General features: G+C 37.2%; 1 protein-coding gene across 1 annotated transcript; it reads right to left on the reverse strand.

Annotated features, from left to right (window-relative positions):
* Positions 1-29,446: 29,446 nt before the first annotated feature.
* LUM (lumican) lies at positions 29,447-36,919 on the reverse strand. Its single transcript, XM_043881038.1, has 3 exons — positions 36,602-36,919; positions 33,285-34,178; positions 29,447-30,291 (listed from the first exon to the last, which is right to left on the reverse strand). The coding sequence occupies exons 2-3, from the start codon at positions 34,156-34,158 to the stop codon at positions 30,137-30,139; spliced, it is 1,029 nt and encodes a 342-aa protein (XP_043736973.1). The 5' UTR covers positions 34,159-34,178; positions 36,602-36,919; the 3' UTR covers positions 29,447-30,136.
* Positions 36,920-62,315: the final 25,396 nt, after the last annotated feature.

The following is a 62,315-nucleotide window of genomic DNA, read 5'->3' on the forward strand; positions in this document are numbered from 1 at the left end:
ACTCTCTTATTTCTTAATTTTCTTTTTTAGCCAACCTTATTTCAGTCACTTCTTAATTCTATTACAAAAATGTTGCTACGTGTCCATCGTAGGAAAGTTAGAGTCGTATATTGGCTGCCTCTAAGCTCCAGTTCTAGTTGCCATCCCATCCATGATTCACCCACCAAAATAGAGTTTCTCTCCCCTCCATTTCCCTAACATTGATCTGGCAAAAAAAAAAAAAAAAAAAAAACCCAACAGCAATGATCTTCGTATTTACTAATCTACTGACATCTTTTAGTTTAAGCCTACTTGACTTGTGACTTCTAGCAATGCCGACCCACCCCTTTAATGAAATGTTTCTCTCAAAGTTTTTCCTCCTCTTTCCTTGTGACTTCTCTCTATCTGTATTCTGAAACTCTGTGCTTCCTGTATCATTTTTTTTAAGTGTTTCTAACATTTAAAGCTCTTTGAGAGTCTAAGATCTCAAAATTTTTAAACGATTCCAAAGTTTTAACCATTCCCTCCATTATGATGACTTCTGAGGCTCTTTCTTCCCTCCAGCCTCTGGAAGGAAACCTGAACTCGTTTGTGTGTGTCCACGCACTACAGAGACATCTCCTGTTGCAGGTCTCACAGCCGTGTATCTTTAACTGCTCTTGCCACTTTATACTTTTGAGTGACACTCTCAGCTTATTCTGTCTCCTAAACTAGAAATCTGGAAATCATTCTCAACTCTTCCTTTTCATTTTGTGAGCATGTGATAGCATTTTAAGGACCCTGAGAGACATGATATAAATAAAAAGGATCATCGGCAATGCTTGCCAGGTTTGGTATCATTGTTTCCAGACCAAAACAGAGAGTGTTTGCCACCGTTAGTGTATTCTCTGTCTGCCTATGTCTTGGTTTTTCCCATAACAATTCAATCTACCCTTCTTGGATTACTGACTCTTGGAGGATGATTCTAACTCTTTATGAGAACTCCTTATGTGGAAGTTCAGTAATTAAATGAAAATAATGGTAAGAATGTCTGAATCATGTTACATGATTGTTGTTACAAGAATTAATGAAAGACTCTGCCAAGTCATACCTAATTCTGTTAAGAGGAGAAAAGAAGTCTAGTGTTTAATGGTGAGGCTTTGGTATTGTCTTTCTAATGAGAGACTCAGTTCAGTTCAGTCACTCAGTCATGTCCAACTCTTTGCGACCCCATGGGCTGCAACACGCCAGGCCTCCCTGTCCATCACCAACTCCCAGGGTTTATTCATGTCCACTGAGTCGGTGATGCCATCCAACCATCTCATCCTCTGTTTTCCCCTTCTCCTCCTGCCTTCAATCTTTCCCAGCATCAGGGTCTTTTCAAATGAGCCAGTTCTGTGTATCACGTGGCCAAAGTGTTGGAGTTTCAACTTCAGCATCAGCCCTTCGAATGAAAATTCAGGACTGATTTCCTTTAGGATGGACTGGTTGGATCTCCTTGCCTGTCCAAGAGACTCTCAAGAGTCTTCTCCAACACCCCAGTTCAAAAGCATCAATTCTTTGGCACTCAGCTTTCTTAATAGTCCAACTCTCCCATCCATACATGACTACTGGAAAAACCATAGCTTTGACTAGATGGACCTTTGTAGGCAAAGTAATGTCTCTGTTTTTTAATATGCTGTCTAGGCTGGTGATAACTTTTCTTCCAAGGAGCAAGCATCTTTTAATTTCATGGCTGCAATCACCATTTGCAGTGATTTTGGAGCCCAAAATATAAAGCCTGTCATTGTTTTCACTGTTTCCCCATCTATTTGCCATGAATTGATGGGGCCCAATGTCATGATCTTCGTTTTCTGAATGTTGAGTTTTGAGCCAACTTTTTCACTCTCCTCTTTCACTTTCATGGAGAAGGCAATGGCACCCACTCCAGTACTCTTGCCTGGAAAATCCCATGGATGGAGGAGCCTGGTGGGCTGCAGTCCATAGGGTCGCTAGAGTCAGACACGACTGAGCGACTTCACTTTCACTTTTCACTTTCATGCATTGGAGGAGGAAATGGCAACTCACTCCAGTGTTCTTGCCTGGAGAATTCCAAGGACGGGGGAGCCTGGTGGGCTGCCGTCTATGGGGGTGCACAGAGTCGGACATGACTGAAGCGACTCAGCAACAGCAGCAGCTTTCACTTTCATCAAGAGGTTCTTTTGTTCTTCTTCGCTTTCTGCCATAAGTGTGGTGTCATCTGCATTTCTGAGGTTATTGATATTTCTCCTGGCAATCTTGACTCCAGCTTGTGCTTCATTCAGTCCAACATTTCTCATGATATATTCTGTATATAAGTTAAATAAGCAGGGTGACAATATACAGCCTTGACGTTCTCCTTTTCCTATTTGGAACCAGTATGTTGTTCCATGCCCAGTTCTAACTGTTGCTTCTTGACCTGCATATAGATTTCTCAGGAGGCAGGTCAGGTGGTATGGTATTCCCACATCTTTAAGAATTTTTCAGTTTGTTGTGATCCACCCAGTCAAAGGCTTTGGAATAGTCAATAAAGCAGAAGGAGATGTTTTTCTGGAACTCTATTGCTTTTTCAATGATCCAACAGATGTTGGCAATTTGATCTCTAGTTCCTCTGCCTTTTCTAAATCCAGCTTGATCATCTGGAGGTTCATGGTTCATGTACTATTGAAGCCTGGCTTGGAGAATTTTGAGCATTACTTTGCTAGAGCATGAGATGAGTGCAGTTGTGCGGTAGTTTGAGCATTCTTTGGCATTGCCTTTCTTTGGGATTGGAGTGAAAACTGACCTTTTCTAGCCCTGTGGCCACTGCTGAGTTTTCCAGATTTGCTGGCATATTGTGTGCAGCACCTTCACAGCATTATCTTTTAGGATTTGAAATAGCTCAACTGGAATTCCATCACCTCCACTAGTTTTGGTCATTGTGATGCTTCCTAAGGCCCACTTGACTTTGCATTCCAGGATGTCTGGCTCTAGGTGAGTGATCACATCATCAGACTATTATTGTCCAAAGTCCATGGGACTTGGGACATGGTAGGTATCCAATAACTATTTTCCAAGTTAGTAAATGAGCAAATGCATAAGGCACATGTGTCATTTTGATAACTGATTTTTCTAAATCAATATAACTATGTATATCAAAACATAGTGAAGAGCCTTCAAAATATGGTTAAAAAAAAAAAAGTGGCTTAGAGTTTTCCTGTTGCATCTTACTAGTTTTTTGAGCTGGCACAGGCTATTTAACCATCTACCCTTAGGGTAGCCTAAGTCTACCCTTAAAGCACCTGCTCTGACTACCATGACGGGTTGTTTGAAAATCAAAGAAGATAATGAAGGTGAACATATCAGTTGGCCCAGAAATTTCTTTCATCAGAGTGCATGATGGTTGGCATACACTCTTGACTAGGACTTGGCCTACCTGAGAGAAGTCCTAGAAACTTGAGACGGAGTTAAAGTCTTGTTGGTTTAACTGCTTTTCCTTTTGTTAGCACATTTCAATGTTTTCTATTTGCTTCTCTTGCTTCTCTTTCTTATTAATAAGTAATAATAATAATAATGATAAAAAGATAATTTGCTAAACTGTCTTAGACCAGGGAATTAGTCTTTTTGCATTCCTAAAGATCAGTGACATTTAAATAAAGAAGGCAGGGACTTCCCTGGTGATCCAGTGGTTAAGACTTCACCCTTCAGTGCAGGGGATGTGGGTTTGATCCCTAGTCAGGGAGCTAAAATCCCACATACCTCACAGCCAAGAAAAAAAAAACCAAAGCATGAAATGGAAACAATGTTGTATCAAATTCAATAAAGACTTGGTCCACATGAAAAAAAATTGATAAAAACAAAGGCAATGCATGAGGATATAAAAGACACAAAACTAGCAGAATTTCAAATTTGTTGGTGTACGTATCTGATGTGTCTATTTTAGCAATAGCTGAACTATTAGGCACTCTTAGGACCTATGTTTAAGTCTAATTGGTGGTATGTTTGGTAAGAAACATAACTTTCTCTTCATTGATCAATTTTAGCCTATTAAACAGAATTCTGTAAAATAATTTTAAAATATAAAAGGGATCTGCTAACATATATAGCTGACACACATGTATATACATGTATTTTTTTAAATAATCATTTAAAATATAGTAACAACACATTTAAAAGGTTAAAATTACTACAAAGCTGATCATGAACCAAGCAATCCCCTACTCCACACTTCAGTCTAAGTCCCTCTCCCAAGAGGCCATTATTTTCAACTTTACTATGGATTTCTTTTAATATTTACTCTAATATTCTTGCTTGTACTTTTTGTTTAATTTATCCATTTTAAACATCAGTTATTTTCTTATTAGATAAACATTTAGTACATTTGCTTAGTCCTACACTTACCCCACCTGCAATCATGATTCCTTTCAATAATTCCTAATGTATGCATAGCACAAACTTAGATTAAATATTTGCTGCATATGATATTACACAATATAAATATTGTTACTGCTGAAAAAATAATGCAAAATTTTTGATTTCTTTATTGCACTGCATTTATTTGCCATGCATACATGCATGCTAAGTCGCTTCAGTCATGTCCAGCTCTGCGACCCCATGAACTGTAGCCCACCAGGCTCCTCTGTCCGTGGGATTCTCCAGGCAAGAATATTGGAGTGGGTTGCCATTTCCTTCTCCAGAGGATCTTCCCCATGTAGGGATCCTCCTCTCTTAAGTCTCCTACATTGGCAGGCAGGTTCTTTACCACTAGCGCCACCTGGGAAGCCCTTATTTTTTATTTGCCATATATATATGTATATTTATAATGTTCTCTATACATGCAAAGGGCTTTCCTGGTGGCTCAGTGGTAAAGAACCCTCCTGCCAATGCAGGAGACATGGGTTCAAGCCTTAGGTCAGGGAGATCTCCTGGAGAAGGAAATGGTAATCCACTGCAATATTCTTGCCAGGGAAATCCCATGACAGAGAAGCTAGAGTGCTACAGTCCATGGGGTTGCAAAAATTCATACACGAGTAGAGACTAAACAACAATACATGTAAAACTATTTCAATAATACTTTCCGAAACCAAGTTATAAAACCACTTTGGAAGTTTTTTGCACCTGAAAGGTGGGGGTAACATAGTGTGCTGGTTAAAAATCAGATCTGCTTGGATTTAAATGAATTTCTCTTGTTTACTAGTTGTGAAAAATTGAACAACTATTTGTCTTTGCCTTAGTCTTCTCACCTGTAAATTTTGGATAATAATAATAATGTAAATAATCATAGTACAAATACTCCCTCATAGGGTTGTTATGAAAATTGAAAGAGCTACTGTTTTTAAAGCATTTAGAACATGGTGAATGTATTCATAAATAAAATCAGAAATACTAAGTTCACTTTTTTTCTCCTGGGAGATATTTCTCCTGGAATACCATATCTTCCTACTTTAATCTAGTTTGCTTGCTGTTGTAAACCAACCTAAGCAAATTTGGCAAATACTAGTTTTTAGGTTATTTATGGCACATTTCAGTGGTCTCATGGTTAATGAGGGCTATAGGAGTCTTCCACTACAACCTACAAAGAGATGTTCAGTTTGATGAAAATAAGTTCAGTTCAATTGTGTCCTACATAAAGGCTTTTATTTTGCACCATACATTTTTAAAATTCATGAAATGAGTCTCCATTATAAGATATCTTCAAATGTTAACTAAAAAAAAAGTTAACCTGTGTCAAAACTATGCCCATCAGGCTCCTCAGTCCATGGAATTCTCCAGACAAGAATACTGGAGTAGGTAGCCATTCCCTTCTCCAGGAGATCTGACCAACCCAGGGATCAAACCCAGGTCTCCTGCATTGCAGGCAGATTCTTTTTACTATCTTAGCCACCAGGGAAGTCCAAGCTAACCTGTGTCAAATTAATGCAAATTCAATATCTTGTAATCACCTTTAGTGATAACCCATAATGGAAAAGAATCTGAAAAAGAACAGGTTCATGTACATATGTATAAACTGAATCACTTTGCTGTACTTCTGAAAATAATGCAACACTATAAATCAAAAATATATATTAAAAAAAGAAGAAGAAGAAAGAAAGAAAACTAACACCAAAATCAGCTTTCTCTGCCAAAGTGCAGTCTTTTAAAGTACATTTATGAATAAGGAATGGATCGAACCCACATCTCACGTCTTCTGATTGGCAGGCAGGTTCTTTACCACTAGCGTCACCCGGGAAGCTCTTTATGAATAATAGAACTCTTGTTCTCTGAGCTAGTGAGATTGTCCTTGTCCTGGAATTCCTTCACCCATCTCCTGGGTTAGATCCCTTGTTACTTTCTGAATCTGTGTGTTCTGTTCTTTTCGTGGTTAACTCCAGAATATTGAGGGAACACAGCCTCTGATCGCTTTTTTGTGCACCTGAGTTATTTCTCTCTAGCTCTCTTTTTGTGTGTCTCTGAACTCACATTTATAAATGTATTTACTCAGTCCCCCACTTCCCCACCCCCCCACACACACTAAACTGGTATTTTGACTAGATGCAATTTTAATTTGAAATAATGTTGCTTACAAATTTTGAGGATACTCAAAAAAACAATTTTCTTGTTGCTTCTGGAGTTGAAATGGAAAAGGTTGATAAAATTGTAATTTTCAGTCTTCAGAATGTGATTTTTTTTTTTTTTTGGCTTTCAACTTCTGGGATTTTCCTTTGGTCTTCAGTTTCTGAACTTTTACAACTTTACAACAATATGTCTTGAGAGAGTGTATTTCACTCACTCACTGTTACTCAGGGAGCCCTTTCAATCTGGAAATTCACATTCATATGATCCATCAGTTTTTTTCTATTTTCTCTTTTTGTGAGTCTTAGTGTACTTCCTTGTTACATTGTCTAAATCTTTGATTTTTGTTGTTGTTGTTCAGTTGCTAAGTCGTGTCTAACTCTTTGTGACCCCATGGCCTGCAGCACTCCAGACTTCCCTGTCCTCCACTATCTGAGAATTTTTTCAAGTTCATGTCCATTGAGTTGCTGATGCCATCCAACCATCTCATCCTCTGTTGCCCTCTTCTCCATTTGCCTTCAGTCTTTCCCCACATCAGGGCCTCTTCCTAATGAATTGGCTCTTTATATCAGCTGGTCAAAGTACTGGAGCTTCAAATGTAGTAATCTTATTGGAAGATCAATGAAAATCAATAGCATTTGTCAGCTAATGCTCAGGTATTTTGTCTCTGTCTCTCTTTTACCATCTTTGATCTCTTCTATTAATATTTTCATTTTCTAACAGTTTTTATGCTTTCTAACAGATATCCTTAGTTTTGGCTTCTTTAACATTTCTATATCATATGCCACATATTTACTTCGGAAATTTTTTGTCTGGTTGTTCCCTTCCTGAAGCATTCTTTTTGTTCTCTTTAGCTTCTTATCAAACTGCCCTTTCAGGGCATCCCAATAGACTATACTGTTGCAGCATCATACTCTTAATTGGCCCCTGCATGTCATATGATGTCAATTACAATTATATTTATACCCTTCTCAGTCAGCTGGTCATAGAGAAAGCCCCTGTGAGGTCATAAGTGGGACTGACGGGAAGAGACAGCAAGGTCCCACCACAAGATTAGGACCTATTTGGCCCCATTTTCATTAATATCATGTATTTGCTGAATCAGCACTACAGAGCAATTCAGCTTAGGCTGGAGAGATCAGATAATACTAGATTTATGAGTAGTTAACACCAAATTATTGTTTTCCCTTCCCTTCAGAAGAGACTATTGCTCTTAAAATATTAATAACTACTTGCTAAATATAAGCATATCCTTGCTTTGGAAATCTAAGAGGTTAATTTTCTTATTAAGCCTTACCACACACTACATATAGCAACCTGACCTGCTCTACACCATTTAAACATCATTTAATTTGATGAGTGATAGTAAGCAAGATCACTGTGACCTCAATTATCTGGAGAGCCTTCTCTTGTCATGGGACAAACTCAAATCTTACAGGTTTTCAGCACAATGCTCACATGCAGTAATATGTGGCCTCCAAATTTTAAAGAGACTGTTCATGTTCCTATTGCTTACGAGGACATAGTGCAAACTGTCCTCCCTCTAGAGAGATAGCTCAGCATTCCTTAGACCTTTTCACCTTTATAATAAATCAGTGATTTGACAACCCTATCCTCTTCCATTATATTTTGTCTCCAATGCTCCGACATTCACATGTCTAATTAATGTATCTAGCTAATAAAGTTTACCCTCTAGGTTGTATCACATAATGTTCTGTGGGATGGTATTTCTGCAGACTATAACGCGGTACCAAGCCAAGGAGTTAACACAATCCAGAAACAGTATGGCAAAATTATATTACTGTTCCTGTCTGGTGAAAGAAACCAGACTGCTTATAGTAATTTTGTTTATTGGAAAAGAGGAGAAAGACATTATTCAGATCAGTTGCTTTACACAAAGTACTAAGAGCTATAATGATTTGGACCCCATATGGAGCAGCAGTTGCAACAGAAGTTGCCATCTAATTAAACTTTGGAAAATCCATTTTTATCTTCTCAAACTATCCTTCCACTACTAAACACAAATGAAAATCTGTTGAGAATCATTAACCCTGCCCTTTTAAGTTATTAAAGATGGCACTGATATTTCTGATTTTCATTGAAGCATCACAGTTATTAACTTAATGTTTTCGTAGAAGTAGGAGACTGCAGTTTTCAACTTGGTATTTCCAATCAGAATGCTCCTTTTTTATATGGGTTACAGACGAATGTGAGAAATCCTTCACTTTTTGAGTTCATCTATTCCAGCTCTATAAGAACTGGGGAAATAAATATGGGGAGCAGATGGGCTGGATAAGGGTAGATTCTTCATTTGTTATTTTAACATCAAAAAACCCTCCCTAGTGGATTGCAAAACTGTCCTGTGTCCCTGGGGATTAGTTGTATTTCAAAACCATGGTGTCTTCCGCAGGGCATGTGTGTGTGTGTGTAGTCAGTTGTCACGTCATGTTCGACTCTTTGAGACCCCATGGACTGTAGTCTGCAAGGCCCCTCTGACCAGAAGATTCTCCAGGTGAGAATACTGGAGTGGGTTTCCATTTCCTCCTCCAGGGGATCTTCCCGACCCAGGGGTCAAACCTGAGTATCCTGCATATCCTGCATTGGCAGGCGGATTCTTTACACTGAGCTACCTGAGATGCCCTCCACTCCATGGGGCACAGTTACATTGTAATGAACTCTGGTTCTTTAAGGGGAATACTAGGTTAAAAAAAAATAGTTGGGGTCTTCCCTGGTAGTCCAGTGGCTAAGACCCTGCACTCCCAACTCAGAGGGCCTGGGTTCGCTCCCTGGTTGGAGAACTAGATGCTAAGTGCCACATCTAAGAATTCACGTGCTGGAACTAAAGATCTTGTGTGCTGCAACTAAGACCTGGTGCAGACAAATCAATAAATAAAAATAAATATTTAAAAAAACAGGAGCACACACTTGAGATATCAGTGCAAAGTACTTAAAGTACTTATTTAAGATAAGACTCCTTCTCATGAGACTTCCCTGGTAGCTCAGATGATAAAGAATCTATCTGCAATGCAGAAGACATCAGTGTGATCCCTGGGTGGAGAAGATCCCTTGTAGAAGGGAATGGATTCCAGTAGCTCTAGATCCATGATTTAACTAAGCTTTAAAAATTCAGTGGAGGGCAGAAATTCCATATTATATGTCATAATGGCTCACCCAAGGCTCTGAATAATGGTTTTGTGGGTTTTTCTTTTTTCTTTTTCTTTTTTAACACCAAAAACATTTTGTATTGAGGTGTAGTGTGTTAGCTGCTCAGTCATGCCCAACTCTTTGCGACCCCATGTACTGTAGCCCGCCAGGTTCCTCTATCCATGGAATTTCCCAGGCAAGAGTACTGGAATGGCTTGCCATTTCCTTCTCCATTGTATTGGGGTATATAGCCAATTAAAAACATTGTTATAGTTTCAAGTGAACAGTGAAGGGACTCAGCCATACATTACATTTCACAAATCAAATAGCTCCACAGAGGACTTCGTGTCTCTTTCATTTTTGAAAATCTAAATTTCAACTGACTATTAAGTTCTTTTTGGATCAGACATTCTGACTTTGTACTTTCTGTGTCTGATCCTGATATCTATTAATGAAAAATGTATGTATTTTACTCATTGGTAGTTAAATGACACTACATTATCCCTTCCATACCAAATTTGCCCTTCCTCACTAACATCATGCAATCAATTTTCATTGCTATTCTTTCCACTATCAATCCACGGGCATCACTAAAATCTTCTAAAGACACTGGTGTTTCCATCTCTAATATATGTCTTGATGATGATGAATGGGTGGATTATTCATGATAAAAACCCATTTTATCATATAAGAATTCCATTTTGTGAAAATTTTGATTTTGTGCTTCAATTTCATTCAATATATGCTTCCACTGAGTTTCATTTTGTGGTAAATGTTTCAGCAAACTGACAGACCCCAGCTGCTTAAACTGTGTTAATGAATCCAGTCTCTGAAAGTACACTCATACTGCTAAATTCAGCTTGATCTAATATTATCATTCTCCTTGGTTGAGTACCCTCAGAATTTCATCTTTTCTAATATTTAGTCAATATTAGGCAATTCCTGTGGTTCATTTAGAATAGAATTTCCATCCCAAGATTATACTTTCTAATTGATACCTATTGTTCTCTCTTATTATAGGTGGGAATCATATATAGGCCAAGGGGAGTGGGGCATGAAAAGAATAAAATCCCTCTTAAAAGTTATTCCTTTGAGTTGAGGAAGTAGCAGCATCTTCTAAAAGAAAGGAATTGCTTGACAGATCAAGGAGTGTGGGGTTCTTTCATCAAACAAAGGAAGTTCAGTGGGGCTGGGAATCCAAGCAGTCATTTACATCTGTATCTCACTGTCTAATACCCACGCCAATTCTTGGGCAGATCAGTGTTTGTTTGATCAATTGATCAATTGATCAGGCAGATCAATTCTTATTTCCAGATCAGTGTTCTAACTCTTTATAAAGAGTCAAGATGAACAGTGCATTAATTCCAATTCAGAATGCATTTGTTTTTTTTTTTCTTTTTTTGAATATATTAGTCTTCTCATCCTGCAATGGAAAGAAATAATTAAAAAGTAATTTTATAAAGCCCCTGTATTTCAAGCCCCAAACTTGAACTGAGAATTCTGGGAGTTGAACTCGCAATTTGTCTCTTGTCCAGTGATTTCATGGGTCTTTAGAAGCAGCCATTTTGCCCTTCCTGCTTCATGTCCTTCATACATTCCTATGACAATAACTCCTATTTTTTTTAATTGGAGTATAATTGCTTTACAATTGTGTTAGTTTCTGCTGTACAAGGAAGTAAATTAGCTATATGCATACATATATCCCCTCTTTCTTGGACCTTCCTTCCCACCATCCCATCCACCTAGGTCATCACAGAATACCAAACAGAGCTCCCCATACTATACAGCAGGTTCCCATTAGCTATCTGTCTTACAGATGGTGATGTATATATGTCAACGTCAATCTCCCAGTTCACCCCACCATCTTCCCTCCCCCACCCTACCATGTCCACATGCCTGTTCTCTAAGTCAGTTTATGCATAGCAAAAATAAATAAATAAATAAATGGGATGAACAGACAACCTTCAGAATGGGAGAAAATATTTCCAAATGAAGCAACTGACAATGGATTAATCTCCAAAATATAAAAACAGTTCATGCAGCTCAATATCGAAAAACCAAAAGTCTATCAAAAAATGGACAGAAAACCTAAACAGACGTTTCTCCAAAGCTGTGTGTTTTTTCAAATCCTTACCCTCAAGTGGTGTGTCATTTTCAGTAACTATACAGGTGATATGTCCCATTTTTGCAGGTCACTGTCTTCCAGATAAAAAAGTAACAATCTTTTACCTGGGAATGTAACTGCATGATTACAAGTCTGTACAGTACTAGACATTTTTCTGCACAGGAACCTCTGCGATTGTCCCTTGCTCACTCCAGGACTCTGTCTTCATGGGTTCCCCAAACCTGCATCCACAAGCTCTCTGCTGTAGTCCTACCCAGATTTTTGCAGTTTTCTGAATTTACTATTGCATCTTCTCTCCAAGCTTTGCTCGTGACCCTGAACCAGAACTCCCCATACCACCCATCTATATGTAGAACACACACGCAAATATAGCATCACTTCCTCTGTGAAGGCATTCAGTATTTCCTATGCCACACCTTTAGAAATAAGTTCATGCTCCTGCGAGAAACTAATTACCCATTGTAGACTCAATCCCAGTCAGAACAATTTATGATTGTTTCTCTCCCTGTCTTTTAGCCTCCAAGAATTGCTTTCTTGATGACAGGCAATTCCTTTTCTACCGTTTTCCCCCCATTGACTAACCTCATTGTGCATATCGTAGGTGTTCCATGGATGCTTATGTGATGAGGAAGAGAAATTAAATTTGGTCAGTAGCTCTTATAGCCTTTTTAGTTCCGTTTTCACTCCCTAATAAAATAATTTTCAGCTACCTGTCCCCTTGAATTTTAAGCATTTAATTCTTAACTTTTCTCTCCATTGAGAGACTTGGTTAGAAAATATTTAATAATTAGCATATTTATCATTTATCTCAGTAGGAATTTTCATTCTACTGAGTATAACTACTCTCTGGCATTGAATGTTCCAATTAATGTCTCCCCTATGTATAGGCTTTTCCTTTTTTTTTTTCTTTTTTTACTAAATACTTTCAGCATATAGTAAAACTTTAGGACAAAAATTACCTATTAAAATGAGATTTTTATATTTTCCTCAAATTTTAAAATATATTAGAGTAAAATAGTTTCAAATAAAAACATTGCTACAGTGGTTTCCTCACTGGGAGGTAAATTATATTTGTGCATGCCTGCCAAGTAGCTTCAGTCATGTCCAACTCTTTTGTGACCCCAAGGACTGTAGCTGGCCAGGCCCCTCTGTCCATGGGATTCTCTAGGCAAGAATACTGGAGTGGGTTACCTTGCCCTCCTCCAGGGAATCTTCCCAATCCAGGGATTGGACTCAAGTCTTTTATGTCTCCTGCATTGGCAGGCAGATTCTTTACCACTAGTGCCGCCAGGGAAGGCCCATTTACATTTGTGAGGAGAGCTAAAGATAGTATATAATTATTAGATGCTAAACACTGATTTCAACTATACACAAGATTTCAGTGAGAACTGGAGTATAATGACTAAGCCAGGCTCCAGAGTCAGATGCCTAACTAGTTCTGACTTTGGGTCATTCACTTGGCCCTTTCCATTAGTAAAATAGAGGCAATGAGACCCTTACTTTTTAAACCAGCAATTTCTTTTACTGATTTAACCTTAAAATGTATGTACATCTTGTCCACAACCAACAATTGAAGGCCTGACTTTTTCTTTGGCAGATCTTCTTTTCAAAGCAGCTAGGATGTTGTATAACAATGTTCTTTTCGTGTTCTTGTTGGAATAATCATTCATGTTCCTGGCTAGAAACCACATCCACATTTTCCATATTCATAATTTTGGATAAAATGCTTTTTCTACTAAAAGGATGCCACTCTTAATCACAGCATCAAAAAAGAAATTATCTAAGATTTTCGAAAGAAAAAAAAAAAGTTTAGTACTATTATATGACTGCCATAGCTGGAGTACTGAAGTGTAACACAAACCTACTTTTCTTGAATAAAACCAAATAAAATATGTGTTTGTTATTCTATGTTTGGTGCCAGTGTATAGTAATGGAGATTCCAGAAACCACTGTGAATTTCATTTATTGAATCTGAAGAAATAAACTGTGTTGATGGTAATACACCCAACCTTTCTTCATCCTCTATCTGCTAAATTAGGGAAGCAGAAATAAAGTGATTGCAATTGTGCTGTTAAAGGCTGAAATAGATACCTTTTGTTCTTCGTCCAATTTTGTAAAATATACTTGCTAGTAGTCTAAATGAAAAGTTATTAACTATCTTTTTGCATTAAAAAATCTCATCACTAATCTTGTACCCTTCAAGATCATACTGTTTTTTACAATATTTATATAGTGTAATTTTGTTTCTTTTCATAGTGAGAATACAAATGAAGTAGAATTTAAATGAACTAAAGAGAAAGCAGGAAAAATAACTTGTGTCAGTCAGAATCAAGAATAAAAAGAAAGATTTTTCATGTATTTAAATTTTATTACAAATTACCCATCAGTGTTCAATGCCACAGAAAGTTCAAGGAGGATAAAGATTTTGAAATGATCATTGTCTTTGGCCACTTTTCTTATAATTAATTTAGAATTTTATTGCAGTATCTAATGACCTTAACGTAACCTGTGTTTTGTGTATTTAAAAACCTGTAAAAGATATGAATAGAAAGTTACATTGGGGACAGTTTTTGACTTTGTGGCCACTAAATCATGTTTTTAAGCCAAAAATGTCACAGTACTTCAGATTTAGATCAATATCAACTTCGATTAACATTTACGTTGCTAAATGCTATAAAAGATACAAATAATAGAGAAGAGATAGTCTACTCCATATTTCATAAGAACTGAGATGTCAAACTACTTCCCCGTCCATTTATTTGCTATTTATTCAGTCTCCCAAAGACTAATTTGTTATAATAAGCCTATTCAAAATCTCTGTGCCATAATTTGTGTTTAAGGCTATTATGAAATAATTATATGCAGTAAGTACAAACTGTGTGCTAGGGTATTAGAGAAGCTTGGAATAAATCCTCTCTGAGATAGTTCTTACCTTTTATAAAGGAAATGTCACACCATCCAAACTTTTCTTCAAATTTAATTCAAATAGCTATCTTTCCTCAATTTGGGTTTATGAAGAGTCTAGGGAATGGTACCTACCGTATCATTTTAATTATGTCTATTGAATTTGAGGGCTTCCCAGGTGGTTCAGTGGTAAAGAATTTCTCTGCCAATGAAGGAAACACCAGAGACCCAAGTTGGATCCCTGAGTCAGGGAGATTCCCCTAGAGAAGGAAAATGGCAACCCACTCCGGTATTCTAGCCTGGGAAATCCCATGGACAGAGGAGCCCAGGCTATAGTCCATGGGCTCTCAAAGAGTCAGACGCGACTAAGTAACTGCACACACATGCACAATTGATTCTGAAGACCTTATGTCTTGCATAATGTCTTTCTGTGCATGTGAGAGAGAGTTTGGGTGTGAGATTGCTGTTAATGAAGATGGGCTTACCTTACTAAACCAGTTAGGAAATACCATTATCAAATTAAAATTTTGTAAAAACTTATCTTTCTAATTATACCTGGGAAAACATAACTGGGCCACCTGAGATAGCACAGGTTCTGATGACAGTCTTAAGCCTTCAGAAATATCTGTGCACAGTCTTTCCATACTGAAATTGGACTTAACACCTCAGCAAGAGGACTGGTAGACTTCAGATTTTCTTTTTTTTTTTAAGATTTTTTTGATATGAATCATTTTTAAAGTCTTTATTGAATTTGTTACAATATTACTTCTGTTTTATGCTTTGGATTTTTGGCCATGAGGTATGTGGGATATTAGCTTCCTGATCAAGGATCAAACTCACATCTCCTTCATTGGAAGGTGAAGTTTTAACCACTGGACCACCAGGGAAGTCCCTCAACACTGAGTTTTCAAAATATCTTTTTCCTTGTCACCTCAAACTACAAAATAGTTTCTTCACATTCACTTGAAAGTTTACAGTGAGCTCAAGCATTTTGTTTATAGAGAGATCTGTATACAATAAAATAAATTTTTAAAAAAGTAAAAATGAACAAATTGTAAATCAACCATACTTCAAAACTATTGTTTTTAATCTGTACCCAAAATGACATGATTGTTATTATCCTCACCTCTGTATATTTTCCATCATAGTCAAAGTTATTCTTACATCTGCTTGAGATTTGGCTAAAGAGAATTGTTAGAAAGAAAGAAAAATCCAAGGGAAAATTGAACAAGCATACACATTTTATAAAAAAGAATTCTTGTAAAGTAAAGCAAAGTTATTGGAATCTAATGTGACTTGGCTAGGAGTACTTGCCACTAAGCATTTTTCCCCTCAGGTAGGGTATTGCAGATTTTATTTGAAATATTATAAATCTAAAAAGAACTGGCTACATAATTCACTATACATTTCACAAAGTTCTCCCAAGCCAAACAAATTAATTTCAGATAATATTTTCAGCCAAAGGACAATAAATATTTTCACTGTTAAATTCATTTTCAACTACTCAAAAAGCCTCCAAGCTGTTGGTTTCATAGGTTGACAACTTATTCCCGACAATCATTTCTAGGACTTTAGCTCAAATCCATAAACTTTATGCAAGTATGTTTGATTTTTTTGGCTCTTAGAGTCCTTGCAAGACCACCTAATTGCAATGCTTTTAACTTATTCACTCTAGAAGTATTAGGGAATGTATCTCAAAGTAATTTTAAATTCAGACTTTACCCTTCTCTAAATTCTCAGAACTGTAATTTAAATTCAATTTTTAATAATAATATCCTCTATAAATCATCTTTTAAAAAGTTAAAAGGAAGCATATCTTTAAATGAAGATTTCTTCTAGAAACTTTCAATATTCTTTCCATACTCTTACCTAACGGATTCTTAAAATTTAGAATCACCCAGGGAACTTGTCCAATTTTCATGTCCCAAAGCTTCATTTCAGAGACTGTAACTTAGTAAATTTGAAATGGAGCCTAGAAATCTGTACTTTTATCATGATGTCATGGTGACACTGATTCAGACTGTTCAAGCAAAACACTCTGCAAATTTTTGTCCTGTTTTTTTTCTTTTTTAATTAAAATGTGCTTCCTGATCTCAACCACTTTGTTTTTTCCCTTGTGCTTCCAGAAAGACCAGGGCCTGTGGCAGAAGTAGTCAAAGCTGAGGGCTTTTCTTTAGATATAGAATAATCAGCTGTTAAAGAGTTACTTAAGCTTGAGGTAGAGAGAACAGCATAGAATTTCACTCTGTCACCTCTGAAATATAGCCTTGTTGTCCTTTAAAATTTAGAACTTTCCATAGCTTATGAGAAGGGAGAGAAAAAAGAGAAACCTTGAATGTACACTCTGCCAATTGGCTGCTATGCCAATGTGGGGACTGTAACGAAAAACCTGCATGGTTTTCTTTCCATTTTCACCAGATGGAATCTATCATGACAATCCATTTTAAAAGCCCCTCGGGCTGGGAGGGGTGTGCTGTAGACAAACTGTCAGCTCCAGCACTGACAGGATCCCTGTTTCTAGGCATTGCATCTATCTCTTGGGAAACTTACAAACATCTTTGCAAAAGATATTAATTGGTCTTTAGTGTTAATTCATTTTGCTGGTTTCTTTATTATCACGAGCTTATTCCCTGGGTGTAGGGAAAGGAAACTTTTCTCTTTTCCCACTGGTCCAGCACAACAGATGCTTTGGCACATTTAGCAGATATCAGTTACAGGTGGGAAGCCACCTTGTGTCTGTCCACAAGCCAAGAACACTTTTTGGTAAAAGTGTTACCCTCAGTAATCATCTGAGTAGGAGATAAACACCTCTTCCATAGAACTCATCTTCCAAAGAGGTGGAGAAGAGATAAACAAACTTAATGCAAAATTCTAAGGGGTATGTGGCATGAGATTGTGGGGAATGTCATAAGACTCAGATTAAGAGAAGAAAAGAAGAAAGAAAGCAATGGAAGTGTAGGGAGACGGATAGCTGGAAGGAAGGAAGTTCAGGGAAAGAGAATGTGATTTGATTTCATGATGGGAGACAGTAAAGACCTTACAGAAAAAGTGGTATTTAAATCCCCCCCCAACCTCCACCAAAGCATTTGGACATAGGCTTGAGAAAGTATAATATATTAAGAGTATTGAGGGGTCAAACTAGGTCTTTAAAGAAGCATTAGAATTATTGCTGGTGACACCCACCGGATACTACATTCAATCAATCAGTGTTGAGGCAGGGAAGTTCTCCAGGGCATGAAATGTGGGTTGAAAGGAGCTACAGAGCTTGAAAACAGTTTGCATTAAGCACTTCCGAACATTCTCTTTCTCCTTTAACATTTTAGAGTAGATGATGATGATAAGGACTCAAATTTCTTAGCCATGGTAGGATTTTTTTTGTGAGATGTCAATAATGTTGGTTTTTATTAAAAACATGTAATCTTTATAATATCTGAGAATGGCTAGACCACATCATATTTTACAACTTAAGCTGATAATTTCATATGCTTTTATTTTTGTCAGATGTCTTTAAGTGATGTTATTTTGTCCCTTCTAGGAAGATTCTACAAGGATCCATTTCTCAGAGACTAGGGAGAGAGCTGGGGTAGAGAATGGAGAGATGGTGCTAAGGAATCAAAGATTTCAGTCCAGAAGGAGTAAACTAATAAAAAGAAATACCCTTTAGATCAGAAAGAACTCATAAGAAACTATAGGTCGTTGGTAACACCTAAATATATTTCTGATACTTCTCTTAACTAATCATTAGGATGCAAGGTCACAAAGTTTTCTTTACTCTCTAGTCAAAAACATAAAAAGCAAGGCCAGTTAATCTCTGAAAAGGTTTTTTAAAAGAGATTTTGCAGATGTTCCATTTTTTTCCTGTAATCAGTAAAACTGATTTAAATGTCACAATTTACTGATCCTATTGTGGTTCCTGTCAGAACGGATAAAAAGCACTATAAATGATCTCCCAGAACAAAGAAAAAAGTTTTGTGTCATCTAGAATTTGTACATGTTTATTTTAAACTAAAAATGAACTTATTTCTTTGAAAAGAGTGTCTTGGTACATTTTTAAAAATAATGTGAGAAAATCTGATGAATTACAGGTGGAATAAGGAATCTTCATCAAATTGTTTCTGTTTATTATATTTTCTTAGCATTGATTTTTTCTCTTAACTTTTCAATTTCCTGTATCCAAGGAGAAAAAGACATTAAATGATGGCCAAGATCAAGGGTTCACCCTGTCTCTATGTGTCCTGCATTCCACTACTCTTCTCCACCTCAGGCATCTGGGGAATAAATGTACAGAAGTCAAGGTCTTACGAGTGCAAATTTCTTTGCGATGGGTTTTTAAGCCCAGCATTACATTACTGCATGACAATGTTGGCTCAAGTGGAAGACATCTTTTTTCTTGATGAGGGTCAGACAACAGAGGCTAACAACACTGAAGACGGCCTGAGTCTTCTCCAAGATTTCTCTAAATCTTATTTTTCTATTCTGTATGATTAGATAGAGGAGAATGGGAAGCCCTAGACACATATATAGCAGGGAAAATTTTCTTCTGTATCATCTTAAAAATCTGTCAGTTAGCAAAGGTGAAGTAGCAAGCTGTTTGGCCTTGTGGAAAAAAGGAGAGAGAAAGAGAGAGAAATAAAGAAGAGAAAGAAGAATAGCTTATTCTTAGGAGATTCAATATCCTAAGTAAGGGATATAAATGATACCTCAACACTTTGGTGCCATAAATGTCTATGCATCCAACAAATATTTACAAAGTGGCTTATATGTGCCAGGAATATTGTAGGCCCTGGAGATAGAGCACTAGAAGTAAAAGACTGAAATATCTGCCTCTGTGAAACATATATCCTGTTAGGGACAAAACAATAAGAAGAAAATGTAAATAAATTAGATATACATATTAGAGCCAAAGAACTGACGCTTTTGAACTGTGGTGTTGGAGAAGACTCTTGAGAGTCCCTTGGACTGCAAGGAGATCCAACCAGTCCATCCTAAAGGAAATCAACTCTGAATATTCATTGGAAGCTCTGATGCTAAAGCTGAAGTTCCCATACTTTGGCCACCTGATGCGAAGAGCAGACACACTGGAAAAGTCCCTGATGCTGGGAAAGATTGAGGGCAGGAAAATGGGGCAACAGAGGATGAGATGGTTGGATGGAACACTGACTCAAAGGACATGAGTCTGAGCTAACTAGGAGATGGTGAAGGACAGGGAAGCCTGGCGTGCTGCAGTCCATGGGATTCCAGAGTCAGACACAACTTAGTGACTGAATAACAATGACAATACAGATTAGCGGATGACAAGTGCAGAAGAACAAGATGAGATGTGTGGAGAGATTTCATAAATTAGTTAAGGGAATCTGAGCAAGGATACATTTTATAAAGATGTGAAAGAAGTACACTATTCTGAATCAATTTAGGTTCTTTGAGTTACTACCAAAATCAGTTCTGGCTAATTTTAACATAGAGGGAGATTCTTTAGAAGGATGCCAGGGTTACTTGCATAAGAAAGGAAGAGAAAACAAATAAGTAAATATGCAACAAACAAAACTTTGGAAGTTTTATATTCCTAAAGCAAAGAATGTTACTGACACATGTCAGGCCATAGTAAAATCAGGAATCACCATAGAAGGCAGAGCATGCTTACTACATGGGTGAGAAAGTTCTGTACGGGTGAGGTCATAGGAAAAGAGTAAGTACAACAGTATGGACTGGTCATTTGAATTAAGGAAAGAGTGAGGCAGGAGATAGATGGTCTCTGGGCTGAACAGTTCCTCCCCTGTGGCCAGAAATTCCTTAAGAGCAGAAACTCCATTAAAGCAGGATGACGGGGGAGACTGGGCCCTGCCCAGATAACAGATATAAGACCACATATTCCCCATTCTCAGGGTTAAGGAGACTTCCCTGACTATACGCATGCGCAGAAAGGCTCCTTGGCGGTCAAGAAGAGTCACGGCGTCACCTCATGATAAGTCCTGTGCACTCCCCATAGGCCTCTATACTAGACTCTGTTTTGGCTAGGAGACAAACACGCTCATATGGGAAGTTCCTGAGAAATACTAAATATGGACTCAGGACAAGGCAAATAAAAATAGTTTGTCAAAGGAAAACCCGGAAGAAATGCCCCATAAAAGTGATTCAGACTGCCAGGAGGGAGACTCCACGACTCTCTCTGAGCCTGCCCGTGTATCCATCCACAGATACTGTACTCTTTTCCTCCTGGTAAATACTTTGTTTCACGGCTTTCTGTCTTTCTGGGCTTTCGTTTCTGCAAAGTCGAAGAACCAGGGGCTGGTTGCTGAGCTCTGGTCTGGTGGCTCGGACTTGGCGCTCTCACCATCCCAGTCGGACCTTCGGCTCCACCGGGAGCCGAAGCCCTGCTTCAGGCCGCTGCAGGGGCCACCGAGATCAAGAGGAAGTGACTTGTTTGTATCTGCAATATTGAGTAACCCGTGTCTTCTCAAGAGTGTAAGAACTGAGAAAAGCCCATGGGTTACTTTCTGTCTGCATTTTCCTTAGTTCCTCTGAGCAGCCTTCGGGGAGGATAAGGCTCCTAGAGACTGAATGGACAGTCTGGAAACCATAAGCTGCAGAGAGACAGCAAAAGGGGTAACAACCCAGGATGAGCCACAGTCTACCTTTACCTCCTTTGCGGGATGGCACATGTCTAGCCCTGCTTCCTGCAATTACCTGGTTGCCCGTGTCTCTGGTTCCTTCTCATCAAGGGGAACAATAAATAGGAAGAGTACTGAGATAGTCAAGTTACCCAGAAATCCCAAAGTCTACCTCTGTGGCCTTGAATCAGTTAAAAATCACAAAATTTTCGAGCTCCAAAGAACATAGTGTCATTTATTCCAGTCTTCTTGACTTAGGTATGAAGATAACAAAGATCAAAGAAGTAATCACCCAACCAGATACTTGGTGGCATAACCATGACTATAACCCATTCCCACTGAGTGTTTTTTCTGCTGTATTAAACCACCTACTTAGCCAGGAAACTTTGCTTCATTTTCTTCCTTTCAAAAATGGGTGTGAATGTCTACCGAATAGTTCATAGTCTTTTGGATGAGACTAATCTGTGTTTAAACCTCAGCTGCAGATTTCACCATCTGTGTGAAACTTGGCTAGTTAATATAAATTTCCTTAGCCTCCAATTCCTGGTGTGCAAAATAAGGACAAGATTTACCTCATGGAAATTTTATGATATTTAAAGGAGGTCACTATATGAGGGTTTTAAGTAGCACTATTAATGATTTTTTAAAATAGCCTATTTGGGTTGAAAATGAATCGAATCATGTATTTTATCGATGTTGTTTATGTTTGTTGCCATAGCTTACATTCTTACATTATATTGTCTTTGGTGAAGAAAAGTAGAAGGAGGAGAAGGGGAGGAGGAAGAGGAAGGAAGGAGGAGGGAGGATGGAGAAAGGAGGAAGGAGAGAAAGAAGAAGAAAAAGAAGGAGACTGTCCTGGTGGCACAGTGGATAAGAATCTGCCTGTCCGTGCAGAAGACATGGGTTCGATCCCTGGTCTGGAAGATTCCACATGCCATGGAGCCACTAAGCCCAGGTACCACAAATATTGAGCCTGTGCCCTAGGGCCTGGGAGCTGCAGCTACTGAGCTTTTGTGCTGCAACTACTGAAACCCACCCATCCTAGAGTCCGCACACAGAAACTAGTGAAGCACATGGGCCTAGAGTCTGTGCTCTGCAACAGGGGAAGCCACTGTGATAAGAAGCCCTTGCACCTTAACGTAGAGAAGCTTCCACACACTGCAATTAGAGAAAGCCTTCGTATAGCACTAAAGACTCAGCACAGCCAAAAATATTAAATAAGTAAATAATAATAATAAAGGAAAGAAAAAGAAGAAGAGAAGGAGGGGCAAGAGAGAGAGAGGAGAGAGCATCACAGCTTTCATTCCAAGGGAATAATCAAACCTTCCAGTTTTGTCCTCACTCTCAACTTGAGGTGGAAAAGGTACAAGTGAGACAGAATTCTTTTATCAGAAGTTAAACATTCTCATTCTCTCAAAGAGGGAGATCTTGGACTCATGCTATTGGAATTTGTGTATTTAATACTTCAGTTCAGCAGGTGCTAGATGGGTTTACTCAAGAAACAAAGAAGGCATTTTACTTTTGCAGTAAAAGAATTATTTGGAACCTGGCTGACTGCTGCCTGATACTTCATCTCAGAAGAGAGAATTAGAAACCCTTTGGGGAAAAGTACAAAAATGAAAGACTTCTCTGATACTGAGTGTTGTGACATCTATCAGGGTTACAAATAAGACTGAAGTGTGTCTCCAGCTGCTTTACCAAGGTCTAAGTGAAATCTAATTCCACTTGTTTCTCATGTCTGGGGAAGGATAAAGAAAGACTAGAGATAAAAGTGAACTTAGAGTGGTTGCCCTGTTTGAAACTGAGAATATTTAAAAATATACCTATTACAAAACAATAAGCTAAAATTTCTTAGAGTTACTTTCTGGCATTCGGTTGGCTTACTTTTAGGGTTTTTTTTTTTTTTTTTTTTGCTTGTTTGTTTGTTTACAGTATTACCTTTTTAGCTATTGTAAAATTGTGGAATAAGATAGAGGGAAAATGCAACCCTAGAACAGCTAAAACAATGCTAGTAATAGTCAAGGAAACCCCAATCTTTGCAATAGCTGAAACAGCAATGCAGATGGTGCTGAACTAGGAGTTAGAGGTAGTTCTCAAGATTATAATAGTCAAGAAACTCTCCCCCAAGGGTTTTTCAAAGTACATATCTGGAAAATAATTTAAGTGGGTACATCAGCTTCTGAGTGTGGTGATTTATTTGCATTGATGGCAATTCTTTCTGCTAAAATCTGGATGTTTATTCGCCAGGCAATGTTTCTCACTGAAATGACCTAAATTGTGATATCTAAGCCATGATCAAAAAGTTTGGCAAATGACATTCGATTTCCAGTTCTTTTAATTTTAAAATAATCTTTTTTTAAGCAAGTCTTGGTTAAGAATTTGGACAATGTCTTGACATTTTCAAGGCTAAGACATTTGAACACCTATTCATACATCCAAATAGCCATGAAGTCATAGTACTTTTAATTTCCATCTTAGACAAATAAAGGTCATTATCTTCTTAGACCAATGAATTTTTAGTAATAAACCTAGAATGAAGATGATTGTACTCAGGATTAAAGGCCATTAAAATAATTTGAAATGGAATCTTCATCCCAGAATTTTCTGGGAAAATGCCAAAAACTAGAAAAGAGAAGTCAGATGGAATTTTTTTCTTTTTTTTTTGGCCAGTGAGTTGACAAATTGAAAAAGTGATTGCAAAATCTTGGAAAGCTTTAGTCTTACTAACTAAAGAGAAGAAAAGCCATGTTCCTATCAACAAAATGCTCAGGTCCCATAAAAATGGCCCCAATATTCAGACTGTGTATTTGTCTGGGGAATAGAATTACTTTAAAAGAATTAACACTGGCCAAGTGTAATTAGCAGAACAAATGATCTCTCCTGTCTTCTCCTTCATCTTTTAACAGCAATATTTTAAACTGAATTGATGTAGAATGGGAATCTACCTAACACCCAAAGGAGAAAAAAATACCAGGTAATCTTTGAATAGGTTATTTCAAGTCAAGGAATCTACTAGTTTATGAGAGACTTTAGAATGAAAGTTTCTTTGGGTATTACCCAGCCCAAATCTTTCAGCGATGTTTTGGCCCTTGAAGCAAAGCAACTCACACTAGAACTAACTCTGGAAACCTAGTAGGAACAGTGCTAGAAGTGTTTGAAAATACAGGCTCTGGACCTCCAAATATGGTTATTCTGAGGTGCTAGGGATTAGTATTTCACCATATGAATATTTGGAGGGACCCAATTCAACCCATAGCGGAAGAGAGGGAGCTGAAAGATTAGTTAGAGACACCACAGTTGTTCAGGCCAGATCAACTGAAGCTTGCATTGTGTTCTTACTCAGCCATGTCTGACTCTTTGTGACCCCATGGACTGTAGCCCGCCAGGCTCCTCTGTCCATGGGGATTCTCCAGGCAAGAGTACTGGAGTGGGCTGCCATGCCCTCCTCCAGGTTATCTTCCTAACCCAGGGATCGAAGCCAGGTCTTCTGCATTGCAGGTGAATTCTTCACTGTCTGAGCCACCACAGAAGCTTGCACTAGGGAGGTAGAAGTGGAGGTGAGAAGAAATGAAGAGGTTTGGTATACATTTTGGTGGCTTATTCATTAGAAACTTCCGATGAACTGGATGTGAGGTATAAGAGTAAGAGAAGAAAGGATGCTCTCTAGTTTGTGGTCTTGAGAAATCTCTGGATATCATCTATTATCCTGGCAAATTAGCTTAACTCAGTTTCTTCGCTGTAATTTTGTGATATATCAAATGTGTAGGAATGTTGAGAGGATAAAAATCTAAGATATAAAATATATATTAGGTTCAGTTCAGTCAGTTCAGTTGCTCAGTCGTGTCCAACTCTTTGCGACGCCATGGAATGCAAAGCACGCCAGGCCTCCCTGTCCATCACCATCTCCCAGAATTTACTCAGACTCATGGCCACTGAGTCGGTGATGCCATCCAACCATCTCATCCTCTCTCGTCCCCTTCTCTTCCCGCCTTCAATCTTTCCCAGAATCAGGGTCTTTTCAAATTGTCTTTCTTACAGTAATATCTAACATATACCATTAGATATTATTGTATGAAGAACCTCCATAGTTTTTTCCGTAGTGGCTGTAGCAGTTTACATTCCCAGTGCACAAGTATTCCATCTTCTCAGCATTCTCAATGACTTTTTTTTCTGTTGTTTTGAAAATGACCATCCTAGTACTGACATAGTATCTCATTGAGGTTTTGTTTTGTATTTCTCCAATGACTAGTGATGTTGAGCATCTTAATGTGATTATTGGTTGTTTGCATGTCTTCATTGATGAAAGGTCTAGTCTTTCAACCATTTGACTATTTGGAGATTTGTTGTTGTTATTGTTGAGTTGTAGAAGTTCCTATTGTATCCTGGATATTAATTTCTAATCAAATAAGTGATTGGCAGTTATTTTCTTCCATTCCATAGGTTACCTTTTCACTCTGTTGCTTGTTTCTGTAGACATTCAAAAGCTTGTAAGTTAGATATAGTCCTATTGGTCTATGCTTTAATTTTGATGTCTGCAGTCTTCTTTTCGTAATAAAAAAATCATTGCCGAACCTAATTGCCTTGACACTTTTCCCCTGTTTTTTCTAGGAGTTTAATAGTTCTACATTTTATATTTAGATCTTTAATCCATTCTGAGTAAAATCTTATGTATGGTATAAGGTAAGAGTACAGCTTCATTCTTTAGCATGTTAATATTCAGTTATTAGTTTTTGTTTTTGTTTTTTTTTTCCAGCAGATTTTTTGAAAGGGCCCGTTTTCCCCCCATTGTGCAGTCTTGGCACCCTTGTCAAAAACCATTTAGCCATTAGTGCAAGGGTTTATTTCTGGGCTGTCTGTTCTGTTCAGTTGGCCTGTACATCTGTTTTTATGCTAGTGCCATGTAGTTTTAATTACACCTACACAGTAGACGTGGAAACCAGGGATTAAGAAAGTGAAATAAAGATACAGGGGACCTCACTCATTTTATATTGTCTGAATGTCTGCTTTCCCTTCCATGTGCTGCGGTTCAGTTTTTTTATCCCTTTATAAGAAATATAGTCTACTGAGTGCATGAGTGAGTGAACAAATATACCCAGCTAGATATTTTAAAAAATCATTTCTGTCTATTTCATGCACTTATATCATGTCTGGGTTTCCCAGGTGGAGCTAGTGGTAAAGAACCATCCTGCCAGTGCAGGAGACTTAAGAGATGTGGGTTTGATCCCTGGGTTGGGAAGGTCCCCTGGAGGAAGCCATGGCAACCCACTCCAGTATTCTTGCCTGGAGAATCACATGGACAGAGGAGCCTGGTGAGCTATAGTTCATAGAGTCTCAAAGAGTCAGATGCAACATAGGTGACTGAGCCTGCATGCATAGCATGTTTACTTTAAATTTGACAACATTATTATTTTATACACATATTTAGTTCCTGGTAGTGAAGTTGCTTTAGAGTTCACTTTAACTCAAATGAGCGTTTACTTTTACTTGTGAGAAAAATGTTAAAAAAGTTTACATGATTGTTGCAAAATTCAACCAAAGAAAAAAATCTAAGGTCATCATTATGATAAAATTACAGCTCTACAAAAAACCGGAACCCAAAACTTAAACGATCACAAGGAAAAAAATTCATAGTCCTTTATAAAACCAGTCTTTTAAACTCTCCAGTATTTCTGAAAACAGCTATTACCAGTAGAAGAACTTTTAACTAAGAAATCAACATTCCTCTGGCTCATTTAGTGGTCTATCTTCCATCTGTATTTTTGTACTTATTAGGGCATGATAATTCCTCACAAACCTCAAAACCCAAGTACATCATAGTTCTCTTTCACCATAAAGGCATGACTTAGCATTGATTTTCAAATGGGTATGTTGAAGGACTTTTCTCATTTTGCTTACCCCCAGCCCCCTCCTACCTGCCCAATTTACAGTCTATCATTAATTCTCCAGTGAATCAGTCTTATTAAAAAATAATAATTCACATGCATCATTGCTTTAATCCACACAGAGGGTTGTTTATCCAGAAGGAGACAAAATCAGAATCACTTTTGTTAGTGAGATAGTCAAGGGAAGTTCCTGTTTTAAATTCACCTTGTTTTGACCATTTCCCTTCTTCCTCTAGGCACCTTCCTGAACATTTAATGAAACTAAATTCTAAGCCCTCTCTCTTGATAGATACCTTTTCTTAGAGAGAAAGGAGCACAGGCAGGAATGAAATATCTATGAAGCCACTCTTGAGTTAGTTTTGAGGCAGAAATGATGTACATTATCTTCACGAAGTTACAATTTTTATTCCTTGCTCACAGATGAGGGTTTGAATAAATTAAAATACAGAAAAAATAATATTTTTCTCATGTATGTATGCTGCAAATGACATGCTTTCTTCTATTCTGCTTCCCTAGAGAGGATGTTTCTTCTTTTCTACTGTTTCGGATTTCAGTGACCGGATCACACTAACTCAGCGTTTTGAACGATGTGTATTGCTGCCCACCAGTATAAGATTCCCTATGCTCCTTAAAAATGTGGAATCTTATGTTGCATGACTTACCAGGTCTGCATATCTGGGCCATTGTGCTGGTAATCTGCATTTAGAAAAGCATCTGAACATGCTGATTATATACTTGAGATGTTGGAAAGCATTCCAAAAACTGGTGTGGGAGTTGAGGAAGGGAAGAGAGAAGAGCAGATAAAGAGTCTCCAATATCTTTTCCTCCCTAAGGCTGTCACAATGCAAGAAAGAGAAAATAGCATCTTCCCTCCTCCAGCTCTGCCCTGGAGAGATGGGGTTTGGCCTTTAGAAAGGGGAGCTGCCTGTCCCCAAACAGGATCTAACTAGTGTCTTCTTCAGATGCTTCTATAAGAAATGTCACTTTGTGTTTAACTTAGTCCTTGTCAGCCATTTTAAGGACTACATAATATACATGTCTCTGGGTTGGGAAGATACCCTGGAGAAGGAAATGGCAACCCACTCTGGTATTCTTGCTTGGAGAATTCCATGGACAGAGGAGCCTAGTGGGCTACAGTCCACGGGGCTGCAAAGAGTCATCCAGGACTTAGCTACTAAACAACAAAAACAATATGCATGTCATACATCAGTCTGCCAGATAATGATAGTTGATAATGGTCCTTTGATGATAAGCCATTTTGCCATAAGATAGAGTTCTCTAAAAATGTTCTGTTAAAACATATTAAATACTTTAGAGAAATGTTGCCTTTATTTTAGACTCCTCTGAGACTGTATATGTGCGTCTCCATGGATGAGTGATCTTTGACTGCACTTTTGGCTCCAAACATATGCTTTGTTTTTAACTAGGTAAGGTAGAAGTTATAAGTTATATGCCTTATGGTTCCCCATTGTATAGAATCATGGATATCCTTTTCTGTATTATAAATTCTAACTTTATGTTACAAATATATTGGTTTCAAGATAAATTGATCTTTTAAATCTCACATTCAGAAACATTTATATATATTCAACATTTTCAGTCCTGGGAGTGATCCACCATTTTTACTTACAACCAGTGAGTGATTGCTGAGACCTTATAGCTGCTTTTTATTTAATAGAATATCACTGTGTATAAATCAGTAAAACCAGCAGGAATGGAAATAATGACAAATATCTAAGGAAGTTGTGAGATTTAAATATTGTAATACTGTGATTAACAAGAAATATTCTTTTGTCATTCAGTTGACCGAAGTATATTTCTTACATATATGTATATATTTGGTTCTTACCCCAAGGTTTCTGACTCACAACTCCTAAAACCTTTGGAGTTTGCTGAATAAGAGCAATAAAGTTATCTCTTGTTATGTTAATAAGTGATTTTGGAAAGCACTTAGGTAACCTAAGGGGGGAGGGGGGCACTTGTTGCTAAGAGACCCAAAAGGTCAGGAGAGTGTCTGAACTTTCAGTCCCTCCCCCTCACCTCCTGGGAGGGCAGAGGTGCTAGAGACTGAGTTCAACTGCCATGCCCAAGGACTATGAAATGAAGCCTGCACAAAAACCCAAAAGGACAAAATCGGGAGAGCTTTCTGATTGGTGAAAAAATTCTATTTAATATAAGCAAAATATTTCAGGCTAGAGATTTTTAAAATTCTAATCTATTATTTTATCTATTTTTACTGGAGAGAGATGAATTTCACAAGAAGTCAAACACAGTGATGCCATTTGCTATGTTTTATTTTGCTATTAGCTTGTTAAACATAACATGCAAATAATCAAAAAGAAACATACACATGACTTAGGGGGAAACATAATTCTAGAAAAGAAAAGTTTCATTAGGTAAGTATATATATATTCTTAACACTAAAAATACTGCTTTAAATGTATGTAGTTGTTTCATGACTTTTGTCTAGTATTTTGCAGAATCATTGGTCTCAAGATTTACCATCTATTTTTCAGCTAAACAAATTTGAACATTGAAATGTGAACATTTGAGCACTGAGATAATTTGCTTCAGGACTGTAAACATCCATATGCATGTAACCCATGCTTTTTGACACATTAAGATTTAGAAATTATAAAACTTGACTTTCATGAAACCAATAAAAAGCTTTTCACATCATTTGACAGTAGAGATGTAAAAAACACTAAATTTACAAATAAAGCATTAAGTTTCTTGTCAAGGCGTGTGTGTGTGTGTTTGTGCTTGTGATGAAATAGGCCTGCCTTTCATCTTCTCTTTTAAAAAAGTAGCAAAATGTTTACAAAACATTTTCCCTTAGAATTAGAAATTTATGAAAGTAATAAACAGCATCAAAAAATGAATACTATAAAAACTGACACACAAATAAACATAACCATAAACTGCTGCTCCAGGCTACACCTCAATGTAATTGGAATCAGTAGACATTAATTAACAGTGATCTCATTCGCGACACGTAGACATTCATACATATCAGGCGGCAGACTAGTTTGGGTGATGTGATTGCCATCCAAACGCAAATGTTTGATCTTGGAGTAGGATAGGGGTCCCAGGATCTTACAGAAGCTCTTTACATCAAACTCTGGAAAATTAAAGAGTAAAACATTTCAATCTTTTCTTTCAGTACATGAGCTTGAAACCATCATTTAAAAAAAGAAAATCTTTAAGTCTATAATAATATCCAATAGAACTTCTTCCCACTTATTTGATGTATCTTTGAATTTAGAACTATTAAAGGAATATTTCAGACTTCCAAAAGCCCAGTAATATTTAGTAAAGAATACCTATGGTTAAGACAGAAGATTCAATTAATGTTTGAAGGAACAGAACTTAAGTTCTTAATGAAACATCTTTTTAGTATTATTTAAGTTCTTGATTTAGAAATACTGGATTATAGAAAGACATGCAGTGAGCCTATCATGTTATCTAAGCATTATTTTGAAATATTAAGCCGAGCTTGAGGAAATCTAAGACGGGGTGCTGTTACATGAGCAGTCTCAGCAGAGTAAGGATTCTGAGTTGTTGCATCTTAAAATAAAAAGGGTTAAATAGATGAACTCTAGAGAGTTTTCCAACAACCACACTTCATGACAAAGATTCAAAACTCCAAAGCAAAAACCAAATCATGGAATATCCACCATCTCAGTCCATGTCCTTTTCTTCTGGGGTCAAAAAGTTGCCACAAATGAACATCTGATTTAGTTTTTAATGGACACCAAGATGGTTACTAGATAGCATGACCTGTGTATGTACATTGAAACCGCCTATGGTGGCACAAATCTATTTCAGATTAACCTTATGCCGGTCCTTTATCTTGTTATTTTTCTTTCATTTTTCAACTCTAGCTAACAATGACTTCAGTTGAACCCCAAACACACTGCAGTCTTTCCCTCTAAGATGTTGTCTTAAATTACTCATCTGTCAAATTCCAGGGATTTTTCTTTCAATACTGCCTCTGAGAAAGTATGGAACAATGGAAATAACATGGGTCTAGGCCTATATTAGTTTTCTATCTCTGCCATTTACCTTCTGAAACATTTATCAGAGTTTCAAGTATAACATATCTATCACACTGTGTGGCATGAGGATTTCATCAACTAAGGTATGTAGGGCACTTCACACAGAGCTAGCACATTACTGTGTACTGAATAATTATTGGTGTCCTTTTCTTTTTCTCTCTTCTAAATTGCTTTATACTAGGAGGATCTGTGACTAGTCTAATGCTTAAAGTCGCAAGTTTGAAAAATGAGAAATAGTTTTTGACTGTACATTTCCTAATATAAGAAAAGCATTAAGGAACTCTCTTTATCTTACAATGTGGGCAACTGGTATGTGTAAATATTATGCAGCAAGATAAACTAAGTTGAAGACACACGTGCAAAGTCACATGACAAGAATCCCTGAAATGTGTATACCTAAGTGTCAAAGATAAGGAAGGGAGAAAGGTAACTACTCACTTGCAAATGACTAAACGTGCTGGGAACTGGAATTACAGCCTCAGCTTGGCACCGAGACGCTGCTGGCATCTCTCTCTTGGTCTATCTGTCCCATCTTCTACACTGGCTCTTTCTTTTTTACTCATACAATGAAAACTGATTTTTCCACTTTCAAATGCCCCTGCATTTATATCTTTTGCCTTTCTTGTCTCAGAGTAGGAGGTAGTCTTGCTCCTGTTAACCTCCACCCACCAAATCTAATGGATTTCTTCAGCCCTCAATCATATTAAATTCCGTTAGCATTTTGGCCTGTCTGAGTATCCTTTTTCCTGACCACAAAAGTTTATAATGTGGGACCATATATTGCCACATAGTGAATTTTCCCCTGGAAACAGCTCTAAGGGTTTAGCTCTGATAGCCTGACTGTATTGCATGACAGGCAAGCTCTCCAGATGCAAGAAAGAAGACGTGGCATTGCAGAGCTGGCAGTCACGATTTCCTTCATGAGAACACCCCAACTCTACTAGGAGTTACATGGAACTGTTGCAGAATTATAAAGTAGCATATTAATAAGGCACAGTGCAGTTTTTTCTGATAGGAGTGTCAATATCCTTAGCCAGTATGACAAGGGGACCAAGTTTTATAATATACACATGTTCAATTTCAATAGATTATTTTGCACATAGAATTTTTTATTTACTGTGTGAATCAGTGTTTCCCACCTGAGTTTTCATTTTAAAAACTTCATCTGTGAATTACAGGTTTTTTTCTTCTGCCAACTTCCATTAAAAAATAAGGTGGATATTGGTGAAGAGTCAACTTATGATCCGAATCTTAATAGCTTAAATTGAAAAATGTGCCAGGAGATCAGGAGAGTGCATAAACAGCCCAAGTGGATCAGGTCAAACTCCTACCCAGCAGATAAATGAAAAATAAACTACAGAAGTAAGAGAAAGGAAAGAGAAATGATGGGGAAATCAAATGAGGTTGTGTGTAAGAAAAAGAAGCTCTGTAATTCTAGTAAACTATATTCCAGATGCTTATCATAGTCCTTAAACTTTCTCACAGTCCTCATAAGAAACACTGTGGACACTGTACACACCACCCGTACCAGGGAAAACAGAGATGGATGATGGTCATGATAGCAGAGTAACATGCTGAGTGCCAAGTGAAGACGTCAGAGGAGACCGTGAGTGGACGCGGCTGCTCTGGGGACAAGTAGGAGAGATATGTTAAAGTCTCTGATGATTGTGCCTCCTCTGGACTTGAATTCTCCCTTAGCTACATATTGTCAAGAAATGAATGCAGACACAAATTGAAGTCATGAAGGAGGCAAAGAATAACAGATGAAAATCAAGAGTTAACACAGCAGAATTAATTAGCCCAGAATATTAAATTTGAAGAAATGAGTGTTTAAATTCTATATGACCTTAATAATTTCTTATCTGGATACTCTGAAGAAAAGCCACATACTGGATAAACAACTAAGCTAGAATTCTATATTCTAGAGAAATATTTTGTTGGCATTTTTAGTTTTTTTTTTTTAAACTGGAGCCAATTTAATATTTGTGTCACGTGACTTAGGTATTTAAAACCTTGAGGAAGTATCAATCAATCATCAGCACAGTTTTCTACTTACTTTCAAGTTCATTGACCTCCAGGTAATAGTTTTCAAGGTTTTCATTGACCGTCGGTATGCTTTTCAGCTTATTATAGGAGAGATCCAGCTCCAACAAAGATGATACGTTAAAAGAATTTCCAGGTACTCCACTATCAGCCAGTTCATTATGAGACAAACGCAGATACTGCAATGCACTGAAACGCTTGAAATATTCATCAGGGATGTTGCTAATCTTGTTGTTGTCTAAGTAGAGAGTTAGAAGAGATACTGGGAGACCAGAAGGTAGTTTGGTCATCTGATTGAAGCTCAAGTCAAGGTATTCGAGTGACTTCAGACCTTTCAAGGCAGCTGAAACGGCATCCTCTTTCAGCTGATTGTGCTGAAGGTGGATAAAGGTCAGGTTAACCAGTCCATCAAAGGAGCCAAGCTTAGAGATTTTGTTGTGAGTGAGCTGCAGGTCCACCAGAGATTTGGGAAGTGGGCCCACAGATTCTGTCAGATTGTTGTAATTTATGTGCAGCTTCTTCAGTTGCTTCAGTTTAGAGAAAACTCTTCCTTTGATCTTGGAATTTTCTAGAAGGTTGTGGTCGAGAATGAGCCACTGCAGGTCAGTTACGTTTTCAAAGGCCTTGTCATCAATATGGTCAATCTGGTTATTCCTAAGGTAAAGGTACTTGATTCCAGGAGGTACCATGGGCACACTCTTCAGTTTCAGCTCATCGCAGTACATGGCTGTTGGATAGCTTTCAGGGCAGTTACATTCTGGGGCACAGTTTGGTGATGACCTCCCGTATATTGATTGGGGGAAATCGTAATAATCATAATAATCAGGATAGGTGCTGCTGGCACTGCCAATTAATGCCAAGAGGAGAGGAAACACACCTAGATTCATTTTGGCAAATGCTTTGAATCCTAAATAAAGTGAAAATATGTATTATAAAATAGTATTCTTTCAGGAAAAGTATACTAAGAAGAAAGAAAATGCATTTGCAAATGTGAATTTTATTATTTTAGAGTGCTTTTTTTTTTTTACTGCACTGATGATGTCTGTTTAATTTGTTTTTAAAGATTAGGGTAAGGATGTAAATTTACAATGTGTGGGGAAGGGAACAGATTCTACGACAGATTGCATACACTGGCGCCCCCTTCTGGGCGAGCTAGGCCTAATTGTTCCAGTCAACCTCTCTCCAGGTCCTTTCCTTAATTACATGGATTCCTGCAAGAGGTTTCTGGGAGGTGCCCATTAAGCACCATGTTAGAGAGCAGCTTCAGAATACCTTCAAAACCAGAAGAAATAAAAACAAGAAGACAATTGTAAACTGGACCCTCTACCCCACCATTCAACATCATTAAAATATCTCATTAAAAAGATCCTTCCTGAGAACATGGGCAATCTGTGATTTTGTCTGGAAGAACATTGTTCTTATGTGTGTCTGCTGGAGATGGCTGAGGGTGGGGGGATGATGGTGGTGGTAGTGGTTGGGTGCTGGGGAGGGTGGAAAATTCTTTTAGAAATGTCTTTATTGCTGACTCTGAAGAAAGGAAACAGACTTCTTAAACGGGGGTTGTGCATATTATGTCAACTTTTGTTTAATATTCTATACTTTTAAGCACATTACAGAACTCTGTTTGAAAATTAGTATTTAGTGCATTCATTTTAGTAAAATTATTGTTTGTTAATCAAGGAAATGTCACGAACTCTAAACAGTTTTAAACCTAGAAAGAGATCTAACTGATAGAGAATGATGTTCTTTTCAAAGTTTTGAATGAAAGCTTTTCTTTCTCTCAGTCACTCACAATTTGTCTGCCTTTTTCATGTTAAAATTTGAGAAGGCAGGGTTCCCTTATCTGGGTTTAAGCACTCTCACTGAATGAAGATGGGGAAGAACAAGGAAGGTCTGCATTAAACAGTGGGCATTAAGAGCCATGTAGGAAAGGATCCATTTGGGAAGATACATTGAAAACAATTTGTATCAATGATCTTCACATGTACCTGTTGCTAAGGTGAGGATCAGTGAAGCACATTTCAATTTCTTGGGAAGTAAAGGGTTAGCAGTATAGGTAAAGGAAAATAGGATATGAGTTGGGCTTTGGTGGAATGAAGAGTTATAGCTGAGCAATTGGTCATTCTGGGAGGGAAGTTGTTACTGTGAAGCAGCATCCACATTCCCGTGGATACCATAAAATAAAATCTCTTCCTGTGAGAAACAGGTACAAGCTTTTGGATCTAGATAGTTTGGGATAAGCAGGATTTTCTGCTTTCAGAAATTTTCAACATCTTTCTTTAACTTGGAATTATAAAATACTTAAATTTAGCAGATGAAACACTCAAAAAGATTGTTAGGATCACTCTCATAACAGACAGAATGTAACACGTAGCCAGACTCTTAGTAAATTATTCCCTAAGATTGTGATGGAGTCATTAAATTTAGTTGACAGGACTTGGCCATGAGGACAATTACATAGTGCTAATGTAATTGTAGGATTCTTTATAAATTACAGTATATTGATGCTGTAAAGATTTGTCTTACTTTATTAATAAGTCCACCTTATTTTAATTCAATATACACTAAAATAGACATGGGAACTATAATGTGAGTATTGAATCGTAATGAAAAATGCTTCCATATTTTTTGGCAGAGTCAAAACAAGGACTCTGAATTCAAAGAGAGTTTGTAACCATATAATGACTCCATTATGAAACAAAAACACTCTTTACTTTCCCCTAGTTATTTCAAATACCTGTGGCTATGAAGAAAAGGCTTTTTTCCAAGCAGTAAATCATGTTTCCCAGAATTTGTTTAAAACATATTCCTGTTTCTTGAAACATACATCCACAACCCAAATCTTTAAAATTATCAAAATAAAATTAAGTAATCCTTTTGTTCAGGTTTTATAACAGCATAAAATGTTTACAGCAAATCATAACAAATTATAATGACATACCAGTTGCAAAATATTTTGAATGCTGATTGAAATGGCTTTCTTTGTTCCAAACTCAGTTCTAACAAAACTAACATATAGAACTACTTAGCATAAAATAGCAAACATTTTAAATGCCATACTGTTTCACTGTGTCTACTCTCTAGTGAAACCTTGAAACTTTTTATAACATCCTTTGCTAAGGAAGGCATTATAGGCTGTATAAAATGTATCTCAAATTCATAAATCATGGAAAGTAGATTATGCAAGATGTGAAAGTAAATGCTCAAAACTGGATTTGCTGTTGAATAGCAATTGGCAAAGTTGCTCTGGAATTTTTTTCTGTTCTTATTACAATAAACACTGTCCCAAACCGTCAGCATCCCCGGTGCTATAGTTAAAACAGCACTTACCTTACTGTCTGGACCCTGCTTTCGTTAATTCTTAAAGCAGATGCACTATGGACAAGAATCCACCAATATATGCTGTAAACTCTGTCAGGACGGAACTGGCTGCCAGATTCTTAGTGATACAAGAGCTGAGGGGGGGTGGAAACCCAGCCCAGTCACGCCAGTCTCTGAATGGAGTTATGTCATTGTGGGGATCTTGTGGTGTGGCATGCAAACACTCTCTAACGAGGTGCAGGTGGGCTTGGTGAGCAAGGACAGCCCAGCTCACTCCCTATGGAGTAAGAGATACGTGCTGCTGCTGCTGATGCTAAGTACTAACCCAGCCCATATAACCTAGCTTTTAACCCCAAATGGGTCCTGCTGCAAATGAGGTATCTGCAGTGAGAATGTTCTCTTACAAAGCCCTTTACTTCTATAGCTGTGACAATTGAATACAGTTCTCTCAGCCAACTATCATGTTCCTCCAAAGGTCACGTACATCATCAACTAAATAAACCATCTCAGGAAAATGTAAATGAGCAGACTCAGGAGAATTGAATCCTTTTTGCTCATTGCTCTTGAAATTTATTCTTACTTGAACCAACTTAATTTTTGGCCAAAAGAGAAACTTACACTAGTTTCTAAAATATTAAAATGCTTCATTTATACTGTGATACCAGTGATAAGTATCAACATTTCCAGTTTGCTTATGTTAAGCAGACTCATTTTATGCTCTTCAGGTCTGGAACCAATCAGTAATATTCTGCCTGTTTCTTATTTTGTGGATTTAATTTAGGAATTCATCCAAAACCTGACTTGGGAATAGTATTCTATAGCTTATTGCCAAAAAACATAAAAGAACATGAAAAAATAAATGTATACTAAAAATATCACAAAGTAATCATTTTTCACTGTCATTGCATGCATGCTAGCAATATATTTTTTTTCAAAACTGAAAGTTATGCTAAGTTGCATTCTCCCAAAGGCCTGGTTTGACATATGTTTCCTTATCATTTCCTGATGCAGGCTTCTAGAAAATGAGAATCTACTCAATTCCTTGTCTATTTCATTTTGTGATTGTATCAGCTTTGTAGCTTTTTTATATCATTTTTCCATCCAAATTTTTCATTTCCTCATGTTTATAAGAATTCTTAGAATCAGATACTTTAAGTTGCCACATTGTAAGATTTTCCCTTTTCAGATAAATATGTGACATTTTAGCAATGAGATTTTTGAAAATTAATTTAATCTCCATGATCAATAATGCATTTGTCTGAAAAATTACTATTAGTGTAAATGCCTCATTTTTGTCAGAGAACAGTTTAAAAACTAAAAACAATCTTCTTTGAAGTAACTAATACAATTGTAAGGTAATTTATAGCATAACATTTTAAGAAAATCTTAGAAATACCTCTGTTTTACATGGGTCTTCACCAGCAGTTCAGTGGTAAAGAATCTGTCTGCAATGCAGGAAATGCGGGTTGATCCCAGGGTCAGAAAGCTCCCCTGGAGAAAGAAATGGCAACTCACTCCAGTATTCTTGCCTGGGAAATTCCATGGACTGGGGAGCTCTTGGTGGGCTATAGTCCATGGGGTCAGACGGGACTGAGCCACTAAACAATAACAACAAACACAGTTTTACATAGAGGACATAAATAAACTTAGAAGAAATTAAGAAAAAAAAGGAGGTAAATTGATCAGTCATATATAATTAAATGTCTCATTGTAAGAAGATAGCTAAAACAATACTAAGCATTAGTATTGTCAACTTCTATAACCTGCAATTTTGTTTGAAAAATTCCAGCTATATATTCCAAGGATTTTTCTTTTGAGCAATAATGTGTTGTCTGTAACAGAGTTCAAATACACTAAGTTGGATTTAGCTTATTGTGAGGCTGATATTGTCCATATATACCCTTTTCTGTAGAATTAGTTCTGTGAGGCCAATAATTGCATACTATTGCACATTTTAAAGCATATTTCTTAGGCTTATTAGAAAGAAATGAAATTAATATTTGCGGTGTATCTAATTTATCCCATGCTTTATTCTCAGAATGTTCACATACTTCTAAGTTTAAATTTCATGCTTTAAAATCCATTAAATATTATTATCACATTTTCAGAGAAGTAAAAATGGAGACTCAGAAAGTCTAAACAATTCACTGAAAGTCACCTAACAAGTAAGTGGAAAAACAAAATCATGAGCACCTTCACCCACTGGAAAGAGGGTGGACAGGATGGAGCTAGGAAAAGGTATTTAATTAGTTTAAAATATTTTCTAGGCAACATTATTAACAGTTGAGAAAATGCATAAATATTAGCCAGGCAAAAGTTTTTAAAAGGCACAAGTTTAGCTAAGCAATGGTTTCTCTCTTTGTACTTCACATACTCACATTCTCGCATATGCATACGTTAGACCTGGGTGAGGTTTGAGCTTTCCAACCCAGTGAACGGAGATTAGGTCCTTTGCGGTAATGCATGTGGGAGATTTCATCAGAATCTGTTAAAACGATTGAGTTGCCACATCAGCCTATCAACTGGACTCCCTCTGTCACTTGAGACCAGCAAGGATGATGAAGAAAATCATTATTGTTTCACTCACCCAGTTCTGAATGAGCTCCCCTGGTGGCCCAGATGGTAAAGCTTCTGCCTACAATGCAGGAGACCCGGATTGGATCCCTGGGTTGGGAACATGCCCTGGAGAAGGAACTAGAGACCCACTCCAGTACTCTTGCCTGGAAAATTCCATGGATGGAGGAGCCTGGCAGGCTACAGTCCATGGGGTTGCAAAGAGTCAGACACTACTGAGCGACTTCACTTTCACTTTTCTGAAAGCAACCTTGGACTTCTCAAAGCCCCAAGACTCACAGCAACTTGACTGTCCTTGTGTCATCCATTCCGTAATGTATGACAGAAAAGTAACAGTTGGAAAGTAGTGAACATGCCTCGTGGCTCAAAAGGTAAAATGCAATGCAAAAGACCTAGGTTTAATTGCTGGGTCGGGAAGATCCCGTGGAGAAGGGAATGGCTACCCACACTCTTGTTCTTGCCTGGAGAATTCCGTGGACAGAGGAGCCTGGTGGGCTACAGTCCATGGGGTCGCCAAGAGTCAGAACTCAGCGACTTTCACTTTCTCTCAGTGAACCACCCAGACTTTATGGAAAGATAGATGTAGATTAGAAACTGTTTCAACCAATCTACCTGGAGTGAAAATGAAAAAAGTATGTGATCTTGATACCTTTAGTCTCTTCATCTTTAAAGTGGGTTTGATAATTTCTGTAGAAAAACATATGAGCATCAAAGGACAGTGTATAAAGCCGTTGGTGCAGGGCTTGACTGGAGGAGAAAATGGCAACCCACTCCAGTATTCTTGCCTAGAAAAATCCCATGGAGGGAGGAACCTGGCGGGGCTACAGTCCATGGGGCTGCAAAGAGTCGGACACGACTGAACGACTAACACATCGTTATTCATAGAGTCATAGAACCACAGATTTGGAATAAATGTCAGATATCCTTTAAAGGATGAGTTCCATGAAACCAGTTCCCCAAGGTCTGCAGCCGGGTCTTTTTCTTCTCATGTGAAGAGCTGAACTACCGTGTTACCAGTACTCTGCCCAAAGAGCTTCAACATTGTTTTCCCTTTGTGTAGGACGGATGGCCGGACTTCCCCGCTAGCTCTGCTGGTAAAGAATCCGCCTGCAATGAGGGAGACCTGGGTTCGATCCCTGGGTTGGGGAGATCCCCTGGAGAAGGGAATGGCTACCCACTCCAGTATTCCTGCCCGAAGAATCCCACAGACAGAGGAACCTGGTGGACTACTGTCCATGGGGCCGCAAAGAATCACACAGGACCGAGCGATTAAGCACAGGACAGGATGAATGGCATCTCATGTTCCCCAGTGTTCTGTCTAGGCAGTAAGGTATGACTGCGCATCGATGATATGAAGTCATCTCAGAGCATGGAATAGGATGAAATATAATGACAATTCCCTGCTAACAGAGGAGAAAGTTCTATTTTTGCCATTTTACACACTGTGATTTCAAACTCAACTCTTCTTATCTGTCATAAAAGTTGTTTGTTTTAGCATATTTAGAAAATGCAGAGGAAAATGAGAATTTTAGTATGATTAGAGGGTAGTTTTAAGGGAAAAAGTAAAAATATATATTCTAGCCCAGAGATTACTATATTTTGGTGTTTTTTCTTAAGATGTGAGTATGTACACACACAAGCCAGCAGACATTGATTTTCACAAAAATATTACAGCATTACACTTACAGTTTTGCAGTGTTTTCCACATGACAGTAAGTTGTGGGTATTTTTGTATATTATTAAATATTATTCTCTAATGTCATTTTAATTTAATTAACTGCATTAAATTTTATTAAATAAATATCATAATGTAGTTGTTATTTTTTAATATTACAACGAACACTTGCTTTCTCTTATAATTTGTAAAGCACTGTCCCCTGCACTGAAATTTCTTTCACCAAATTGGTTATACCTAATCTGTCTATTCTGCTTATCTCAATAGACACACTTTAAATGAAAATCCCATTTTAGTAGGTAGTTTATGTTTTCAAATCAGAAAATAAAGGAATGGATTTCAAAGTTTTTTTCTCCCCTCAGGTCAATCTTTTTACCGTTCTTAGCTTTAGCATGTCTTATGAGCCACGGATGGAGAAGAGAATGGCAACCCACTCCAGGATTCTTGCCTGGAGAATCCTGTGGACAGAGGAGCATGATGGACTACAGTCCATGAGGTCACAAAGAGTTGGACACGACTGAGCAGCTAACACACACACATGAGCCATGGAGCTATCTTCATCTTCAGAGTCCTTACAGATGGATGTGTATTTTTAAGCTCATTCTACAATTGCTTCCATTTCTTTTGCATCTTACACGAAAAATATTTTTAGAATTTTCAATAATAAGGTTTACTGTATTTTTGCATTAATTAGTTTGCATTGTAAAAATAAGATACATGAATGGTATAACATGCTGACGCATTTAATAACATACCAGGTTATAATATAAGGTTAAATGTAAAATAACCTCTTAGCCAACTGACTTTCCAATCGCACTCCCCAGAAGTAATCATTGTTTTAGATATTTATTACTTCAGGCATTTCAGACATGTTCTATATACCCAACAGAATTTCATTTCTCTCGCTATTTCTTTCTCTCTCCCTTTTATTCCTTGTGCTTTGCACTTTTCATCTAGATTACTTACTTCATCTAACGAATACATATATCTCTGCATCATGTTTTATATAGTTACAGAACACACTGTTGTATGGGTGTATCAAATATTACTTGTGTTTTTGCTCAATGGTGAGTGTTTCATTGCTTTCAATGTTTGCTGTTTGTTGTTTGCACAGTTTAATCATTATGATACAATATGTGGATCAAATTATGTGCATTAATGCAATTTAGCTTTAGGAAAATTCCAAAAAGGAAATTTCTGATGTGAAGTGTGTGCACTTTTAAGACTTTACAGTTATTATCTAGTTATTGGTCTGATTATCACTGCCATCAATGGTATATGAGAATGTATTTTCACGAATCATTCATGAAGTTTGGATATAATCAAGCATAACATTTCTGTAATCTCATTGTTCAAGCATTATTTATTAAATAATATTTGGTAGTTGTAGTCTCCTCTCTTTATTTCTTAAGATAATACTAGTGAATTCATTATGTGTTAACATAATAATATTTTAACTAAAACCCCATATTTTCCGAAATATACATAGTGAAAGGAGAGGAATTTTATTTTTGTAAATCTATTTAATAAATGGGTTAGTAGGCCTGAGCTGGACTCTTATAGCTCCTTCTTTATTCAGTCTGTTGTGATATGTTGCTATGCTTGATGCATATGAAGAAAATCTTGTCTCAAATATTAACCTGGGAAAATAAGTATATTAATAGTTTAATAACTTTTTAAATATAATTTCAAATATTCATCTTTAATAAACATCAAACCTCAAAAATGTGTGAAAGGTTTTTATTTTTTTTTATTTTTTTTATTTTTTATTTATTTTTTTATTAGTTGGAGGCTAATTACTTCACAACATTTCAGTGGGTTTTGTCATACATTGATATGAATCAGCCATAGAGTTACACGTATTCCCCATCCCGATCCCCCCTCCCACCTCCCTCTCCACCCGATTCCTCTGGGTCTTCCCAGTGCACCAGGCCCAAGCACTTGTCTCATGCATCCCACCTGGACTGGTGATCTGTTTCACCATAGATAGTATACATGCTGTTCTTTTGAAATATCCCACCCTCACATTCTCCCACAGAGTTCAAAAGTCTGTTCTGTACTTCTGTGTCTCTTTTTCTGTTTTGCATATAGGGTTATCATTACCATCTTTCTAAATTCCATATATATGTGTTAGTATGCTGTAATGTTCTTTATCTTTCTGGCTTACTTCACTCTGTATAATGGGCTCCAGTTTCATCCATCTCATTAGAACTGATTCAAATGAATTCTTTTTAACGGCTGAGTAATATTCCATGGTGTATATATACCACAGCTTCCTTATCCATTCATCTGCTGATGGGCATCTAGGTTGCTTCCATGTCCTGGCTATTATAAACAGTGCTGCGATGAACATTGGGGTGCACGTGTCTCTTTCAGATCTGGTTTCCTCAGGGTGTATGCCCAGAAGTGGGATTGCTGGGTCATATGGCAGTTCTATTTCCAGTGTTTAAAGAAATCTCCACACTGTTTTCCATAGCGGCTGTACTAGTTTGCATTCCCACCAACAGTGTAAGAGGGTTCCCTTTTCTCCACACCCTCTCCAGCATTTATTGCTTTGTAGACTTTTGGATAGCAGCCATCCTGACTGGCGTGTAATGGTACCTCATTGTGGTTTTGATTTGCATTTCTCTAATAATGAGTGATGTTGAGCATCTTTTCATGTGTTTGTTAGCCATCTGTATGTCTTCTTTGGGGAAATGTCTGTTTAGTTCTTTGGCCCATTTTTTGATTGTGTCATTTATTTTTCTGGAATTGAGCTGCAGGAGTTGCTTGTATATTTTTGAGATTAATCCTTTGTTTCTTCATTTGCTATCATTTTCTCCCAATCTGAGGGCTGTCTTTTCACCTTACTTATAGTTTCCTTTGTAGTGCAAAAGCTTTTAAGTTTCATTAGGTCCCATTTGTTTAGTTTTGCTTTTATTTCCAATATTCTGGGAGGTGGGTCATAGAGGATCTTGCTGTGATTTATGTCGGAGAGTGTTTTGCCTATGTTCTCCTCTAGGAGTTTTATAGTTTCTGGTCTTACATTTAGATCTTTAATCCATTTTGAGTTTATTTTTGTGTGTGGTGTTAGAAAGTGTTCTAGTTTCATTCTTTTACAAGTGGTTGACCAGTTTTCCCAGCACCACTTGTTAAAGAGGTTGTCTTTTTTCCATTGTATATCCTTGCCTCCTTTGTCAAAGATAAGGTGTCCATAGGTTCGTGGATTTATCTCTGGGCTTTCTATTCTGTTCCATTGATCTATATTTCTGTCTTTGTGCCAGTACCATACTGTCTTGATGACTGTGGCTTTGTAGTAGAGTCTGAAGTCAGGCAGGTTGATTCCTCCAGTTTCATTCTTCTTTCTCAAGATTACTTCGGCTATTTGAGGTTTTTTGTATTTCCATACAAATTGTGAAATTCTTTGTTCTAGTTCTGTGAAAAATACTGTTGGTAGCTTGATAGGGATTGCATTGAATCTATAGATTGCTTTGGGTAGAATAGCCATTTTGACAATATTGATTCTTCCAATCCACGAACACGGTATGTTTCTCCATCTGTTTGTGTCCTCTTTGATTTCTTTCATCAGTGTTTTATAGTTTTCTATGTATAGGTCTTTTGTTTCTTTAGGTAGATATACTCCTAAGTATTTTATTCTTTTTGTTGCAATGGTGAATGGTATTGTTTCCTTAATTTCTCTTTCTGTTTTTTCATTGTTAATATATAGGAATACAAGGGATTTCTGTGTGTTAATTTTATATCCTGCAACTTTACTATATTCATTGATTAGCTCTAGTTTAATAACCTTTTAAAGATAATTTCAAATATTCATCTTTAATAAACATCAAACCTCAAAAATGTGTGAAAGGTTTTTAAAACCTTAAAAAGCTTTTACCCTTTTAAAAAGGTTAGTTGTAATGTAAAACCTGAAATCATATCAAAGAACATTTTTTTACACTGGTTTCTAAAATTCAAGGCTTTAGTCTCCAAATTTAGAAATAGCTGATGATGTTTAATAGTATTGAAACAAACAACCTGATCAAAAAATGGGCAGTAGATTTAAATAGACATTTCTTCAAAGACACACAGGTGTCCAAAAGGGACCTGAAAGATGCTCAGCATCACTAACCATTAGAGAAATGCAAATCAAAACTACAATGAGATAATATCTAACACCAGAGAATGGCCATCATCAAAAAGTCTACAAACAATAAATGCTAGAAAGAATGTAGAGAAAAGGAAACCCTGCTACACTGTTGGTTGGAATGTAAATTGATACAGCCACTATGGAGAACAGTATGGAGGTTACTTAAGAAACTAAAAATAGAGCTGCCATATGATCCAGCAATCCCATTCCTGGACATATATTCAGAAAAAAATATGGTTCAAGAGGATAATGCACCCCAGTGTTCACTGCATTGCAGTTTACAGTAACCAAGACATGGAAGCAGCTTAAGTGTCCATTGACATAGGAATAGACAAGGAAGATGTGATATGTATGTGTATATATATATACACACACACACACACACACACACAGACACACACACACGCAATGAAATATTAGTCAGCCATTAAAAAGAATTGAAGAAGGAAATGGCAATCCATTCCAGTATTTTTGCCTGGAAAATTCCGTGGATAGAGGAGCCTGGTGGATTACAGTCCTTGAGATGGCAAAGAGTTGGCCACTACTGAGTGACTGAGCAAGCTAAAACAAATGAAATAATGTCATTTCTAGCAACATAGATGGACCTGGAAATTATCACACTACGTGAAGTAAATCAGACAGAGAAAGACAAATATTACATAATATCACTTATATTCAAAAATCTTAAAAAATTTGATACAACAAACTTATTTATAAAATACAAACAGACTCATAGATTTGGAGAATAAACTTATGGCTCCAGGAAATGGGGAGGAGGGAGAAGAGACAGGTTGGGAGTTCGGGATTGATGTGTGCACACTGCTATATTTCAAATAGGTAACCAACAAAGACCAACGGTATAGCACAGGGAATTCTGCTCATTACTCTGTAATAACCTAAATGAGAAAAAATCTTGAAAAAGAATAGGTACACATGTATGTATAATTGAATCACTTTGCTATGCATGTGAAACTAACACATTGTTAATCAACTCCACTCCAATATAAAATATAAATTAAAAATTAATAAATACAATTCAATATTTTTGCTTGACAGTCTGAATTTTCTCAAATATTATTTTTTTTCTTAACATGAATGATATGTTTTATTTTTTGAGAATATATTTGTGAAATACTCTAATCTGATAAGCTATAGTTCATGTATCAGTCACATTTTTAGTTAAAAATAGTACTGCATAAACTCTATTCAATGTTATGTGCCAGTCTGGATGGGAGAGGGGTTTGGGAGAGAATGGGTACATGTATATCTTATGGCTGAGTCCCTTCACTGTTTACCTGAAACTACCACAACATTGTTAATTGGCTATACCCCAATACAAAATGGTTTTGGTGTTAAAAAAAATTAAAAAGAATAGTACTCCATAAAAAAGTAGCTGGTTCAGCCAGAGTCATTTATAGGTTTGTCCATTTTTAAGGCAAAAGTACGGTTATACAGATGTGATGACTCAGTCTTCATGTTTTGGCTAATTCTTTATCTGGGTGATTTACTATGATTTCTTTCACTGACATTTCATCCAGCAAGTATTCACCAATGTCACATTAGTTTCTTAGCTTTTGTGCATACTTTTCAGCCTACGCAGTATATTTTTCCCAGTAAAATGCTCAGTGACTTTTTATTTCTACTTTGAAAAGACATAACAAACAATTTTTGACGTTTAGAGTGTCTCACTTCTAAGTTAAATACTTGGTTCATTTTTCTTTCAACTTTGAACGGGTGGTCTTAAAATGATTTCACAAAACAACTGACTTCATAAAACTGTCTAAACTATTCTGTAGCATAAGAAAAAATAAGTTATTAATGTCTATAAGGCCAAGAGATAATATGATTTTCATCATATTTCTGATGCTCATTCCCATTTTCAGTCACCATTTTTGGAGGTCTTTAGAGTGGATTCCTTATTCTCTTGATAAGAGTTCTTTGATATGCTAATTTTGTGCAGTGCAGCTTGGGGTTGAGAAAGAAAGTCTTAATCTCCCTTGTTAGTGACAATGAAATCTTGAAATACAAGAATATATTGATTTTTTATTTCATCATAGAATAAAACATTTCAAAATTCTGATAATTTTAGACAAAATTTTAAAATTTAGAAGCATTTTTTAAAAAACTGTTATGACAAAGTACAATTACTTTTTTTTGTTCACTGTTATAATCACAGACAATTTGAGGATTTAAAAATAATTCTTTATTGAATAACAGCTACATAGAGAAATGATAGTAGGTATAAACAAAGATAGATAACAGGAACACAGTATTGTTAGTGAGAACTTTGAGGATTAACTGAGTCAGTACATTACTTAGAACAGTGTAAGCATACAGTGATTTGTTTTTGTATGCTGACATATAAAAGGCATAAATGACTAATATTTATACTAATATTGACATTAAACAACACGGAAAAACAAATTAAAAATGCAACTTAGTATTATAAGATAAATTGGTAAGATGTAATGAAAGAGAATATAAGTATTGGAAAAGAGAAAGGCTGCTTGTTGAGTAAACAAATATTTAAACAGGGTAGGAAAAGGTGAAGAAGTGGAGCAAAGAGTATTCAGTGCAGAGGTTTCATAATTTTTGAGTGAGGGGTTGATGATAAAAGCTGGATGGTTAAGTAGTATGGAAATTGCAGTTGAACATATGAGGACGACCAGGTTACACAGGTCATCACAGTGCATGGGATACATTTTAAATTTTCATTCAGGTGCTTTGGGATGCTAATGACTGTAGGTAACTGAATGACGACGAGAGGAAGCAGAAAGGCAAAGTGGAGCACAGCAGGATTAGTCCAGGCAAGAATTAAAGATGGTGACTTAAACTAGAGAGGTGGCAATGGACATGGATAGAACTTGGTACATATAATGTTAGTATAATCAAAGAATGAGTTAACAGCATATTGGACTAGAGAGCAGCCCCATGTCCTCAAGAAGCACAGAGTCAGTGAGGTGGAAAATTGGCAAATAAGCACATAGTTGTGATGGTATATGGCAAATTCTTCTACAGAGGGAAGAATAAGAGAGAGTAACAGCAGCAGAACCAGGCCTGATTGATTGAAGATTTTACCTGAGGAAGTGAAAATCAAAATGAAGCTTTGCAGTGAAAGTTCAACTGGGATTCTTCAGGGAGGAATAGCTATGACCAACCTAGACAGCATATTAAAAAGCAGAGATATTACTGTGCCAACAAAGGTCTATATAGTCAGAGCTATGGTTTTTCCAGTAGTCTTGTATGGATGTGAGATTTGGACCATAAAGAAAGCTGAGCACAAAAGAACTGATGCTTTCGAACTGTGGTGTTGGAGAAGACTCATGAGAGTCCTTTGGACTGCAAGATCAAACCAGTCAATCCTAAAAGAAAACAGTCTTGAATATTCATTGGAAAGGCTGATGCTGAAGCTGAAGCTCCAATACTTTGGTCACCTGATGTGACAAATTGACTCACTGGAAAAGATCCTGATGTTAGGAAAGACTGAAGGCAGGAGGAAAAGGGGACAACAGAGGATGAGATGGTTGGATGGCATCACCAACTCGATGGACATGAGTTTGAGCAAGCTCCAGGAGTTGGTGATGGACAAGGAGGACTGGCGTGCTACAGTCCATGGGGTCTCAAAGAGTCGGACATGACTGAGCAACTGAACTGAACGGAAGGGCAGAATTCTTCCCGAAGAATCCCATGGCCAGAGGAGTCTGGGTGGGCTACCGTCTACAGGGTTGCAAAGACTCGAACACAACTTAAGCAACTGAGTACAAAGGCAGAATAGTTCACACCATTTGAGGCAGAGGGAAAGATTTTGAAAGAGGCAAAGGATGGAGAAACCTATTTTTTTTAGGAATTAATTGTTTTCCCATGACTGAATTCATGAATAGAAGGTCTGTATACACATTAAAAGTTAAAAATAAATCCCCTTTTCTTCTGATTAACTCTATGATGGTTCAGAACATATTGTTTTCAAAGGAACTAAATTAATCAAGGCTTTATGCACATATAGAAAAAAAAATTAAAATATTTTGGTTTCAACCTAGGAATCCAGCAGGCATATCATGAAACTAAATAAAGTTTATAAAAACTGAAATAATCCTAAAGTGTTTAGTTAGTACCAAAGTCTTATTAATATTTTGAAAATGACATAATATTGGCTCATTATAAGACAAGTTCCACTAAAAACAAATAGACTTCTAACAGCAAGTGGTCTAAGTACTCATTATTTTAGTGTTGAAAACTTTGGTCCTGAAATTTAATATCTACCCTTCATTCCAAATATCCCCCCTCTATTACATGTGCAAGAAAATGATTGACCTGTAAGATTAAGCAGTTAGTACACTTTCTAATGATACACATTTTCTGGGGCTATATGGTTTCCCCTAAGTTTCAGAAGAGAATTTTAGAAAATAGCTCTGGGGTTTTAAAATACAAGTCTGTAGTTGACTTATTCATAAACCACAAAGGTTTTTTTATGATAATTATTTCAATATTGAAGACTCCAGTGTTCTTCTAAAGTCCCCCTCTGCAGAATATATATTTTTGGATATTCACCCGAACCTATTATATTTTAACCCACACTCAATTTCTTCCTTTGCACAACAATGAAATTACCATGTCAATAAAAGTTCTTCTAAAATTTCCAACAAGAAAATGGGGGCAGATCCATTATAGTAATCTTGGCAATGATTTGTTGATTTAAATATTTCTGTGTTAAAAAGAAACCATGGTTTTTGGCTACTCTCATTAGTTTTGGACATAACTCGTATTTTGAAATAAGTAAATGATTTCCAAAGTTGTTTGTTGATTGACATCATTCAAGGAACTTTAAAAAATACAAATTCCCAAGAGATTTCCCTTGGAGAGCCTAACTGAATGTGTGTGACTACGACATTTACATTTTCAGCAAGCACTGAAAGTGATTACAATAAGCAGAGGAAAGTTATGTTCTATTCATTTCTCTCTCTTTTTTTTTTTTTTTTGCTTTTCTATGTAGTAGATGATCCAAGGCTTGGATTCTACTCACTTTTGTATGTTTGCTTCTTGGTAAAGTAAAAGATATCATCACTGTAAGTTTAGAGGTCTTAGGCTAATTTCAGGCATGGAGAACAACCAACTTTGTACCATTGAAATGATCTTCTCCTCAGGACCTTAGATTCCAAAAGCCTTATTTCTTCTGGTCTCTCGTGCGTTAACAGCTCCTTCATAATTCTTTGCATTCTCAGTTGTCTTATGGAGACAGTGCCTCTGACTTTTTTTTTTTTAAGTAAAAAATGTGTGACTTTAATGGAGAAAATTCAGGATTAGTGAATCAGGAAGACCCCCAAGGGGAAGGTCTTATCATAGCTTTCCTTATGACTATCTATTCAGTCTATTAAATAATACAAATTTGAGGAAAGAGGATGTTAAAAGACTTAGGGTCTTCAGGGATATTCCTATTGGTCCAGACATGGACTCTGGCTAATCTAGAAGCTAGTTAGTCATGGACTATTTATTCATTTTATGTTGATTGAAAATTAATGCACTGTATTCAGATGAACAAAGAAAATTGAAGGATTTTTTGTTTGTTTTGTTTAATCTCTCTTCCACCGACACTGGATGGTAAGAAATCTGAATTTAGTAATTAGCATTTTGTTAATCTCTGTTTAAAAGGCCTCTCTCAATTTGATTGTCCTTTTAGCCTTCCAGAGGGATTTCCCTGGTGGCTCAGACGGTAAAGAGTCTGCCTACAATGCGGGAGACTGGGTTCAGTCCCTGGGTCGGGACGATCTCCTGGAGAAGGAAATGGCAATCCATTCTAGTACTCTTGCCTGGAAAATCCTGTGGATGGTGGAACCTGGTAGGCTACAGTCCATGGGGTCGCAAAGAGTCGGACTCGACTGAATGACTTCACTTTAGCCTTCCAGAGTTTAACTCCAGGATGGAATCTGGGTGGGGAGCTTAATATATGTTCCTGGTGCCAAGGGCTTAGGTAGGACAGGAGCAGTTACAAGGATTAGTATATAATGGTTCTTTTGTTCCTCCTTATCTTCACTGAAGAACCTCTGCACTGGGGACTCTGCTCCTGAGTCTGTGTCCTCTTTATCTCTGGGTTGGATCCTGTACCCATCAATTCTCCATGAAGGCTATCTCACAGCATCTTCCGCTGGCTTTGAATAACTTCCTGACAGTTGGCTATGACTTCCAAACAAATCCCTACTTGGGTGGTTGACTCTGCAGTCACTAGAGTAACAGAACCACGGCCAGAGTAGACAGAGGGAGGAGAAGGAGGGACTTAGATGAGTTCCAGGATTAGTTTTCCCATTGCTTCTATAATTAAATGATCACAAACTTAATGGCTTAAAAGAGCATACATTTATTATGTTTCAGTTCTGAAACTCAGAAATCCAAAATGAGTTGTACTTGGTTAAAATCAAGATATCCACAGGGCCGCATTTTGAGGGAGATGTCTAAGAGACAATTCATTTTCTTGCCTTTTCCAACTTCTAGAGATATCCACTTTTTTGTTTTTCTTTGTTTGTTTTTTGTCTCAAGTCTACATCTTTAGAGCCGGCAATGGTCACTTGGGTCTTACATCATATCACATCACATCACTTCACTCTGACATTAGCTCTTCTGACTCCTTCTTCCAATTTTAATGGCCCTGTGATTCCATGAGGCCCACACAGATAATGCAGGATAATCATCTATTTTAAGGACATGTGCTCAGTCACTCAGGGTGTCTGACTCTCTGTGACCCCACAGACTGCAGCCCACCAGGCTCCTCTGTCCTTGGAATTTTCCAGACAAGAATACTGGAGTGGGTTGCCACTTTCTCCTCCAGGGGATCTTCCCAATGCAGGGATCAAACCCAAGTCTCCTGCTTTGACAGGCAGATTCTTTACCACTGAGCCCCTGGGAAGCCCATTTCAAGGACAACGGAGTTCTTAATTCTGTCAGCCACATGATATAACTTGTTCACAACTTCTAGGAAAGAAGATATGCCTCTAAGAAGCCACTATTGTGCTTATAACAGTTTCAAAACATTTTATAGACCCATGGATTCATTTAAATAAAATCTCCAAAGATGTTTGATTAGAAGATACTCTTCTCTGCAGATCTATGGCTTCCAATATGTTTGATAGAGTTTTAAAAAATTCAATTATAGCCACATCATATACTATCTTTTAATTTATCCTCTAACATTAGAGAACTAGGCTTTCTCTTTTTAGCTTTCATTATCTAGTTAGGATAGTGAGGGCCTCCCAAGTGGCACAGTGGTAAAGAACCTGCCTGCCAGTGCAGGAGGTGCCAGAGACACAGGTTTGATTCCTAAGTCAGGAAGGTCCCCTGGAGGAGGAATTGCAACCCACTCCCGTGTTCTTGACTGGAAAATCCCATGGATTGTTCCGGCCACAGTCCACGGGGTTGCGAAGTGTTGGACATAAGTGAGCACACACATTCCACTCCATCCAATTAGGAAGGTGAGCTGAGCTATGACCTTTAGTAGCATTATTCAGCTGTTATACATTGCCAAATCTGTGTATTTAATATTCCTTTGGGATCAAGGAAAAATAAAGTCATAATAAATTTGTTCCTGGTCTGGTTAATGTCCATTCTGGGAAGAGACTTGGGAGTAACTTAGAAAGTTCACTGAGACATTTGCTTGTGGGCATGTGGGTTATTCTTCCCAGAAGTGATGTTGTACACTAGACTTGGCAACCAGTCTCAGGAAGGAGGGTGCGAGTGCTCCCAAGTCTGCATTTATTTCTCTGATCGCCATGGTCATGACTCAGAGTGGAATCCCTAAATGAGTCATATCTCACTTTGCTGCTTTGGGGAAAAAGAATAGGATGAGTATCTAGGAGGAAAATGGTTAGGTGGTTGTGCTGGATCATGGCTCAAAAGCACTAAAAATACAAATCCCAAATTTCTAAATCTCAAAATGCTAATCATTTTGTCCATAAATATTATTAATATCCTTCTTAACACTGACTCCCTTCTTCCCCTTTCTCCTGCTTGCTTTCCAATTATATTTCCCTGTACTGCTCTTATGATTCAGTTCAGTTCAGTTGCTCAGTCGTGTCCGACTCTTTGCAACCCCATGAATCGCAGCATGCCAGGCCTCCCTGTCCGTCACCAACTCCCAGAGTCCACCCAAACCCAAGTCCATTGAGTCGATGATGCCATCCAACCATCTCATCCTCTGTCGTCCCCTTCTCCTCCTTCCCCCAATCCCTCCCAGCCTCAGGGTCTTTTCAAATGAGTCAGCTCTTCGCATCAGGTGGCCAAAGTATGAGAGTTTCAGCTTCAGTGTCAGTCCTTCCAATGAACACCCAGGACTGATCTCCTTTAGGATGGACTGGTTGGATCTCCTTGCAGTCCAAGGGACTCTCAAGAGTCTTCTCCAACACTACAGTTCAAAAGCATCAATTTTTCTGCACTCAGCTTTCTTTATAGTCCAACTCTCACATCCATACATAACCACAGGAAAAACTATAGCCTTAACTAGGTGGACCTTTTTGACAAAGTAATGTCTCTGCTTTTTAATATGCTGTCTAGGTTGGTCATAACTTTCCTTCCAAGGAGTAAGCATCTTTTAATTTCATGGCTGCAATCACCATCTGCAGTGATTTTGGAGGCCAGAAAAATAAAGTCAGCCACTGTTTCCACTGTTTCCCCATCTATTTGCCATAAATGCAACACCTATTATTACTTTATACGTAATATGAATACATATAATGTGAATGTATTGATACATAGTTACATATTTTATAATTATGTGATTTTACATATATAAATATAAAATGTAATGTAAATGCATATATGTAATGTAAATATATATTATAATGTAAATATACACATATGACATATATATATACATTTAGTACATATGTTTTCCACACAGAAGAAAACTAAATAGAACAGAAAAGTAAACAAAGGAAGGGGTATATCACTACTTTTAGATTCACTACTTCAATTTTATTAGCTTTTATATATGGCTCTTACTTAAGGAATACTGTTGTATTTGGGGGGCATTCCTTAGAAAAAGTAAAAAAAAAAGATAAAGTGAGTATTTTTCAGATATAGTAAACCCGTGGTAAAATTTGAGCCCTCTGTCTCCGTTCCTTGATTCCAAATGCCACTTTTTTCTTAAATGAAATTTCAAGGTTTCCCTCTCCCTCTAATACAGGAGTCTTGCCAATTGAAGTGGTGAAATTATTACATGTTTGAAGACGGTCACTCTATAGCACCAGGTCTCTGTAAACACATCTCACTGTGTATGCAGAGCTCCTTAAGCAGTTTATTTTAATGCCTTATTTCTTAAAAGAGTCTTTTGTGGTGGTGATATCTGGAGAAATTCACCAGTTTACCATTCTCAACAAAGCTAGTAAAGATCACTAATGTCTTAGTGATTTACAATTTAGAGAGCTCTTTTTTGTATATTATTTGAACTGATCCTTATTAAAACTCAGTGAAATACAAATTACTAAGGCTGTGTTAGGAAAAAGAAAATCAGACCTCAGATACAGGATGTCTGGGTCCAAATTCCTTGACTTTTCATCCCTGAGAGAGGAGATAATGTCTCATGTGTTCCATTTCCCATTGGATACTGGTTCTCTCACCAACCCTTGCCACCACTCCCAACTCACGTCTTCCAATGTACGTGCTTTTTATGCTATTATTTTCACTGTGGTACCTCCAGCATCTATCACAATGTTCTGCACAGAGTAGGAATTTAAATATTTGTTGAATGAGTGAACAAGTAGATGAAGATCATGGTTTAATCTACTCACAACTCAAGTATTATATATGCTGAAGGAGTCTGAATTTGATTCAGAGTCTGATGAATATCTTTTAAGAATTAAACCATAATGGAGGTAGTTAGTCCTGGGATTACGTGAAGTTTTCCAAAAGACTCTGTGTTAATCCAAGCTTCCCCACACTTCTTAGACTGCTTCATGAAAGCGTTGAAGTTGGGTGCTTTTTCCTCCCAGTACAGGTAAGCCCTGGGGCTCCACTCTCTGCAGGCTGGCTGTCTTAGTTACTCTAGCTTTTGTCATAATGCTATCAGAAGTGGGGTCTGGCTGCTTGCTGCTCTACAGCCAATAAACAGGCGAGGTTAGTGGAAAGAAAAGGTTGACTATTTCAGAGGCCAGCAACCATGGGGCAGGGGCAGACTCCCATCCAAAGACCAACTCTCCCCACCCCGCTAACCCCACTCCAATGATCAGTGGGAAAGAGCTTTTATAGGCGGAGGGAGGGTCTCCATATAGAAACAGCATAGTCATCTTGACTGTTAAGTGCAGTTAATCCTCAGTTCCAAGGTTGATTTGTTCCCCTTTCTTAGAGGCCAGCTCTCGGAATTGTGGCAACTTACGTCATGGCTAGAGTCTGGTCATCATGTACTTCTACCTGATGCGGTTTCAGAATTTGTAAAACAGCTCAAGGGATATAACTCAGAATATTATCTATAGCCCTTGAGGAGGAACTAAGAGTTCTTGACTGCTTAATGACTAAGCTCTTGTTATTTGGTCTTATTTGACTGCTTTCCTTTGCTTCTGCATTTTTGTCACTTCTCTGATTAAACTTATTAAAGTTTTTCTACAGACAAAAGGCAGGTGGAGGAAATGGAGGGACTGCCTATAGCGTGCTGCTCCGTTTCAATAGCACCTGTTACAATTTGCCTTTTATTTATTTCTCCGCTTACTCTGGGAGAAGGAAATGGCAACCTGCTCCAGTGTTCTTGCCTGGAGAATCCCAGGGACGGCGGAGCCTGGTGGGCTGCCGTCTATGGGGTCGCACAGAGTCGGACACGACTGAAGCGACCCAGCAGCAGCAGCAGCCGCTTACTCTGTGTGTGTGTTTGTGTGTGTGTGTGTGTGTGTGTGTATTCCTCAACGGAGTGTGATCCGACTTGTTTTTTATGTTGTCATTTTCACTGTAATACCTCCAGCATCTATCACAATGTTCTGCACAGAGTAGGAATTTAAACATTGTTGAACAGCTATATGAACATCATGAATGAATGAACAACTACATGAACATCATGGTTTAACCCTCTCACAGCTAAAACATTAAATATGCCAAAGGATTCTGAATTTGATTCTGAGTCTGATGAATATCTTTAAAAATTAAACCATAATTGAGGCAATTAGTCCCGGGATTATGTGAGGTTTTCTAAAACGCTCTGTGACAATACAAATTTCCCCACACTTCTTAGGCTCTGTCATGAAAGCCTTTAAGTTGCATTCTTTTGCCTCAAAGTAGTATCTTTAAACTTCTACTTCTCAACCAACTTGTGTTTCAAAAATATTCTTACTATGAATCTCACAGATTTAAGTTTCTTATTACCAGTTTAAAACATGATATTACCATAAATTTACATGTAAATGATAAAGAATATAGGACTTGAGGACTGGTGGCAGGATTAGTTCCTTCATTAATTTGCTGGTTTTTTCCCTCTCCTCTAGCAGTTTTTTTTTTTTTAAACTTCTTTGAACTTTACAATCTTTATCATTATAATGAAGTCAGTAAAGTATAACTAGGTTAAAAAAAAAAGAAAAGACAACAAAAATAGTAGTAAGCAGAAAAAAGAAGTTACCATTTTAGACCTATTAAATAACATTAACTTAAGAAAAATCTTTTCTTTGGCAAAATGTAATGGAATGTTCAAAGCCTTTGATCCAGTGATCTCCATATCTAGATATCAAAATATGAAGTGATTTATAATCAGGACAATAAATTTTTATACAGTATATAATTTTTTCAACATTATATATTATTTTATGGTAATAGAAAGTTGGAAGAGTGTGTGAGCCAATTCAAAGGAAGAATATTTTTAAAAGTTTGTGAGCAAAACTAAAAATTGAAAATTTCTTCCATAAAAAAATAAAAGAAAATTAGAAGAAACTAATTTAAAGGAAAAAAAGCATGTTTAAGTGACTATGGTAAGTAAGCTCATATAATGAAATGTAATATATTGCTAAAATTATACCCATACCCCAAAACAAAATGTTTTTGGTGTTAATTTAAAAAGTTAAAAATAAATAAATAATTTTTTTAAAAAAAGAAAGAAAAAAGAGGAAGCATTTTTATTCAAATAAATCAGTAAAAGTGCAATATAAATAAATTCATATCTCTTTTTGCAGTGATATAACTGTATGCTCTTGCATCAGAATACATACCTAACAATGAAGTTTTAAAGTGAATTCACTGACACAATTATCTCCTTGAACTAAAGATTTCTTTATCTCTAGTCACATAATTTTACATAACCTAATATCAAAATATCATCAAAGAAAATTCCTAATAATGGCAAATTCCTAAATACAGATACAGAATCTATTATTCTATGGGTTCTTTTTGTAATTATGATCTAATTCTCTATCTTATTTATGTATTTTTATTCCAACCAGAAATAAAGTGAAGAGTTCGCTTGTCAAAGTTATGTGGGCATTTTGGATAAAACCTTGTGTGTGTTCTTAGTCGCTCAGTTGTGTCCAACTCTTTGCAACCCCATAGATTGCAGCCCACCAGTCTCCTATGCCCGTGGAATTTTCCAGGCAAGAATACTGGAGTGGGTTGCCTTTTCCTTCTCCAGGGGACCTTCCTGACCAAGAGATCAAACTTGTGTCTCCTGCATTGGCAGGCAGATTCTTTACCATTAGCACCACATGGGGAGCCCAAAACTCTCAAACTTTTCATTTAATTTTCATACTTTGACAATCATAGTAGTTTTTTAAAATGAAATTACACTTTGTATTTCAAATTTGAGAAAAGATAAAACAAATAATTTAATTTTTTTAATGCTATGAATTTCTTCACATCGTATTTGCAAATAATATGATAAATGTTATGATACATTTTGTCAAGAACATTTTCCCTCATTTTCATGCCCATGTTTATTTTGAAGAAAGTACTCTGGGTGCTCAGCATTTCCTCACCTCAAAAAAATGCTGTTTTAAATAGATGTACCATCTGATGACCAAAGGAAGCTTTTCAGACATTATGCCACGTGTAAACACAAGCCAACCTCAAACAAATCCTGGCTCAGCTTGCAAAATGGATTCATTTAGGTGACTGTTTTTAAACTTCATTAACTCTAATTTTCCATTTCATCAGTAACGATCAGCATTCCTGAGGACTGTTCCCTAAGGTATCTGTCTGTCTAACTCACCAACATTTATAGACCCCAAGACAACAGATGTGATTTCCCCTCATTTTGCTTGCTGAAAATGATGTGGTGTTTCACCACAACTGCAGCTTTCTAGTTTCAGAACCCAACCCAGAGAATTTCATTTGGTTTTCTAATTTAATCCAGCTGTTGAGATGGAGACTTTCTTCTCTTTCTTCTTTCTCTCTTCTCCTTCCTTCCTCCTTTCCTTTTCTTTCTTCTTCTCTTTCTCTTCCTTGTCCTTCTACTACTACTATTTTTTCCTCTCCTCCTCCTCCTTCTTCCTCTCTCTCTCTCCACTACCCCCTCTCTCCAGTCAATTATTCTTTGGAAACTTATGGCTAAATGGAAGTAATCTTGTTTTTAAAAAGTGAATTATCAATATCACAAATCCTACCAGGACACATTTGTTTCATACGGCAGATACAAGAAGTGATGAAAACTTTATTAAATGCTAATCTTGTGTCACCTTGAACCTATTCCTTGCCCTACCTTCTAGAATCCTAGCTACTCCCTCAGATTCTTCTGGAATAAATATCTTATAATAATAATGATAATAATAATAAATAAATAAAATAAAGTTAAAAAATATCTCTATTAACTGTTTCACTCTAAAGACCAAATTAAGGAAAAGAAGGTAAATAAAAGCAATGGGTTTGCACAGTTTTGAATAATAATTTCAAACTTTCTGAGTAGCTAGTTGTGAGTAAGAGTGTAGAGTTTAACCAAATGATCTCCTTTGCTCTGGCATTCATTCATTAATTTAATCTTTCATTCATTTGCTCAAGATATAGGGAATGTCCAACTATGCGTTTACAATTAGCCGTTGTTCTTGGTGTATAACAACGAACAAGATGGACAAGGTCCCTGCCCTCAAGGAGCTTATTTGGGGGGAAAAGATAGTAAACAAGTAAACAGGACAATGTCAGAAGATAGAGTAAGTACTATGAAAAATAAAATAAGGTAAATAGATGGAACGTGATGAAAATATATCCTGTTTTATAAATGATGGGGATGGTCTTGATCCCTGTCTCCTGTACAATATTAAAAAGCAGAGACATTACTTTGCCCACAAAGATCCATCTGGTCAAGGCTATGGTTTTTCCAGTGGTCATGTATGGATGTGAGAGTTGAACTGTGAAGAAAGCTGAGCGCTAAAGAATTGATCCTTTTGAACTATGGTGTTGGAGAAGACTCTTGAGAGTCCCTTGGACTGCAAGGAGATCCAACCAGTCCATCCAAAAGGAGATAAGGCCTGGGTGTTCATTGGAAGGACTGATGCTGAAGCTGAAACTCCAATACTTTGGCCACCTGATGCAAAGAGTTGACTCATTGGAAAAGACCCTGATTCTGGGAAAGATTGAAGGTGGGAGGAAAAGGGGACAACAGAGGATGAGATGGTTGGATGGCATCACCGACTCAATGGACATGAGTTTGAGTAAACTCGGGAGTTGGTGATGGACAGGGAAGCCTGGCATGCTGAGATTCATGGGGTTGCAAAGAGTCGGACACGACTGAGCGACTGAACTGAACTGATAAATGATGGGCATGAAAACAGCATTTGAGCACAGATAAAAGTGCCCTAGGCAGAGGAAAGAGCAAATAAAAATTCCTAAGATAGGACCAGCTTAGCATGTTACTAGTGAGAGTTAAGCGCAGAAGTTTGGACAAGGAAGTATTCATGTAAAGCCTTATAGATCATGTAGAAGTGGGATAGAGACAGAGGAGGGGCAAGTAGAAGCATGAAGATCACTCAGAATATGTCACATCTCCGGTGAGGGATGATGGTGTTGAACTGGTTGATAGCAGGGTTGATGAAAAGGGGGCTTACTGAGAGGTACTTTGGATGTTATGTTTGTGACTTCCCTGGTGGCTCAGATGGTAAAAGCGTCTGCCTACAATGCAGGAGACCTGGGTTCAATCCCTGGGTCGGGAAGATCACCTGAAGAAAGAAGTGGCAACCCACTCCAGTACTCTTGCTTGGAAAATCCCATGGATGGAGGAGCCTGGTAGGCTGTAGTCCATGGGGTCCCAAAGAATCAGACATGACTGAGCGACCTCACTACTACTGATGGATTATCAAAAAAGCTTCCCAGACTTTGGGTGAGCTAATCAATGACTCTCTATCATATTGACAAGAAACGTTTGATTATCGCAATAACGTGAAGGGAATGAAAATCATATTTCATTCTCTTGGACAATATTAAGAAGTTAAAATATTAATAATGATTAGTTGAAAAACAGGTACACTAATTCCTACTTAATAAGTAAAACTGATACTCCTTGTTTAAAATTCTGTGGGTTTATTACAGTACACTACTGTGTTCTCTAGTGATTTTAAAAGGTTTTCTCTACTCTTATTTGCATCTATTCCTTCTGAAATCAATTAACAAATATTTATCAATTGCCAAGCCTCAGGGAAATAACACAAAAGAGTACATAGGCATAGTCAGAAAATTTTTAAAATACTAAAAATCTTGCTCCATGTTCTTCCGGAGTCTGGTGCTGTGGAGGAGTCTAAGTCACATGTAATAGTTTTCCACCTGTGGAAAGACTCTTATTTGTTGTTTGTCCCACATTATACCTGTGTGATGCTTTTGTGGTTGGTGTTATGTTCATTTTTGATATCCAAGTACATTACCAGGTTTCTTTAAAAATCTTTAAAATTTTAATATTTTTTTTCCATTCCTATTTCATGGGCCCCCTGGTAAGCTTCAGATTCCAGTCGTCAACTCAGAAGATGTTTCTCCTATTTTGCCTTTATTCATTTTGGACTATTTGATTTAGTTTATTTTTAAAGAACATCACTTACCTATGGGATAGTTGCCTCTTTCGGTTTTTACTTGTCATCCCATTGATCTATCCATATCTTTGTCTTTTTCCTTTGTTTTATTTCTGCAGTGTTGATTTACATCTTTACTGTTTCTAAAAATATCTTATTTTTCTCATAATGTATTTTCATTTTCTAAGCTCTGTCCATCACCCAGTTCTCTCTTTCCCTCTGTCTCAGCACCAAAGAATTGATGCTTTCAACTGAGAAGACTCGAGAGTCCCTTGGACTGGCAAGGAGATCAAACCAGTCAATCCTGAAGGGAATCAACCCTGAATATTCATGGAAGGACTGATGCTGAAGTTGAAGCTCTGATACTTTGGCCACCTAATGTGAAGCGCCGACTCACTGGAAAAGACCCTGATGCTGGGAATGTTTGAAGGCAAAAGTAAGAAGGGGGTGGCAGAGGATAAGATGATTGGATGGCATCACCAATTCAATGGATATGAGTTTGAGCAAAGTTCAGGAGATAGTGAAGGACAGGGAAGCCTGGAGTGCTGCAGTCCATGGGGTCTCAAAGAGTCAGACATGACAGTGACTGAACAACAACAGTATCTCTAGTTTCATACATGCTTTTTCAATATTTATTTAGAAGTTTTCAATTTCTACTTTCTTGATAAATGATTTTCAAAGCAGGGATCCCCCATGCCAATTCAATTCTCCTTTTCATTGTATATTGCAGAATATTTTCCTAAAGTTCTAGCTATGTTTACAAAGTTTTTTCATCCTTGAGTATCCTCCATTCAGACTGGCATTTTGCCCATCAACAAACAGTTTATATTCTTCTTCTTGTCTTTTTCTTTCTTTTAGCTTTTTAAAAATAATCCTTTTATATATGGAGCAGGGAAACTAAGTGACATGCAACATTCTGATCTTTCAAAATGATTTTTTGAGCATGAACTTGCTGAGCTAAGGAAGAAATTTCTGGTTCCATCATTTGGTCATCTTGTCTTTCCAGGTACAATAAAAAGAGGAAAGTTTAAAAAATTATTTAGAAATTCAAAAGTACATCATTTGTGTGTCTCTACCAGGAAACAAAAACAAAAAGCCTGTATAAGATGTTATAACAATGAATTGCCTCTCTATTTCCAAAGTTACATTGCTGCACATGGAATACCATTTTTGCATGTAGCTTATTGAAACTCCAATCTGCAAGTTCATGCAAAAAAAGTATTAACTAAGGCAAAAGTTTAGAGAATATAAAAGCTCTTGCTCTTTCAGAAATTGACTCTAGATAAATAATAGTGTTGGCTCTTTGACAACGGTCTTAGCAATATTTTTTTGAATCTGTCTCCTTAGGCAAGGGAAATAAGAGTAAAAAAAAAAACAAAAAAATGAGACCTAATCACACTTAACAGTTTTTGCACA

This window comes from Cervus elaphus, chromosome 3 (genome assembly GCF_910594005.1).
Source record: "Cervus elaphus chromosome 3, mCerEla1.1, whole genome shotgun sequence".
NCBI lineage: Eukaryota > Metazoa > Chordata > Mammalia > Artiodactyla > Cervidae > Cervus > Cervus elaphus.

Coding starts and splice junctions, on each gene's coding strand:
- LUM (XM_043881038.1), bottom strand. CDS start 34,158: ATGAATCTAGGTGTGTTTCCTCTCCTCTTGGCATTAATTGGCAGTGCC. Junction 30,292..33,284: donor GGAGGTCAATGAACTTGAAA/GTAAGTAGAAAA, acceptor TTAATTTTCCAG/AGTTTGATGTAAAGAGCTTC.